At 47.6% G+C, this 72,089-nt stretch overlaps 1 protein-coding gene across 1 annotated transcript; it reads left to right on the plus strand.

The window, feature by feature from the left end:
* Positions 1 to 20,314: 20,314 nt before the first annotated feature.
* On the plus strand, positions 20,315 to 45,834 carry LOC119444771 (glutathione S-transferase 4). The gene is made up of 4 exons (XM_037709119.2): positions 20,315 to 20,447; positions 23,638 to 23,779; positions 30,733 to 30,903; positions 45,589 to 45,834. Exons 1-4 carry the CDS (start codon positions 20,371 to 20,373, stop codon positions 45,715 to 45,717), a joined length of 519 nt encoding a protein of 172 aa, XP_037565047.2. The 5' UTR covers positions 20,315 to 20,370; the 3' UTR covers positions 45,718 to 45,834.
* The last annotated feature ends 26,255 nt before the right edge of the window (positions 45,835 to 72,089 follow it).

Consider the following 72,089-nt stretch of genomic DNA (forward strand, 5'->3'; position numbering starts at 1 on the left):
CGAACGCAGCAGACTCCCGAGAGCACAGGAACTGCCAGATCTCAGGAACCGGCCAGGCACGGGACACGGGCAGGACCTCGGTTCGGTGGCTTGCTACCCGTCACGAGGCTGCCCAGCGATACGCCCGGGTAGCCCTCTCTGGACTGCTTCCACGAACCTCACTCGGCCCTCGTTCGATCGGCCTTCGTGGCCGCAGCTGCCCGTTCGCTCGTGTCTTCTTCCTTTTCCTCTGCCACCAACCCTCGTGCTCTCTTATTTGCCGCGTCGTGTCGCATATGTAGCTGCCATCGTCGTCGTCTTTCACCACACTACCCCCCACACAAGAAAGTTGTTTCACTTTAAACAACTTTGCCATGCAGAGTGGGCTTGCAGCAGGAGGACTTGACTTGTTGCACTGACACATAGCGCACACAGTAGACAGTTCACAGGTTGCACACAGTTCACACAGTATTAAAAAAGGAAAACACGCACTTGTATATAAACAGTAACAGAGGCTATGAACACACATATAAACTGGGATAACTAAGACACTCTGCTTAGGTAGTCTGCTCCAATATTGTCACTGCCTTTGATGTATTCGACAGTGAAGTCATATTCCATAATCAGTACACTCCAGCGCAATACTAGGTTGTTCGCATGCTTGGCGGAGTTAATGTATGAAAGTGGTTCATGGTCCGTTTGTAGCAAGAAGTGCTTGCCATAGAGATAAACATGAAACTTTTGGATTGCCCAGACAAGGGCGAGGCCTTCCCGTTCTATGGTAGAGTAGTGTGCTTCTCTGGGCAGCAGTTTCCTACTTGCGTATAAACTGGGTGCAAAACGCCACCGTGGCGTTGCAGGAGGACAGCTCCGAGGCTTGTCGATGATGCATCTGTACGTAGGACAAACGGCTGTTCTAAATCTGGAGATCGTAGAATGGGTTGCTCAGAAAGTAAGCGTCGTAGTTCGTCGAAAGCTTCCTGGTGACGCTGCTCCCAGACAAGTTTATTGGGCGCACGCTTGCGGGTCAGTTCTGTGAGGGGTGCTGATACCTTGGAATAATTTGGCACGAAGTCGCGATAGTATCCGGTAAGGCCCAAAAATGACCGGACTTCTTTTTTTAGTGGTTGGCTTCTTAGCCGTTTCAATTTTCTCAAGGGTCTCGATCTGCGGGCGTAGGGCACCGTGACCTACAATATGCCCTAAAAATATCACGGAGGTGAAGCCAACTTCACTTTTGGAAGGCTTGATAGTTAGACAGGCGTTTTTGACTTGCTGGAAGAAACGCCGAAGGGTGTGAACATGTTGTTCCCATGTTTCGGTGGCAATTAAGACGTCGTCGAAGTAGTGGTAGATGTTGGGGATACCGTCCACTACTTTTCTCATAAGCCTTGTGAAAACAGCTGGAGCTGTCTTAATACCAAAAGGCATAAAGCGGAACTGATAGAGACCCGACGAAGATTGGAAGGCTGTCATGTGCTTGCACTCGGGATGCATGGGGACTTGCCAATATACTTTCGTAAAGTCGAACTTGGAAAAGTACCGACTCTTGCCCAGCTTGGCGAACATCATGTCTACTCGTGGTATTGGTTCGTTATCCATGATGACCACACGATTTAGCTGTCTAAAAGCAATGCACAAGCGCATGCTGCCGTCTTTCTTCTTCACGACCACCACCGGGGATTGGTATGCCGAGTTCGACGGTTCTATAATTCCTCGGTTTAGCATTTCCTGGACTTCATCTTCTACAGCTTTTTCAATTGCAAAAGGTACCGGGTATTGCCGGACGTGCACCGGCGTGTCAGTTGTCGTTTTTAACTGGCACTCTACGAGATGGGTTTTTCCAGGTACGTCCGAGAACCGAGAATATGCCCTGGAACGTAGACAACGTTTCCTTTGCTTCACCGGCTTGCTCATCAAGTAATTCAGTGGCAATCTTGACGTCTCGGTAAGTTTCTTTCTTCTTCAATACAATAAATGGCGGGTCGTTCCCATTATCTTCTCGGGTGTTGACCGCTACAGCAGCTTGGTGTTCAGCCGATGGTAAGGAACATCTTTCCTCATACTTTTTAAGTAAGTTCATATGAAATGCACTACTTCGCGTGCCCAAGTCAACGACGTAATCAAGGTCGCTTCTCTTTTCAATGACGGTGAATGGTCCCTTCCACGTTAGGATCAATTTGTTGTTCTCAGATGGTAGCAACAATAATACTTTGTCTCCCATGGCAATGTGTCGCGCCTTTGCCTTGCGATCATAATATTGTTTGTGTGTAATTTTCGCTTTTCGAAGCTGCTCGTGGGCTAGTGGACATGTCTGCTGCAGTCGTTCCTGCAGCTCTACTACGTAGCCGTAAGTCGTTTTGGTCTCTTCGTCCAAATGTTTCCTTGACCAAAGCTCTTTCACGATAGTCATCGGTCCTCGTACGTAACGACCATAAAGGATATCAAACGGTGAGATACCCAAGCTTGTCTGTGGGACTTCTCTGTACGCGAAGAGCAGTGGTGCCAAGTATCGATCCCAATTTTTGGGGCTTTCTTGACACATTCGCCGAATCATCTGCTTCAACGTACCGTTAAAACGTTCCACTAAGCCGTTTGCCACTGGATGACATGGAGTAGTGGGTAGCCGTTTAAAGGAAAGCAGGCGGCTTAGCTCTTTCATGAGTTGTGAGGTGAATTGTGCACCTCGGTCGGTAACTATTTTCCGTGGGATTCCAACGCGGGAAAACATCGCAAGCAATGCCTCGGCAATTCTTTCCGTGTCAATGCTCGGTAAAGCAACTGCGTCTGGGTAACGCGTTGCGAAGTCCACCATGGTAAGAACAAATCGGTTACCATTAGCGGAAGTAGGAGAAAGGGGTCCGATAATATCAATAGCGACTCACTGGAACGGAGTATTGATTATCGGCATGTTTCCAACAGGTACACGTCCTACCAGGTGTTTTGGGACGGTCCTCTGACAAATGTCGCATGATTTCACGAACCGGGTGACATCTGTTCGGACTCCAGGCCAGTAGAATTCTTCTGAGACCCTGTCGGCCGTTCTCTTTGTCCCTTGATGGCCAGAGAGGATCCCTTCATGCGCTATCTTCAGGACGGAACCCCGAAGATCTCTCGGAACAACAAGCTGTTGGATTTCTCTTTTTTGTCGCAGATTTATAACGACGGAAGAGAATGTCATTCAGTAGTATAAATGTAACAGTGGCCGATCACGTGGTTTTGGTCTTGCCTACGTCCACGAAGCAACCACTGAGACTTCGATCTTCCTTCTGTAACTTTGTCAAGCATGGGGAGTGACGTCTAGCGGGTTTACAAGGGCTACTGGCAGCCTTGTTGAAAGGGAATGTGACGCAGCAACCATAGTAGTATCTTGAACTGGGTAGGTTTTCTCGTCGTCGTGCGGCCCACCCTCAGTACTTTCTTGGCAATGCAGTGCGGTAGGCTCCATCTTCGCATCTGTGCCTCCAGGTAACTCGAGAGAGGGGCAAGCACCGTTAACATTGCCCGGAACAACATCATACAATGGACGCTCCTTGCATATGGCACGCACAGTGCCTCTAAAGAACGGACAGTCAACTTGGACTTCAGCTTCGGGAAGGTATCGTGCCGAACTATCTAATAAATAGACAGAGCGCGTTTCCCCAGTAAACTTGTTTGCTGGCACAAGAGAGCGCTTTACTACGACAGTGTCGCAACCGGTATCTCTCAAAACAGTTACGGGTTGGCCTTCTAGACGCCCTTTTGCTGTCGGCATTCCTTCTGTTCGTAGTTTCGGCCCAACGGTGCTTTGCGCACCTGAACCAATCTTTTCAGAACTGCGGTCTTCAGTGTTTGCAGCATGTGTGCTCTGTTCTTGCCACCCATCTTCTTCGGTTGGTTGGTGGCGTTCAGAAAGAGAACACGAAGCCTCGTTGCGATCCTTGGGGTTTTTGCCTTCCGAACCATGGCCAGGCTTCTTCCATTTCCGACCCGTCGCAGCTTTAGATCCGCTAGTCCTAGACCAGCAGTCCGACGGCTTGTGTCCTCGCTTGTTGCATATGAAGCAATGGGGCTTCGCTTGACCACTTGATGGCTCATTAGCTTGTGTTCCACCCTTCACATACACCTCTTCTTCTCGACATCTAGCCAGATTTGTCAGGCCTTGCGCTTCGAGATAGTGATCCGCTGTTTCTGCTAAACTGTCCAGACCTTTGCAACCTCGCTCCTTCAAAAAGATGGCAAGCTTCTGATCACATCGTCGCAAGAATTGTTCGGAGACAACCTTGTTTCTCAAGGCGTCATACGTATTTTCAGTTTTGGCCAACTCTTCCCAGTGATCAAAATACCCAAGCAACCTGCCTGCAAATTGGCGACCTGTTTCGCCATTGTCCGGCTTGGCCTCTCGTAGCTTGATTCGATAGCCCTCTTCCGTGAATCGAAACCTCTGGAGCAATGTTGCCTTAAGCTTAGCAAAATCAGTCACGTCTTCAGCGGACATGCGCCCGACGACAGTGAGTGCCTTCCCCGTTAAACACAAACTCAAAGATAGGGCCCACTTGTCGCTAGGCCACCCTTGGTCTCTGGCCACTCGCTCGAACCTCTGAATGTATGCGTCAAGCTCATCCCGAGCTTCATTGAACGCTGGAATCAACTTGTGCGGGCTTCGGAAACCTTGATTACTCGCTTCCCGATCTCTTGAGTCGGCTGTGACTGCTTGACTGGGCTGTTGCGATTCTTGCACGCGCAGCCGTAGTTCCAACAACTGGCGTTCTCCAGCTTGCCGCTCCAACTCTCGTGCATGGTCCTCTTTGGCAGCCTCACGCTCTTGTGAACGGCATTCTCTTTCTCTGCTACGCTCCTCATCCATCCACTACTGGAGTGCCTTGCCTGTGAGTCCCAACTCTTTACCGATACCTATCAGTTTTTCGGCATCCATCCTCAACCACCGCACGCGAACAAAGTGAGACTCTCAAAGGTGTTACGAGAGTTTAGTCCTGTTCGCGGACGCCAGATAATGTAAAGGAATAACGTAGACCGTCACGTTTGTTGACGTGCGGTGCGGTGAGGAAAGACTCGAAGGCGATATTGGGACGGGTTGCACAGACACACATATAATTCACACTATTATTTTACACAGACACAAGTAAGATTCTCTAACACCTAGTATTTGCTAGCGTATGAAGCCCTACGCGGCAGACTACAAAGTTCAGTCCCTAGCCCACTAACGCGCAAAGTCCGAGCGTCGCGGCATACGGCCCCCCAGTGGTCGCTCACGTGTGGTCGTAACCTTCCTTGACACGCCAATTGCGTCGGAGGTGGCTTGGGTAGGCAGTGGCGGTGACGCGGCGACAGCTTGGTGGCTCAGAATTCTGACGCCGGAACTGCGAACGCAGCAGACTCCCGAGAGCACAGGAACTGCCAGATCTCAGGAACCGGCCAGGCACGGGACACGGGCAGTGGTTCGGTGGCTTGCGACCCGTCACGAGGCTGTCCAGCGATACACCCGGGTAGCCCTCTCTGGACTGCTTCCACGAACCTTGCTCGGCCCTCGTTCGATCGGCCTTCGTGGCCGCAGCTGCCCGTTCGCTCGTGTCTTCTTCCTTTTCCTCTGCCACCAACCCTCGTGCTCTCTTATTTGCCGCGTCGGGTCGCATATGTAGCTGCCATGGTCGTCGTCTTTCACCACAGGATTCGCAACCCGAGATGCATAACGGCAAGCAGAGTTTCACGATCTCTTATGAGCCAACTACTACAACGGACAACTTGAACTCCTTTAACAGGCAGTCCTGATCTGAATAGTTTCAGAGAATTGCTCCTGCGCAGGTAAACGAGATTCGCATTAACGCCAGGAAGAATATACTGTCAGTGGACGTGACAAACAAGACTAGTCTCGAGACGTTGAAGCCGTCACAAAGATTTGAAATATTTCAGTGCGCTCATTCTTTGCTCACGGGAAAGCAACAACGACTGGCGTCATATATGACGTGGATGCTGACATCAGTGACGCGGACCTACAGAAGCTTCTAACGTCAACAGTCCCAATCATGACCATTCACCGCTTCGGTCAGCCTCGATGCATTGAACTAGTATTTGAGTCTGCGAATCTACCAGCTTACATAAAGGTTCACCATGTCAGACAGCCTGTGCGTCCTTACGTGCCACGACTTTTGCAGTGTCACAAGTGCTGCAAACTGGGACACTTCAGCGCAGTGTGCAATGGTGGACTAACTTGCCAGCGGTGCGGCGGACCTCACAAAATAAACAACTGCGACGCTGCTGCTCCTCTTAAGTGCTCGAACTGCTCCAGGGGCGCATGAAGCGAGATCGAAAGATTGGCCGAAAACCAAGGAAGAAAAGCGCGTCATGCGGAAGATGGTGCGGGTCAATTCAACCCATAGAGAGGCTGCCTCATCCATCCGGTGTCACAGGCGACGCTCGGAACGCAGACGCCAGAGCAACTGCAGTGTACACAGGAATGATAGAACATCTACCGCAAAAAACTGTGCACCAGCGCTTCAGCCACTGCTAATGCAGCATAAGGCCGCTACGCCCCTTTCAGGTGAGCCACGTCCAAGGGAAGCACAAAGTGGACCAGCCTTGCGCTCAATTGCTTCAGAGATTGAATGCCCTACGCTACCATCCGTAGCAACGAGAAAGACGACATCATGGGCTGCGTCCCCAAAGATGGCAAGACTATGAAAAAATCCAGAGCATGCTAAAAAACCTGCTGAAGTCAATACGTGTAATTCTTTCTGAGCTGCAGAGGCCAGGTGCCAAGGCAGCAGTGCAAGTTCTGAACGTCCTGGAACCGCTTTTGGTAGCGCTTCAGTAAGGCAGTATGACTAACTGTTTTGAAGAGCGGGTAGTGCATTTGCTATAATGCAGTCTGAGAAGTCAGTCATTTGCTATAATGCAGTCAATTGCTATAATGCTGTCTATAATGCAAGAGGTCTGAGAAGCCGGCTGTCTGACTTTCGGCAACGTATATTTAAATATCAGTTTCCGGTTATCGTTACATGCGAGCCGAACATGGTGTCTTCCTTTCGAGTATCCGGATACGTGACAATGTGGTCTCGCGACGACCGAAGTCCAAGCAAAGTGATAATTTGTGTGCGTCGCGATTTAGCCTATCTGAGACATGAAGTGGCTTTTCACACCTCTAACGAATATATTTGCCTGACTTTAAAACATAAGTGACGTTTAATCTCTGTCATCGGTGGTTACATCCCCCCTAGAAGCCGCATAGACTGTTTTCATATCTTGTCCGTGCTCCAAGCTTGCCCAGGTCACGCACATATTAGTAGGGACTTTAATGCCCACCATTCTATGTGCGACTCTGCTACGATGAACGCCCGCGGCAGGGAAATGGCTGATTTCGTGCTAAATCAAGGCCTCGTGTCAATCAACGATGGGTCCCCCACTTTTCTTCGCGGCGCATCGTACGCCAGCTGTCAGGACGTTTATTTTGCCTCGAGAAGCCTTTTGTCTACTACGTGCTGGCGTGTGGACATAGAAACACACGGAAGTGACCCTATCCCGACATACATACAGCTAAAATGGTTCCGCCGTTCTGCTCCTCTTGCTGTGCGTTGTATAGATTGGCAAGCTTTCCAGGCCTATGTGGGGGCTCAGTGCGGCGACATTCAATCTTTTTCGGAAATAGAAAATGTTATTGCATCAGCCCTAACTGCAAAAACAAGAGATATCAACGTGACCAGACCCAGATCGCAGATTGACGCACGAGTACGAATCCCTCCGCGCAATCCGTCGCCGCGCCGAACGAAACTACAGGAGGACGAAGTCACCATCCTACTTATCTTGTTCCCACCGAGTTTAACGACATGTACTTCAGCACCTCGACAAACTGAGTCTTCGTGCTGAAGATTACTGCCATTTACTTGTAGGCGCATCCACCTCACTATTACTCGCGAAGGTTTCAAATCCTGTAACTAGGCGGTCAATATTCGCAACGATGTTCCAGGTTCGAGCGCGTCACTTTTCGACTGCTATAGGGCTTCATATTGCCGCTGACCTCTCGGACACGTCGGTATATTGTTCCATGCCAAGAAGGTGTTCATTTAGACGGAGTGCTGGGTCCCTAAATTGCGTTCAGGCTTCAACCAGCCGAAGCCCGGAGCAAACGTGTACATGGGACCACCGTATCACCAAAACCACGGCGACGGGGCGTGTGACAGTTTCCTTCACCTATGATCCCTCGAAAGACCATTCTCCTCACTGGAAGTTGCCCTCGATGGGCAACGATCACTCCCGCCCGAGGTCAGCAGCAAGATCAACGCGAACACCATACCAAAGCACATGAGTCATGAATTGCAGGAAGGACAACGCAAGGCTCGCGCCGGCAGACAGCGCCAATTCAAGGGTGACCCGTCCGTTACATGCGTGGACGTGACGGCGTACCCTGCAGAGGGCCTCTTCGCGGTAGCCGCCGTGAACGGGAGAGACAACTCCTTGACCCTTGCGGTCTCCATCAGGGCAGAGACCCCAGCTGTGGCTGAGACCATAGCCGTGGCGCTATAGTAACAAAACAACATGACAGGTTGGGCAGGGAAGTTCATGTCGTTACCGACTAGCAACAGGCCTGCCGTAACTTTACCAACGGACGACCACCTCTGCTGGTGGCCCATATTCGAGGCCGAGGCTGCAAGAATCCCATCATATCACGTGGACGTCGGGCCACGCGGGACTGGAGGAGAACGAAAGGGCGAACGGGCCTTAGCTCAAGCGCTAATCAACCGAGCGGGGCAAACCAATCGTCTCATCAATCCCCATCCTTTACCTTCGTGCCTCTGCCAACCAATTACTGCGACCGACTCGAGATCCAGCGACTCAACCGCCGGATTTATCCTCCCCCTCACAAAAAGCTCAGCACTGAAGAGGCAGTAGCTCTCAGAGTTATCCAACCAAACACCTTCCCAAGCCTACACAGATTCAACAAAATTTACCCACAAACATATCGCGGCATCTGCCCCTAGTGCGGCGACACACGCCCTACACTCTTTCATATCTCGTGGGGGTGCGGGGGCAAACCTAAACATTTAAAGACGCCTAGCACGTCATTTGAGTGGTGGGACGTACAGCTGACCGGCGATACCCTGTCGCCACAAGAAGCTCTCGTCCCGCAATTACGTCGAGGAGCCATCGCCAGTAGAGTACTGGAATGAGAACACCAGCCCACTCGTCCTCAAGATCAACGACCTCGATGGTCCAAAAATTTTTCCTCTCTCTGCAATTTTTATTGAAGCACTACTCCAGAAATTTGATTACCATGACATATTTTTATCGAACAGGAAAGATCTGACTCTTTGCCGCCACTTCTTTTTGTCTCCACTTATTAGAATTTATCAAAACCCATAACTACTGGATAAGATTTCGCTTACTCAAAGCACTGGCTGACAATTTCCCCTCTTCTTGATATTGAGGTAACCGATTTCGCTGGGTTCCCTTCCGAAGTGTGGAGTAATACGAAGTGAGATGGTTGCGCTGCTGGACTATATAGGGGGAATATAAATGTGGAACACTATTTGAACTGTTTCCGTGCATTCAACGCAAAAAATTATATTGCTGCACCAATAGTTGTTAACGCGAAGGCGTTAAAGGTCCCGTGCCACAGAAGATCCGGTGTTGGTCTCGGCGTAGGCATCCGCGGCCAAGAACAAGGTAAATACATCTGGTAGCGAAGCTTACATAGAAGCCCATACGTTCAAAACATGGTTGCTTACTGGCGGTTCATGGGGCTTAGCGCCATCTGTGTGAGGAGGGAACACTTCCGGCGGAAGAAAAAATAATTTGACGTCATATCCGTCAAAAACAGAAGTGATGTCATTTTGTTCTCATAGGCACGAAATTTGTTTTCGGAGGCCTGCCATTAGAGCTGTATATTCAATTGCCCCGCCATTCGACTTAATGGGCGTTCCGAGTTTTCAGCGCGAAAAGCGATTGCTGCAAAAGATCAGCCGTACGGGTGTAGAAATCGCATCGCTGCACAGAACATACTTTCTTTGGAGGCCGACGAACGCTTTGGGTGTAGATTGCGTAGAGTGCTCGTCCTTTCGTTGGACACCAAGCCCGTCGCCAGCGCTGTTGCACGAAAACAACTAAAGTAAACAAGTATCTGACGGTCGCAACTGACTACTTTTGACTGCACAGGTTAAGAAACAATAAAACTACCCGCGTCACCTAATTCAGACAAACGTCGACATCCAAAACAACACAGCATGTGAGGGGGGCGTATTGTAACAGGTGAACTTTACGAGCGCGCCTTTCCACGCACTCCAAGAGTTGCATTGCATTGCAAGTGATAGCGGCGTCAACGCCCGCCGCTATCGATGGGCGCTCTCACGGTGGGCCCTCAAAAAAGGTACTTATTGATAACGATCTAGTAAAATACAGTTGTATCTTTTCTCGCCATGCGTATATAAAATGAATTAGGAATTTTATTTTCGTTGACTAAATGTAACTGCGTCTCGCTTTCATTTAGAAACGCTTTTTCCTTCCCAGTGTTTATCCCTCCAAACATAGTCGCGATTCAATCGCTGCTCCCATAACCACCCTTGCTGATGTCGGTGACAATTGGTTCTGAACCGCTTTTCGCCCGAAGCTTCGCGACCTATGTGGATCGACCTTGCCAAGAAGCTCATCCCGAACCACCCCATCCACGCAGGCCCTCCTAGTGGCGCAGAGCCGCTGGTGAACTAATCGAATTTCTCAAAGTAAAATGCGTCAGAAAAATCAAGTACGACGTTACCTCAACCTACAGACGTGAAAGCGTCGGATTGTAATTTTAATATACGAGAAAACAAACTTCTCTTATGCGGAGACTCAAACACAAACCCCCTTTTTCCAGCATTTCTACCACTCATACAGCGGCGCGCCTTTGTTTTCTCCTTGCCGAAATACCATCCAGACGGCGCTCGCCTCCTCGGCAGCTACATGAGGAGGTGAAGTTAGCGAAAAAAGAAAGCTGCAGTTGCCGAGAAGCCCCATAAGCAGTCAGGGATCGATGAATGCTATCGCGTTCCACTCTTAAAGGGTAAGCTTAAGCGGCTTCCAAACTTCTGCTATTTCTTTAGAATAAGTTCATTTACTAACGTGCAGTTCCACATCTTTTGTCTCTGTGGAGCAACATTTGATAGACACTCCCAACCAGAACACAACATAATCTGCATAACATATACCTTGGCGGACTACGATTTGCCACAAGGTGATCGAAAGCGCATGCCATACATAGCAGGCAGACTGAAATATCTTGATTGATAAACTTAGTACTTAGAGCCATTTTCACCTTGAAATGTGTAATTTTTGTCCCATTTGAGTCATCCGAGCATAGGGTCACCTCGAGTCAGTTTTATTATGGCAAGGACCTCACGCAAAAAAGAAAAAAAAAGATGTTTCACCGGATGCTTCAATCAAAACGCTCATGATGGCCTGGCACACTGGTTCAAAAGGGCAGTGTTACATCCGCCCTAACGCTTACGTGTCCTTAGTCCTCTCGCATTTTACTGTCTCAGAACAAAAACAATATTAGAACAGGCGCATGTTCGGGCGCCCAGACGTAGTAATGGCAGCGCCACAATAACTTTCGCGCTAGCAGGAAATATCACTGTCACGGTACAGAGCATAGGCCGTGATTGTAGTCTCTGTGACTGTACAAATGGCGGCTACCTGCGCATTTTTATATTGTTTCTCATGGCCGCTTTTATTGCGAGAAGAGGAGGTTCTCGAGCATATATCCTAGAGCATGTTCATAGCAGATTTGTCCTTACAGATGAGGAAGACAAACAGGTTTAGAGACCCAAAACTGCCCTGTGAAAGCAAGGCTCCCGGCCACGGCGACCGTATTTCGATGGGGGCGAAATGCGAAACCATCCGTGTACTTAGATTTGTGTGCACGTTAACGAAACGCACTGTGGTCAAAATTAGTCCGGAGTACCCCACTACGGCGTGCCTCATAGTTAGATCGTAGCTTTCACTCGTAAAACCGCACAATTTATTTTATTTAACGTAAGCAAGTGTCCTGCTTTTCAAGCAACCGAGGTGGCTCGAAACGCATTCATTTTACTGTGGCCAAGTGTCAACTATCGCAGGTTGAGACGTTGAAACATTACAGATATTCTTTAAAAATGGCGGCTACCGTCCATTGCTTTGAAAAAGCTCAATAAATTCAGTTTCGTTTGTTCAGAAAAAAAAATTCTGTTGAAAGCTCTACGGCAAGGAGTCGCTGGCACTGATCATTCTTTTAAAGCGAAACTTTCTTTCTCTCTTAACCCGACTTTCCGGGCGCTGCGGCTGTGAACTGGCTCGCGTATGCCGCTAGGTTTCTTGCAACACCACCAGATGGTGCTCGCCTCCGCGCATCCCGGCCGCCACCGCCACGGCAGCGTTTCCCAATTTCCGCGTAGGGCACCTGCTGTGCTTGCTTTCCTATGCGACAAAAATGCAGCTGCTGGGCTGTGGAGGTCGCGTGCTGGGCTGCTATAATGTAAACATAACAATCGTCCATAGACTGAAGAGAGCGCTTGGAGCTGGCGTCTCAACAGCGTGCTTGCCACGTACGCAGAAAAAAAAACACGTAAACACGCCCCAGCAAAATGGCTCCAAATCGTGCACTCTGCGCCAAGGACATGCAGGTCCGAAATAGGCGTCTCCCGGAAAAGCAGCATCTTCGCTAGGCAGCGAAACGTGGTGCTGACGACGAATGCATGCTGGCTCGAAGATGTGAGGCAAAGCAACGACGCCTGGCATCCACGAAACGCGATGAGCGTAGATGAGCCTCGTGAGCACCATGACCAGAAGCACCAAGCGCAACACTAATTATATTCAATCAAAGTGGACAGCATACAAAGCTTCGCTTACATCGATCCCTACACTACGTGGGATCCGCATATATTTTATTTCCTTGTGCATTCAAACCTCTGTAATTCCTTCATTATCAGCGCACATGCTTCAACTACAACGATAATTTCTTCACAGATGTATGCTGACCTGACAACTCATACATCAAACACAGTCAAGCTATATAAGCGAGTTCTCACACCCTTCAGAAGTATACTAGGGGTCTCTTTGCTGGAATACCCCGCACAATGGTAATGCTATCTCCAAATGTTCATCCCCTCACGTGCAAATTAGTTTCGTTCATTGAAAATTGAGTTCTGACCGACTTTTACTTAATATTATTAATAAACACATCCAGCGACCCGAGGCATTAGGCATCTTGAATTTATTTGTGAGCTTTGTTTCATCTACAAATATGAATTCCACGCCTGAACTCTCAAAAATACTTGAGGTGCAGTAAGAACATTGACTACTTCAAGCGCGTGCTACTTGAGAAACAGCAAGCCATTTTTCTTAACTTCACAAATGGAAGCTGTACTGTTGTTCAAGCAAACAAGCATATGTTTATCTTGCAAATCGTTTCCCTAAGAGGCTTCGCTCATATAAACAAATTTCGCAGCATAGTTCCAATAAGAATTACCTGAACATGCACGTAAAGCATTTTAAACATTATAACTTAAATTTTTGCTTCAAGTGTTGAGGCGCCATCCTGGCTTGTACAATTGCGCACGCAGCGCCCGAAGGCGTTAAGAGGCCATCAGCTTGCATTCAGCAAGCGACGCGTGGTTTCGGCCGCGCCATTAACTTCCAATCAGGACAGCCGAGACGAGCCTGTTAAAGGAGTCTTCTTCAAAGTGTACTTTACTGAGTGCCATGCGATTCTTCCCGGATTGTGAGTGCGTCCCCTTTCAGGCCATAGTGCAATTAAACGTTCGCGCGCCATATAATGGTTTCATTCATTCATTTAGTACCATGCCATTTCTAGCCACGTCACCCTAGCGTGTTCTCTGCGAGATGAAAATCAAATCAAAGAACCCTGTCTGGATCAACATGTTTCACTAAATGGTGCAAAGACGGTGCAAAGCTGGTGCAAGGCCGTCATGGCGCGTAGAACGTGAGTGCGAGAGAACGTCCTCGCAAAAGCGGATGAGCCAGCGCCAGTTTCCACTGCGCCGCACACGTGGGAATGAAACATACCAGTCATAGTCAACCTCACCACTGTTTATCACACTGTACTTCTCTCGACATGCTCCTGTCCTAACCGTACTTCCCTCAACAAACGTTGCTTTCGTTTCACGACATCATGCACTTTGTTGACTCTAGAGTGTAGCCGACACTAGGGTGTAAAGCGTGTATTCATATGAACTGCTGCTTTCATTTCGGCATTGCTTGTGAACGGTGTAAAGCACAAGCAATCCATGATGTCATCGTTGGACCATATGTGCTACATTAATACTGCATGCAAATACATGTTGTATAGGATGTCAATAAAGAAAAAAAAATATGCGATCTCACGTACTGTGGGAGTATATGTGAGTGAACCTTTGTATGCTGTTTCCTTTTATTGACTATAATTATTGTTGTGTTTGTCGCTTCTGGTCGCGGTGCTCACCCCGCTCCTCGTCTTCATTGACTATAATTATTCTTGTGTTTGTGCTTCTGGTCGCGGTGCTCACCCCGCTCCTCGTCTTCCATGGCCGCCGCGCGTTGTTGTTCCGCTTGTCGCTACTGGTCGCAGTGCTCATGACGCTCGTCGTCTTTCGTAGCTGTCACGCGAGATTGCCTTGACTCACGTCTTCGTGGCAGCATACACTCGCGGTCTGTACCATGGTTCGCTGCGTGGCGAAGACGCTCCTGTTCCTCGCGACATTTCTTTCGCGTCTGGGTGTCCTCGGCACTGAGTGCAAGCTTTGGAGCCATTTTGCTGGCGCGTGTTGACGTGCTCCTTGTGCATACATGGCCAGCACGCTGTTGATACACCAGTTCCAAGCGCTATCTTGAGCCTACGGACGATTGTAATGTTTACACCACGGTGTAAGAAGAGAGATGATCCGACGGCGCGCCGGCGCTGGGACGAGAGAGCGGCCACTTCGTGTGACCGGAAGTGAGCGCCGCCGCTAGGGGCAGCGCGTGTTCAGGGGGCCTTGGAGTGGCGGCACAAGAGTGGATAATTTACGACCTCCGTCAGCATTGAAACACCCATACCTAAAGATATTCAATTTTTCGTTATTCAAATCCTGAGCAGGTAGAAGGTTTCATGCCACTTACTGTCAGAACACCGTCATTTCCGACACGAGAGAGACGCGTCGTCGGCTCGAGCAGACGGCGCGCTGCGCTTGCCGCTGCTAGGTAGCCGCTGCACCCCTGCAACGGAGTCAATCCGAATGTCGGCAGAAATATAAAGGGACGTTCCTCCAACCAAATGTAGTCGTTTTAAGCAGGCGAACGCTTATATGCATCGAAATACAGCACATCTGCCGCGCGCGCGCGTAGAAGCTCCAGCAAAGCGAGCGAAAAAGTGGCCCCCAGAACACATGCCGCGGCAGCAGCGTGCGTAAAGTCACACTAAGAGGCCACGCCTCGCGTCCGCCTTCGGATCACCTGCCTTCTTACACCGTGGTTTACATTATCGCAGCCCAGCACGCGACCTCCACTGTGCAGCACCTGCATTTTTGTCGCATAGGAAAGCAAGCTGAGCACGTGCCAGACGCGAAACTTGTGAAACGCTGCCGCGGCGGCGCCGGCAGGGATGCGAGGGAGCCCAGATGCAAGCGCACAAGCGCTTGCATGTAGGCTCCTTAGGGTGATGATGATGATGATGAATTATTGGCATCCTCTTTGAAACGGGGCAGCGACAAATAGTCACCTAGCCTGCTTGATTTAATCAGGTATACTATACCTGTTCTTTATCTATCATTTCTGTATACCTCTCATTAATCTTTTTCTTCTTTTTTCGAAAAATTACCTTGTACGGCTACCTATGATTTTCATAGATCAGGTCGTATCAATCTTTTCCCTTCTTTTTCTCCACCAGTACTCTAACCGTCTCTTGCTTATCACTACGGCTCATCTCTTGATATTTCCTTCCACTTTAAGACCAAGCGCCTCTGGGAGTTGCACGTTACCTACTGTTATCGCTGGGTGGATCCCGTCGCATTCCATTAGGACGTTCTGAGTGGTCTCTGGATCTTTACCGCAACATACACATGCCTCATCTAGTTCCTAATATTTTCTCCGGTATGTTTTCGCATTATAGGCAACCAGCTCGAGCCTGAAGTAGCAAGGCACTGCTCTTTGTGTCATCGTACAGATTTTCCCTTCTAAGTTCTTTCTTCTCATTTTTATAAATATCCATGGTACTTTTTGTTTCCATTCTTTGCATCCGATTCACGGTCTCTATTGCTCTCACTTTCTTTTTGATGACTGAAGGGATGCGCGGAGGTGAGCGCCGTCTGGTGGTGTTGCGAGAAACCCGGGGGCACGCGCGAGCCAGTTCACAGCAGCAGCGCCCGGAAAGTCGAGAGAAGAGGCAAACAAAAGCTTCAGTTTAAAAATGAAGCGTATCCGATGCACTGTAGAAACCGATACTATGCGAAGCATTTTGCTGGTTGCTGGCTACCCAGCATCGTTTGCGATTACACAAAGTGTTCCCATGTGGACCAGCTGGTTTGGGTTTGTGTAAGACGAACAGGCTGCGGGGCTGGCGAGAGCTCGTGTGTGACGACAGCTGCGAGACAACGTTGACGAAGATCTTGTTATGCCGATGGCGTAATTTCTACTCTGACAGCTTGTCGTGAGCTTACGACGCGCCAGTGGTCGGGTTTTACATAGCTTATGAATGAAGGCGTAAGGGTGCGAAATACCACCTCATCAGCGACTTTGTGTTATAGACGGTTTCATGCTCGCGATAACAGCAGCGAGCGTGCCGCCCCCAAGGAACTTCCGGTCACGTGCCTTATCAGTCTGCTATGCTTTAACGCATGATTGTTTCTTTGTCAGTTAAATTCAGCAGCTACGTCAGTGGGCAAAACTGGAAGCCGTGCAGGGCATATATGTTTGTAATGAGTGAAACGGTCTATAGAATCGATCGTGCCTATGGCTATGACACGTCGTTTATACCAAAACGACCATGGCATTTGCACTCCGGCGATGAAATGGTAAAGCTGTTCAACCTGGGCCTGTCATGAATGCAGTAAAGCGTCGCACAGTTTCTGCGTAGCGTTAGGTGCACCGAGGGAAGCACTGCAGAATGTGGGCCGATCTCGGAGACTGTGCAGGCAAAGAATCGTATGCATGGCATTTTGTTTTATAGGATTTCATTACCCACTTCATGAAAGCTTCGCTTCCCATGGATTCTGACATGAGCGTTGTATGGGCAGGCTTTATTTCGCTGTGTGTGTGTGTGCTTGTTTGTCTGTGCCCGCGTGCGCGCGCGCCCGCCGGCTGTAGGCACCGCCGAATGATGCGTAGATAGGCTGTCTCAATCAACTATATCATTCCCACAATTTCACACTGCCCAAGACGGCACCCTAGTGAAAATGGCATCATTTACAGCCTGCAATCTGTTCCCAGTTCTTGATAATACTAGAAAAGAGAACCCTCCGTTTGCAAATGAAGACTATGAAATCACTTTATTGTAAACTGAAACTTAAAATTTCAGCTTTGGATCTATTCAAGCGATTCATTACCCTTCGTTGAGCTTCCGGTTTGGATCTCCCTACTATGTCCTAGTGCCCCGGTTCTCCAATGGGGTGATAATAATCGAATAAGATAGATGGCCTGTAGTGCAGGGAGGAAGAGACGCTGGTTTCATATATATACGGGTGGTGGTCATGTATTCATAATTTACTTTGTGTGCATTCGGAGTAAATTGTCAGTCATATTTTTCGCCATTCACAACAGATGCTGATACATCTATTGAAAATGAAAGCGTTTAGGCCATCTTTGAAGTCCATTTGCCCGCTTTGCAATGGAATATGATTTAATGCACCACTGAATCAATGTCATTCGCAAGTCGCTTCACACTTCGTGTCTACGGAATAAAACAAGCCGAAGGGGTACCATAGCAGCTCAAAATAAAATGAAAGATCAGCGGGCACTTTCAAAAGCCCACGTGTGTCCTGGCTGCACAAAAATATAGGAATTATTTTCTTTATTCTTGCATGACCTGTTTTGTTCCAAATCACATCCGCTGGCGCCAGCTGTGGCGCCAGCATGAAGCCTGTGCTACAGAGTGTGCGAGGCGTACTGGCCTGTGCTGCCGCCGGAAATTGTGAGCCCTTAAAACGGCGCTCTTCAGAGCACTCGCCGTCAGGACGCTTCGGTTCGGTCTAGGCTGCTGCTTCGAGAACTGCCGCTCAGTTTCACCGATCGCCATGACACTCATCCTGTACAACATAAATGGCAGCCCACCCTGCGGGTTCGTTCGTTCTCTGGCCAAGAATCTCGGCATAGAGCTCGAGCCTCAAGAACCTTGATTTCTTCAAGAAGGAGCACCTCACTCCAGAAGTACCTCAAGGTTAGCAATGAGGGAATCATCCCGCAGTATTTTCGCATGTACACTGTTAGTATGGGTTGGATTTCTCTCGCTCTTGCTGGAACTAAAAAGTCAATAAAAATACATTTCTCGCAACGTGACCTTTTACGATTAAGAGTGAGCGAGAGTACCTTTTTAGGCTTATTAGTATGTGAGAATTATTTACGCCAGCGCTTAAAGACTATCCCGGTGGAGTTGAAAAGTTTGGGATCTTCGGGTGAGCTTTCCAATTCTTGCGAAGAAGCATTGACGTATGCTGTGCTGCTGTGCAGCCGTCTTTAGGTGCATATCTATGCTACCTGTGTTGCGCTTCATTCTGTGGTTTAATTTCTCTATGTAACGGAAGAGTATACTTCAGCCTAAGCCTATTTGATGATGTTGGCTGCGTTGAGTTCCCGGCCATTAAATTCTATATAGAGTGACACCAGTGCCGACGATCTACCCGTAAAGTGGTTTCGCATCACAAAGCTATTTCAAAACTCGGTCATCTCCAGAACAAGTGAGCATTTTGGCAGTTTTATTTCATGTTGAAGGCCAATGTTGAACGTCCGTCGCTTTGTGCCTAGTCTACCGTAACAGTAGCATTACGTTAAGTTACTAAGCACATTTAAAGGGGCCCCGAAACAATTTTTTAAGTAATCATAGAACAGAGGACGTCGTCTCACAAATTTCATGCCACGAAAGGTTTCGATTGTTTCAACTACCGCGCCAATACCTGACTTTCTCTACCTTTTCGTCTCCGCTAGCACGCTAGAAGCTACACGGCGGCGAAGCCAAAATGGCAAAGGCGCTGCCAAAAGTTGAGGGCCGCGGTGGCAAAATGGATCGTCGCGGCACCCTGTGGCGGCGGCGGTTGACTATACTACGCAGTACGCCACTCCCATAACGAATGCCACGTGCAGCTGACGCAGCTACGTGCAGTGCAAAGACGAAATGATTTTCCTGTATCTTTGAGATTGCAGACCGATATTTCTCATTTATTTACCTCAATATTAAAAATTATTTACTGCTAAAAATACTCTCGCGACCGCGAAATCAGCAAGTAGGGTTGATCGGCCATGGGATTAATAGGTTGATCTTTATGAAGGCATTGCGGAAGCGCGGGCAAGCGCTTTTTGCTGTGTTTGACACGAGATTGCGAATTCCCTGCTGCATGAAGTTTCCTAATATTTGAGCCACATGGTCGCACCAGCCTCTTTGACGGATCGGCAACGTATTCTAACCATGTTCAAAAAGTTCTTCAGGGACCGTCTAAGGTATTACTCTCACATATTCACATGTCTACTATCATCATCACAATTAGCCAAGGTATCCCTATTGCTGGGCAAAAGTGTTCAACGTACAGATTTCGGCATACCGAAAATGCAAGGGGTATGTCGTCAAATTTACGATTTTGGTGATTTCATGTAATTCTCCGTCCCATTCGAAACTGCATTGAGTCTTCCTACATGCTCAGTTATAATATCTATCTACTCACGGTTATTTCCAGATGTGCAGGTTTGTCTTTCTCTCCATTGGAATGAATGAAGTCGCAAAATGCCTAGTGACCTACGGACTATATATAAAATTGCTTCTGTTGAAAATTTTGAAGCAGCTCAGTTTTCTGTGCCAATCGCAGCAAACGAAACCAGCCAAAATATTTATTCAGCTCTCTGTTACAACCATGCGAACATGAAGCATCATCTAAGAGAGTTGTAGCGCACCCAGAAGCGACCCCTCAAATCACCCACAAGCGGCTCATTTCATGACTTTCTTTACCTTTATATTTTGAGTTGCTGTTGTCGTTAGAACATTTATTCCATCGATGACTCCGAAAGGCGACCTTCTTTCTCAGTCTATAAATATGACGTAAAAGATGAACCAGCGAAAGTTATTCAAGAGCGAGAAACATAACTGTTGATTTCCAGACGAGAATTTCTTGAGGATTGTCCTAACTTTAAATTCAATACACGCTAAAGAATAGACCCGGCGTTCGAGGTGGTGGTCCATGAACCCGTTAGCTCGGATCCATTCACAATTATCGGATGTTTTCTGTTTTGCAGATCAACCCGTTTCACAAGGTACCAACTCTTGACGACTCGGGATTTGTCGTTTATGAGAGGTTTGTAAACATACGAAGTTTTTTACACAGACCATGCATAAGCACAAATGGTGTGCAACCAAGAGTCTGCAAAAGCGTACAATACAATGTGCACGAGCTTAGATTGACTTGAGGTGCGTCATTGTGCCGCATGGAGATCTTGGGCAAAACAAGGAATGTTCGCTTGACCTTTATTAATTTTCATCGAAGGCCCAGCCTTCTCGAAGACGCGCCCTGCAAGTAGCACGAATCTTTATGTCCCATAATGTGAATTTGTGACTTAAACTCTATTAATTTTGATTGTTGCCGGTCACACTGGAGCAACTTGGCTCGTGCGTATCGAGATAATAGATTAAATAAACGGTAAACAATTAGATAACTGATTTAATTATTATTCAATTATTTACCTTTAACGTATATGATATCTTGCGAGAGAAACCTTCTAAGGCATTCAAATTTATCCGCTAGGTGATTTAGTGTAATATATGCGACTGCGAGAAAATAATACTCGAGCGACACAAGCCAAATCCTATCAAATACAACTTTTGCTGATAAACGTCGAAAAATTACGTGATTTTTTTGTCTTAAGGAAGGTAGAAGCATTGCAAAGATTTATAAAGATGAGTGTTATTGAAAATTTAAAGAAATGAAGGACACTATTGTTTAGAATTTCAGGGCTAAACCCTTAAATAAAGAAAAAAAAGAAACACCCTAGCCACCTTTATTGTGATGGTTATGCATGACAAAATGTCGCATTGCATAGTGGCTGCATACCGTTTGAGCACTATGCAAAGGCTCTCGGGAAACGAGCAGCAGCCCGTCTGACAAGTCAGTACATATCTGCATCTGCCTCTCTGACTGACTGGGGCGCTTTTATACTTGCTGGATCTTTGTTTGCATTTATTATGCTTATATTATTATTTAGAACTAAAAATAATGGTACATTGACGTCTAATTATGCATACCTGCCAACCTGTTTACTCAGAAGCTCATAAAAGTCTAGCGGGCAAAACCTGGGGCCCTCGAAGGGGAGGGGTGGTGCGATTCAGCAAGCATTCCAAAAGAACTTGTTATTGAGCAAGTTAGTGCTTAGGTTTACCAAACACGTAGTCGATGGCACAGAGTAGAAGAAAATTAAGCAGGGGAACAGTAAAAAGAAAAGAAACGGATACGAGTAACTTTCATTTTCCCTTGCCCTCTGCTTCATGGTATTCTACTCTGCACCAGGAACAATGTTTAGTAAGTCGAGACAAGCATTGACTCTTCAAGGTTGCCCTGAGCACACACCTTTTGTGGGATACGTACAGTCAACCCATTCTTTAAAAGTACCGCGTGAGCGTCGGCCGACCGGCCTCCTCAGCGCATTCTAACGGTGCGAAGCGAGATCATCAAGATGGTTCTGATTTAGGTGATCTATCTTAGTCTTGCTGACCTCATCGCTTCACGCCGTTAGAATGTGCTCACCGGGGCGTCACTCTACGCACACGCGGTACTCTTAAGAATTGGTTGACTGAACATATTTATTAATGATTATTTACCTTTTGACGCACCACAGAAGCAGCTACAAACTTGGAACAGTAGAAAATGACAGGGAACACATTGTTGATGTTATTGATCACTGTGGCACCGCCGCTTAAACCAGTGTTATAGCACCCCCATGGCAGTAACTTTTTAACAGCGGAGCTGTTTAAGCTGGCCGTAAGTTATGCCGCGATCCGCAAAACCTCGCCGATCCGCAAAACAACGCCACTGCGTTGCCTAGCAACTCCATACCAGCTGTGCGATAGCTTCGCCGAGCTGGGGATAGAGAGCTGAGAGAGAGTGAAAGCGGAGTAAAAAAATAGCATCGCGTAGCATAGCGGATGCGAGGTGGAGAGGAGGAATGAGGCATGTGGTAGTGGGACGCGTTGAGCTGCTGTCGACGCCGAACACGCCTGGTGTCCGTTACTGCAGCCGATGCCTCTGGCGGTGGCTCGGCAGGTTTCGACCAGACAACTGGACACTAGTTGCTTCCGAAAGACTGAAGCGAGAGCTAGGGAAGCTGAAACCAAGCGTCGCATAAGAGAACATCTCAAGTTTAGATTGTGGGAACCCGATACTTACCGTAAACGAAGAAATGAAGATCCGGAAGCTTGTAAACATGGCCGGTTGAACTCGTCGCGATACTTCGCAGAACATCGCAAAGCAATCCTGAGCACCAGGAAACTAAGTATGTGGTTTGCCACTATACTAGGCTTTCCCCAGCTCCGCTGGTCTCTGGTGTTTGCGGTAGCAGAGCCACGCATAATTTTTTCAGCGACGTTTCCTTTGCCTATTTTGCCTGCTTTGGGAAGTGCTTGAAGCAAGTGCTATTCTAGTGTCGCTTCATAATCGTCAAAACTTTAATGGTACGGGCGAAGACAGGTTGCCGAAATTATGCTCCCACGTTGTTTGTAGTACTAAAAACACAACTGTTCACATTCAGCAGCATTGGAATTATACAGAATGGTATACCTGCTGCGCGGCGCTGCCGCAAGAGCGTGCCGTGCAGGTATACCTTAAACCTTCAATTCTTTTTTGCATGCACGACTGTCCAATCGTTCAGTACCTTTAAGCCTTTGTCGCAAACAAAATTTGTTTTTCAATAACTTTATGCAACAAGAGAGCCTGAATTCATAAACTTTGCAAAAATTCGCGAGAGTTCGCAGGTATGTTTGATGTACTGACACCTTAGGATATATACAGCAATGGAACGGAGGATTTTCTGCTTAAGAAGACAAATGATTTCGCTAAGTCCAGCACCACTTACACGAGAAATTTCATTTCGAAATGTTTCGTATAGATCACATGGCTGAGTCTAGCAAAAAGTCTTTATCTGTACAACGTATGAAATACGTTGGGACAAATGTATTGTATCAGCTGTAAGCAATTCTGACTTTTTTTTTCTCCGTGAGAATTCGTACACATATCGAAAGTGTGAAAAATCACGATGGCTATTGCCCAGCTGTATTTGCATTTGAAATGTGCTTTTAAAGATATCTTTATTATCTACGGTTTGGGACGCCCCGCGTAATGAGATGCGCCGCGTATGAACGTCATTTTCTATACAAAGCTGCCTACGTGTGCACAGAGGAGTACGACAGGACCATTGTGGGGACTTGTCGGTTCGCAGCCTAGAGCTTTGCAGCTTTCGAGAGGGGCTTCTTTTCTTCTTTTTTTCTATCCCTTGTAGCATCGCCATTGCTTACTACCTGCTACGCAAGTATGCTCCCAAGTCAGAACTCTATCCGGAGTGTGTGAAGGAGCGCACCCGCATCGACCAAATCCTCGCCGCTGTTTCGTCCACAATTCAACCGCACAAGATGGCCTTTTTCGTGAGTACCAATTTGCTGCAGCAATCCACCTCTCGCACTTGGACCACACTGGGCCTTTATTGACTTCGAGGAATGGAGGAACCTTTAAGGCTAACTACATTGCCCGGTGCATGTGTTGTTCTGTTCGGTTTGCAAGGCATGCAAAATATTGCTTCCTAGCTAGCCTATCCATATTCCTCATCAGTGGTATTTTAAGCTAAAGAAAGTGTTCAAAAATAACTGAGGAATGACGTAGCACTACTGTGGAGAGAGAAAGAAAGCGTAGTTCTCTATTGGAAGGCAGAGAGTTTTGTCACCGTGTATACGGGCAATTAATTACATGCTACTCTGCATACGGAGTGAGAAATGGATTGAAAGATATCGAACGAGAATGCAAAAAAAATGTGCGGGTAAATTTGGGAATCCTATTTATGGCTCAGACGATGCAAAACATTTCAGGCCTTTGTCTGCGATGTATAGTGAATAATTGTTATAGTTTTTCGGGATGGTAAAATTCTGAAAGGTATGATGACAAAAAATCTAAGCGCAGCCGCAGTTTTGAAGGCCAGGGTGTAGGACATAACATGCTGCGTAAGTGGAGCCGAGTGTAACAATTCATATGCATGTGGCGTTCAAGATTAACTTCTTGTCCCCGTAGGCAGGGCCATTAAAGTATTGTGTGCTCCACTATCTTTAAGTTGTCAGAATTAAATCGGTATGGCCCCAACAGGAGTGCCACGTTCTTTCGAAGTCAATGTATCTGGCAGACGAGGAGCTAACTGTGAAATTGTTGAACTGATTCCATGGTGAGATGATCGCTTGAAGTTATCTTGGTGAAACGGCAGGCTTTAGAGGCTATCTGTATCATCATATAGGCTTATTTTGTAAAAGATAACCTAAAGCTTCTGCGCTTCATCTGCAATTGCGCTTTCCCCAATGCGCCTAACCACTCATTTCCCACGAGATGTTTTCTTTTATTTTCAAAAATATTCTTACTAAATACTGCATGGAGAATATCGTCTGATTCATTCCGTTCAAGTGGATAACTTTTTTTTTAATAATGGGGTTTTTACGTGCCAAAAACAGTTCTGATTATGAGGCACGCCGTAGGGGGGGGCTCCGGAAATTTAGACCACCTGGGCTTCTTTAACGTGCACCTAAATCTAAGTACACAGGTGTTTTCGCATTTCGCCCCCATCGAAATGCGGTCGCCGTGGCCGGGATTCGATCCCGCGACCTCGTGCTCAGCAGCCCAACACCATAGCCACTGAGCAACCACGGCGGGTTCAAGTGGATTACTTGAAGAGGCGGACGGCGTCGTCGATTCGTGGTAAAGGATGAACATCCTTTTTAGTGATACGGTTTAGGTGGCGGAAATCAACGCCGAATCGCCACGTGCCATCTTTATTTTTAACCAGCACGACCGGCGGCGCCCAAGGGCTCGATGAGGGCTCAACAATGCTTTTGGCGAGCATCTTGTTTACTTTGTGCTGAATAACATTGCGCTCTGCCGTGGACGCGCGATACGGTCGGCGATGAATGGGAACAGCATCACCAGTGTTTATCCGATGCTTAAAAAAGGGACGTCTGACCAAGTGGTCGATTGTCAGTGTTAAATATGTCGTGGTAGGAAAACAAAAAGCGATATAGGGCGGCTGCTTGGGCAGGTGTGAGGTCCGCAGCGACCATATGGGACGTAATGTGCCGTCGAGGTTCAAGGCATCCTGCGGGTAATCTGGAGGATCTGTAGACGCGTCGGCTGCAAAAAAAGCACATCATCTCCCTCTACGGGCAACCATGGTGGGATGCGAAAGCATCGCGGGGGGTGCGCATCGAGTTTCCGTTTCGTTTCACTTGGCAGCACAACCCAATGAAAGTTAGAGTGAGAGAATGTATTGAGAAGAGAGGAGACGTTTGTACGGGTTGTTGCGCGTTTATTTAGAGATCGCACATGATTCCTGTCGCTGTCGTTCGCGTAAGTGTTCGTTACTAAGGTGTTGAATGCGTCCACGTGTTCGTTACTGTAGAAGAGGCGCACTGCCGCTGGGGCGCGCATCAGTGCCTCCTCCGCGGTAGCAAAGCGACTCTCCCGCAAAGCAACTTCGTTGTCGTCGAGAGCTCTGCCGTCTCCTATCTTGGTCAGTAAGCCGAATATTATCATGCTGCAACTAGCGCCGACGTTGAAGTTGTTCATGGCGTTTCGCACATCGTTGCACACAGAGAGAATGACGGAAGCGCACTTTATACTGCGCCGCGACACTTGCGCCGCCTACCGGCGTACCCATAGAGGGAGAGAGAGAGAGTGAGTGAGAGAGAGAGTTATATGCAATGATTTGCTGCGCCGCACCTGTAGCGGAGAGGGGAGGAGGAGAGCGCGCAGCTGCGTAGGAGAGGAGAATGAGGGAGAGTTGCGAAAGCGCTGTATGGGTGTGGACGCCTCAGAACGGACACTGCCCCGAGCATAAGATGATCTCGCATCTAAAATGTTGCGAGGCGAGAAGGTGGTAAAGACTTCCGACGCTGCTCAGGAGCCACACAGTGCATATAATTTTTCATGTACATATCTCTTTCACGATTTACTGTACTGGACATTACTAAGTAAATGTATTTTGTGCATCGTTTGGTTTCTTGTGTGTACTACGCAAGATTGAGACTGACAAGTTACGTTACATGTTTCTCTACAGCACTAACTAAACCTTATTTTCACATCGCAGTTATTTTTACACCAGCTTAATCCCGTCAGCACACAGTTCTGTGGGCCAAAAAGGAAAATTGCGCGTAGATAGCGTCAAATAATTGCAACGAACGCAAAGAGCACGCTCAACGCAAGGGAAACTAACTGCCGTGCGCGAGTGGCTGGCTACAGGTAAAGGAGGCGTGACTTGTAAACCAAAATACAACAGCAAAAAAGAAAAACTTCTACACACAGGGGGTCGCAAACCTTATATACCAAGCAACGAAGCGCAAAAAATTGTGCGTATTTCAAACGTATACACGGCATATTAAATGTGATTGAATTAGGCAACTTGGTGCATGTTCCCGCCGCCATACATTTACGTCTTTCACCCTCGACGAGTTAACGGCTATTGGTTATAAAGATGTGCAGATGCGATACCGATAAAAAAATCCTAATTAGGGACAAAGCACTTGGAAGCGCGCCGCGAGTAACACTATTTATGAACGCAAGCGTCCCTGAGTCTGAGCTCGTGTGATTCAATATGGTGGCGCGAGCGGGGTTGTCTCCACCCTGAACGGCAGCGCTGGCATCGAGGCACCCTACGCCCTTGTGCACCGCAGCGCCCCTAGCGGTCTCCATGCAAACCAGAGCTACGGACGACGACGAGGGACAAGGCTCGGCCCTAAGCTGCTTCGCCCCTAAAGGTTGAATTAGCCCAGGCAAAGCGGGTATGGAAGGTTTCGCCGTGCCTGCTAGTAGAATCGTCTCCGCCGGCTTCTAATTGGTCCGCGAAAAAACAAGAGCACCCATCCCTCTGCAGCGCAAGATCAAATTTGTCGAATGCGAGCGCGAGTGGTAGCAAGGAGTTCAAGACAAACACGAGGGACGTAGGCTGACTTGACTCGCGTGCTGTTGGGTGCACGGTCTCATTATGCTTTTGAAAACAAATTGGCGATTTGTTCAGTAGTGACGCTGGCTATATTTTGTTTTACCGGCTTCGTGTACATGTGCACAGCTCGATCGAAGAAGGAAAATAGAAAAACTACGAAATCGCAATACCAACTTGGCAAAACAGAGAAATAAAAGTGTTTATTACACAAAAATTATTGCGAATGAAATGAAATAAAGTGGAATTGTGTCAACCCTTCCATCACCCAGGACCAATGCGGGCATTGGAAAGTTGCGTGCCCTGACCTGCTCAGGAGGTTGCGCTTAGTTCAGTGCTCATGCCTATCGGAGTAGTCCACTCTTTTAGAAGTGGTAAGGAGCACTACGCCATTTAGGAGGAGCACCGCTCTTCTATAGCACCAGCCAGTGGCAGTGTACGGTGCGAGAACCTCAAACATATGAATAGTTTTTCTTGAACAATGACAGTGAGGTTTGGGTTGGAAGCTTGAATCGCGCGACGCTTGGTCCTCATGCATCCACGCCGTGTTTCATACTCTTCCTTTACAATCCTGCCTTCGCTCCTTCCACGATGGCAGGAAGGTGCGCACCAACCTGTGCAACTGGATTACATGAAATGGTTTCCATTAGGCCAACTCGGGCCACAATACCACCGACAGTTATCTACCGTCTTCCGTCATCAATATGCGTACCGCAACACCCAGCGTTTTTTTTTTTTTTTCGCCTTGGGTGTCTTGCGAACATGCGACTCGTTCATGACTCCGGTGATGAAGGGTGATGTTTTAGGATCTTAAGTGTTTGCCGCACGATAAGCAATGTGGTTGTTCACGATCACAGATATTTTAGAAACTTGCGCTACACTTAGTGAAAGTCAGGCGTATGAAATGCGCATAGTCGGCTAGAGTGCACCAGCTAAGGTCGACCGGCTTCTATTTTCGTGTACTTGAAATCTTAATTACGTAGCTTTGCTTGTTTCCACGCGGGCTCAGCCTGGCGTCGGGGAGCTCGTCCAAAATTTGAAACACTCGTCTTTCTGTAGAGCTTGAACCCGCTTGCGCAGGTGCGCCTTTTACGTTCGAAACCACAAGCTGAAGCAAAGCTTTTTCCCTCATAGTAATGGGCAGCGCAAACGACGAGGACAAAGAAAGAACCACATAGGACGGGCGTTGAATTTCAAGGACTTTTTATGCACAGAAAACAATTGTTACAGACAGACATACAGCTTGTTGGCCGTCTGTAGACCACAAAGACATTTAGGGATACATATTGGTTTTGGCATTTGAATTGTCAAGCACCCGGCAACTGAGAAATGTGGCAGCCATGGCGCAGTGAAATATGACAATTGTTTTGTTACTACCACGGCGGGGAGGCTCGGCCTACCCGTCTCGACGTGGGAGCGGCCCGCTGCTCTACCGCCTTGAGCGGTAGCGTTCCTCAGGACCTAAATAAAAATCACATCATCTCACCCTACGGGCAACCATGGTGGGTTGCGAAAGCATCGCGGGGGTGTGCGCATCGAGTTTCCGTTTCATTTCATTTGGCAACACAACCCAATGAAAGTTAGAGTGAGAGAATGTATTGAGAATGTATTGAGAATGTATTGTATTGTTGCTTAACTGGCGTCGAAGCACGCCGACGGCCGCGTTACGCTGACGTTCGTTCTGGACGCGCCCGACCTTGCTCAGGTTGTTGTCGAACCAAAGCCGGTCGCACACGTTGCAGCTGTGCCCGAAGCTCCGATCGAGGAAGTCGCGCTTGAACCTCGCGTCAGCACCGTCGAAGCCCGGGCGTTGTAATGGCCTCGAACGTGTTGCTGCTCTGGCCGCAGACTCACGTTGCCTCGTCGCTTCGGGATCGGGAGCTGCCGCTCGACGCTGCCGTTGCGCTTCGACTTTCGGAGCCAGGAGTTCGGGGTCGGCTTGATAACGCTGACGTTATCAAGCCGTCACTTCGGCGTGCCGAGCCCGTGTTGCTTCCGTAGAAGTTTCCTGCCGACGTTGACGTTTACGTTCGGCTTTCCTGGCCCGAAGTTCGGGGTCCGCTTGCCGACGTTTACGTTGGGCTTCGCGAGCCTTCCTTTGCTCCACGGCGCTGCCGCTGCACCTAGCGCCGACGTTGACGTTGTTCATGGCGTTTCGCACGTCGTTGCACAGAGAGAGAATGACGGAAGCACAGCGAACGCGCGTTTTATACTGCGCCGCGACACTTGCGCCTCCTACCGGCGTACCCTTAGAGAGAGAGAGGGAGAGAGTTATATGCATTGATTTGCTGCGCCGCACCTGTAGCGAAGAGGGGGTGAGGGGAGGAGGAGAGCGCACACCTGCGTAGGAGAGGAGCATGAGGGAGAGTTGCGCATGCACAGTATGGGTGCGGACGCCGCAGAACGGACACTGCCCCGAGCATAAGATGCTTTCGCATGTAAAACAGTGACGTGGTCGTCTGTCCCCGACAGGAGCGTCGCCACCGCTATGCCTGCATGTAACACTTGCTTTGTCAAGCCAAAATTTATAACGGGGAGACACATCCGATTAGCGGCAAGGGTTACGACGGAGTGTGGCACAGAGATGTCGCGCGCCAGGGGGACATCAAGAATAGGTGCGACGGCATAGTCGACATCAGGCACGGTTACCGTTGAGGCCTTTTCGACGAAGGTTACGTCTCTTGGAGGCTAAGGTTAAGGCTCTTGGATGTAAGCGAACAAACGCTGTAGTACAGAGGGTGTTCGGCTGTTCGGGGTAATTAAATGCCTGAAAGAGCAGGAAGCTCTAGGCACAGCGTACCGGCGGAACAGTCGATGAGGGCAGAATGCGTCTTCAGAAAGTCGAGTCCGAAAATTAGGCCATGAGGGCAACTGGTCAGCATGGTGAACAGGACTGGAACTTGGCGGCCAGCAATTCCTATTCGAGCAGTGCACATACCGCTGACGGCAACAGTGGCGCCATCGGCGACGCGTACGGCTCGAGTGGTGGCGGGCGTAAAAACTTTCTTTGAGGTGACGACATAGGTTAACGCTCATTATGGATACTTGGGCTCCAGTATCAACCAATGCCGTCAATAGAGCACCATCTACGTTTACTTCAATTAGGTTCGTGTTCGTGAGGAGCGTCAACGGAGGATTTGGGCAGGACGAACGGGATGCAGCAATATAAATGGTTGAAAGGAATCAAGCAAGGCTTTGAGCACTGAGGTTTTGAGGTACTTCACACGGTGCCAAGAAAGCGGGGGCTGCTGGATGCAGGATAACATAGATTGGTTGAAGATTAGGACGCCTTAAATAAAGGTTACAATGACTGCGCATGTATCCATCCAGCGACATTACCCTATTCAGTTGCTGCGAAAAACAATAGCATCGATCTTTCATTTGTTTATGTGAATTGTGCTTTCTGCGCAGCGACCGCTCTTTACCGAAAAGAGAAAGCCCACCAGCGAAGAAGTGGCAGCATTCGAAGAAAATGTGCTCAAGGGTTTTGAGCACCTTATCGGTGACCGCAAGTTCGCCGTCAAAGACAAGTTCACACTGGCTGATATCTGCCTCTTCTCAGCCATGGTAGGAGTTTTCGAGGTAAGCAACATACTCTGCGTACGTACGCCTGCACGCAAAAAAAATAACGCGGAAGATCTTTGAAATATGATTGTAGAATTAATGAAATTATCGAATAGAGCAGAATACAAATATTCGAGAAAAGTTTTTGAATGATACATAGAATACTGAATATTCTCTCATTCGTATAAAAAGAGGCACAGGTGCAGGTCGACTTCACTAGTAAAAAAACAAAAAAAAACAACAAACAAACTAAAAACAAAAACACCTTTCCTATACCAATATTAGTCGCATGCATGTAAGGCCGTCCATGACAGGATGTCCCAACAACTGAGAAATTTGTCAATGATGAACTGCTTTAAATTATCTAACGCACCATGACAATGACAGTAAGGTAACAAGGAAACAGTGTGTCAATAGAAAAGCGTGAAGTCGCGTGTTGATTGAAGGAGGTAAGTGTCATATTACAGCGCATTCATTTAAAGGGATAAAAACATGGTGAAACTTGCCAAATATTAAATTGCTTGGCTTTCCCTGAGGCGACTAATTGGCAGGTAACACAAAATCGAGGCATTGTTACTAAATTACTGAAAATATATGTGCAGAAGCTCACGTCTTTACGAGTTCGCTTGGAAACTGCTGCATCTGTGCAACAAACGTTGCTCTCCTGCAGCAGAATCATTCGTAACAGTTTCCATTTTCATCTGGCTTTCTTACTGCACACTCTAAAAGTACTGTCATATTTGAAATTCCAACAGTAACTAATACCCAAAGTTTCGAGCAGTTAATGTTTGAATCGATCATCAATCAAATAGGCAGGACTATTGCAATGGTACTTGAAATTTCAAATATTCGCATAGCCGTACCTTGAAGATCTAAGTAGCTACTGGTGGTTTTATGAAATGCTGTGGCAGATCTGGTTGTGTGGACGACGCAAAGGAATGGTGTCGAAATGCCTGTCAGTACAGCGCACGTGCTTAACAAACAAGAGAGAATGATTGCAAACCCAGAAACCGCAAATGTGAACCAAAATATTGGAGCACGCTTAAGCTTCGCCTTTAAGAGTAGAACGTGATAGCGTTATCGGGACCCGTTTGCATCGCAACGTTCGCATCTGGCAAGTAGGCTTCATTCACTGCAACCCTGAACGTGGGAAAGCCAGCTTACAAAGACCAAGCTTACACCGATCCCTTTAAAGTTGGCTTCACTTTTAAACGGAGATGCATTGCTGGGAAGGCGTTTTTCCAGGGGCAATATAAGTCGCCTTAAATTAAAATGTCAAGGTCCTAGGACAGTAACTAATACCCAAAGTTTCGAGCAGTTAATGTTTGAATCGATCACCAATCAAATAGGCAGGACTATTGCAATGGTACTTGAAATTTCAAATATTCGCATAGCCGTACCTTGAAGATCTAAGTAGCTACTGGTGGTTTTACGAAATGCTGTGGCAAATCTGGTTGTGTGGACGACGCAAAGGAATGGTGTCCAAATGCCTGTCAGTACAGCGCACGTGCTTAACAAACAAGAGAGAGTGATTGTAAACCCAGAAACCGCAAATGTGAACCAAAATATTGGAGCACGCTTAAGCTTCGCCTTTAAGAGTAGAACGCGATAGCGTTATCGGGACCCGTTTGCATCGCAACGTTCGCATCTGGCAAGTAGGCTTCATTCACTGCAACACTGAACGTGGGAAAGCCAGCTTACAAAGACCAAGCTTACGCCGATCCCCTTAAAGTTGGCTTCACTTTTAAACAGAAATGCATTGCTGGGAAGACGTTTTTCCAGGGGCAATATAAGTTGCCTTAAATTAAAATGTCAAGGTCCTAGGACTTTTTTCAATATATTATTATTGTTCGCTATCGCCCCGACGCGCGCCCATGTCCAAAACGTATTTGGCAGGCCAAGTCCTAATTTGACTGGCCGAGGATGCCAGCGCTATCTGGATAAAATTTTCGCAAGTAGGCTGCCCTAGTGAGCCGGTGCTTTTATGGTAGGAATGCTGGCAAAAGAGGTTTGTGTTTGAGTTTCCTCGTAACAGAATTATGCTTTCTTGTACATTGAAATAACAATCCGACGCCACCATACCTGTAGGTTGTGCTTAATTTGTACTTTACCATTTTTATGACAGATTTCACTGTGAGAAATTCAATTTTTGTTCACTAACATCTTGCCCCACAACGAAGGGCTTGCGCAGTCAGGGTGATGATTTTCTCCTGCACTAAGCGAGAGGGAAAGGACTTTATTCCAGGTCAGACTAAGACCTATACTAACACCTTGCGGATGCGGTGGTTTCCGATGATTTTTTCCGCCACGGACGCCGACATCCACGCCAACGCCGACGCCGAATTTTCTGCGACACGGGGCCCTTAACGCTATCGCGTTAAAACGTGGCATGATCTCCCCCTAGCCTCATATCCATACTGAAACACACTTCGGTGCATGTTTCTAGGGCAGCACACGCGGCTTCGTTTGTACTGGAGGTCTCAACTAAATGTTGCTGTAATTAAAATAATAACTTTGCCCCGGGCACCAACAGCAATAATCGTTTGACAAATAAAGTTTATTCACATTTTATCCTGTCCTATGATCATGGTAGCCACTGTAGCTTGATAGTCGTTGTCCACGCAAGACACTTGTGTTTATTCAGCAAAAATTACTCTTTCATTAAGTTTATTAGCTAAATGTTCATTTCCTGAAATACTGGTTAAGTCGCGAATGAAAACGTTGTGCAGGATATCCAGAAAAGACTGATAGCAGCATTTAAACCAACGCAGGTGTTTTGGGCTCTTTTCCTTCAAAGAAAAATCCAGGAAATTAAAAACAATTTCTCCTACGATTAGGATAATCCCTAAGGCGAAATTTGAGCGGAGCTCTATTCGTGTTTTTATTTGGTGATATATTGCATGGCATGGATAATTTTTCTCGTGCGCACGTTGCAAATGAAGCAAAGTGTGGCGCGACTGCCTCGCTAATCGGGAGACCACGACAGGCAGCGCGTGGGTGACGCTTGAGTGCGATTCACAGCAGCCGCCGCAGACATGCAGCGCTTTGTGTCCATACAGACAACGCGCGCTACTCTGGCGCGTTCTCGTAGCCACCCTCGCCGGAAAGCCCGTCTTGCGTACCACTACGCGTTTCTTCTCACGCTTTCTCTATACCGTCCTCCTCCGCTTTCCGCCTCATGGTTCCGCTGTACCCTTATCCTCCGCTATGCTCCTCAGGCTATCTTCGCTATCGCAGTCTTTCATCTCCCGCTGCGCTCCGCTTTCGCTTTCATCCTTCGCTGTGCTCGTTAGTTCGGTTACGCCAAGGGACAACGCTGACGCAAACGCTCGAAACAGGAACGGGCGCCTAAGAGTTGCGCTCTAAAAGAAAGAAATGCCATCTGACAACACGTCCCCGCGCCAGCAATCGCGGGGAAGGCAAGGTACACCACGTAAATTAGTGCGCTGATCACCCTACTTGCACTGAAAGTCAGGGATTCTCGTTTGATAAGATCGGAATAAGCGCACCGAAAGCGGCTGACGCGTTGAAGAGCACGACCGTTCGTTCCCAGTGCGATGAGTTCGACGCGGATTTGACAAAGTTTAGTTTAGCAGTGCAGCAGTCCATGACAGGCTAGAGGTTATTTCTGTACGCATGCCTACGCCCTTTTTTGGTGGTGTTGTCAGCCTTTGATTGGGCACATGTCGCCACCCGCTAGAGGCTGGGCCAGCATTTTCGGTACGAATTGCTATTTTGCGACTCAATATGTTAATCCGCCAAGATACCACACTAACCCTCACCCAAATAGGCCATGGTGCGTGCGATAGTTCGTACCGTGCAAGTAATATATGTATATATATATATATATATTATTGTTGCAGGGAGACAGCAGGCCCACGAGTGTACAATAGTCTATATCTACAAGCGATGTATATGGCGTTCAGGCAACGGCCATAGTTTTCGTCTTCCTCTAGCTCATGTCGCCTTTTTCCCTTCACCGTAACATCATCCTCCCGGTGGGGTTAGCTCCGTCGCGGTGCAGGTTATGGAGCCTCACTTAATTTGGGACATAGGACTTGTGCCTAGTGACGTGAACAAGTTCGCTGGTAGCGTTGGGAGGCACTGAAGACTGATCTAATGGGGTGATCTCGTATATCACGTCAGAAAGTTGACGTAAGTCTGGTACGGACCAGAATAACGGGGAAGCAGTTTTTTCGACAAGCCGACGCGACCTGAAGGCGTCCAGCGAAGTACAAGGGAACCAGGTGGAAAATGGTGGTCTCGGTGCCAAAGTTCGTAGCGTCGCTATTGAGAAGCTTGCGAGACTGTGAGGCGATCACGGGCGACCTCGCGGGACTGGGCGGCTAAGGCAATATCATCGCGAGCGTAACCAGTGATGGGTGATTGTACTGCAGAAGGTAGCAACGAGTCGAAGGGCAACGTGGGGTCGGGACCATACAAAAGGTAAAATGGCGAGAATTCGGTAGTGTCGTGACGGGACGAGTTATATGCCAAAGTGATGTTTGGTAAAGCAACGTCCCAGTAGCAGTGATCATCGGAAACGTACATGGCCAGCATTTCAGTTAGTGTGCGGTTGAGTCGTTCGGTGAGGCGGTTCGTTTGAGAGTGGTACGCGGTAGCAATCATGTGTTCTATAGAACGGGAGTGGAGGAGATCATCGACGCCCTTCGATAGAAAGTAGCAGCCGTGATCCGTAAGGAACTGGCGAGGGGCGCCATGGTGCAGGATGATGTCGCATAGCAAGAAGTCGGCGACATCTGTAGCGTAGGTGGTTGGCATCGCTCGTGCGATGGCATATCTCGTGGCATAATCTGTTGCTACAGCAGTCAATATTTTTTTTCATTTAATGGAAATTGGAAAGGGGCCAAGGAGGTCGAGGTCCACACGGAAGAAGGGCTGTTTAGGGATATCAGTTGGTTGAAGCAAACCAACAGGAGGCATAGCAGGCGTCTTCCGGCGCTGACACAGGTCACAAGAAGCGACATAACGGCACACAGAGCCGGGCCAGAAGAAGCGGCGCCGCAGGCGGTCGTAAGTACGAGTCATGCTCAGATGTCCAGCAGTTGGAGCGTCGTGAAGTTGCTGGAGCACGACCAGTCGAAGGTGCTTTGGAACGACTAGGAGGAGCTCCGGGCCATCAGGACGAACGCTACGGCTGTATAAGGTTCCATCGCGCAAGGTGAACACCCGGAGGGAAGGGTCATTGCGCGAGGAGCTTAGGCGTTCCATAAGTGTTCGAAGAACAGGATCTTGGCGTTGCTCGTTGCCATTATGGAGAAAGCCGGAGAGGGAGAGAATACTGATGTCCGAGTCTGCATCGGTATCGTCCGGTTGATCCACGGGATTGTGGGACAGGCTGTCAGCGTCTTTATGCAGGCGCCCTGATTTATACATAATAGAAAATGTATATTCTTGTAGACGCAATGTCCAACGTACAAGTCGTTTAGTGGGGTCCTTCATAAAGGAGAGCCAGCAGAGTGCGTGATGATCGGTTACGACACAGAAGGTCCAACCGAAAAGGTACGGTCGAAATTTCGCGACCGCCCATACGAGCGCGAGATATTCCCCCTCAGTAATGGAGTAATTTCGCTCGGGCGTGGAAAGAAGGCGGCTGGAGTAAGCGATGACACGGTCTTGGCCCGGTTAACGCTGAGCGAGGACAACACCGATACCATGACCACTCGCGTCAGTTCGTACTTCAGTGGGCGCAGAAGGGTCAAAGTGCGAGAAAATTGGGGAAGTTGTCAGCTGGTGAATTAGGGTAGAGTCCGCTTTATCCTACATTGGGCCCCAAGAGAAAAAGACATGTATCTTAAGAAGGTCAGTGAAAGGGTGAGCGATATCGGCAAATTTTTTCACAAATCGCCGGAAATAAGAGATTTAGCCAAGAAAACTGCGGACATTGTTGGTTGAAGAAGGTACAGGAAAATTTCGCAAGGCGGGAACTTTCTGTAGATCAGTTTGGATTCCGGTGGCGTTTACGAGATGGCCGAGCATGGTAATTTCACAGTGACCGAAATGGCACTTGGAGGAGTTTAGCTGAAGGCCAGCACTGCGAAACATGGAGAGTATGGTCGTGAGGCGCCACAGGTGGCTCTCAAAGTTCGGCGAAAACACAATCACATTGTCGAGGTAGCAGAGCCAGGTAAATCACTTCAAGCTGCGCAGGAGAGAGTCCATCGTGCGCTCCGATGTAGCTGGGGCATTGCATAATCTAATGGGCATGACTTTGGACTGGTAAAGACCGTTGATGTGACGAAGGTGGTTTTCTCGCACTCCATCTCATCAACACTAATCTGCCTATAGCCGGAATGGAGGTCAATTGATGAAAAGTATTGGGATGCGTGAAGGCAGTCAAGAGCGTCGTCAATGCGAGGCAGGGGATAAACATCCTTCTTTGTTATCCTCTAGGGATGACGGGATTCAACTCAGAAGCGCCACGAGTTGCTTTTTTCTTACTAAGACAACCGGTGATGCCTACGGGCTACTGGAAGGTTCAGTGATGTCCTTGTGCATCCTCTTGTTGACCTCCTTCTGTATGAAGGCCCTTTCTGTTGTGGAGACACGATATGGCCGCCTACGAATGGGGCTGGCGTCACCGGTGTTGATGCGATGCGTTACAACAAATGTCTGGCCAAGTGGATGGTCGTCCACATCAAAGATATATCGATAAGATGACAGAAGGTGACGAAGAGCTGTTGTTTGCTCGGAAGGAACGTCAGGGGCAATCATCTTACAAACATCGTCCGCAGGCGTCGAGCAGGAAAGAGTGGGTGACAAAGGTCCGTTGGCACTGTGGAAGGATTCAGAGGCCAAAGAATAGATCTCAAATTCTTCCAAAGAAGTGATATGCGCTATGGCGATACCGTGTGGCAGCACATACGTAGAAATACCAAAATTGGGGATGGGCACGCGAGCACACTTTTCGAGGATCCGTATTATGGTGTACGGTAGGGCAACATTGCGCGACAAAACCACGTCAGTAAGCGGCGACAAGACGTACTCGTCATCAGGTACGGGAGGACAGGGCGTCAGGAGGACATTTGTAGCCGCCTGTAAAGACAGCCGTGCAAACTCGGCAGAACATAAGCGGTGTGAAGCACAAGTTGTGGCGTCGGCAGGAAGTGGCAGATCCAACCGTACAACACCTGCGCAGCAGTTGATTAGGCAGAGTATTTGGAAAGGAAGTCTTGGCCAAAAATTAGGTCGTGCGGACAGTGCTCAAGGACAATAAATAAAACAACGGTATAATGGCTCCCAATGGTCACACGTGCTGCGCACATTCCGATAACATATGAAGTACTCCCATCGGCGACTCGCACAGTGCACGGTACGGCGGGCGCCAGAACGTTTTTGAGCCTTCGGCGGAGAGCAGCGCTCATAACGGAAAGCTAGGCCCCGGTGTCAACGAGAGATGTAACAGGACCACCACCAATTTCAATGTCCAGTATAGGTTTCCACGTGTAGGCAGGCTCAACAGAGGATTTGTGGGCCGGGTCGGAGTTGCAGCTTCACCTCCGGGAGTTGCACCGCCTAGTTTCCCGAAGTGAAGCGACAGGTTGCAGACGGGGATGAGGAGCGGTGAACGAGAGCCGAACGGGACCGATGACCGTGCGGAGACAGGGAGCGGCTGGATCTTGATGGAGCACTGTCGGCGTTCCTAGCCGGCGTATAGGGCGTGACAGTTCGATTGTCTGGCACTTTGCGGTAGTCACTCGGAGACGGGGGGTTGCCACCGAGGAGGCGACGACCAGCGGTTGCAGCTATGACGGGCAATGTGTCCAGTCAGTCAGTAAAATAACTTTATTTAAAGGCCCTGCGTTTGTGGGACGGGCAAATGGTCCCGCCTAGGTGACGGCCAGGAGCTCTTGAGCCCTGGCGGCTTCCTCGGCCCGCTGGACAGCCCAAAGTCGATCGTCAAGGGCAGAGCTGAGCAACACAATCTCCCAGCGCACGCGGAGGCGATCGCGAGAGGCTGCATCCCCATTATTGTTTGTTATGCCTCGACATTCCCATAGCATATGTTCCAGATTAGCTCTAGAACCACAGTTCTTGCATTTGTCTGTCTTGCACATGTCTGGGTAAATGAGATGTGAGATCACCGGGTTCGGATAAGTTCTGGTCTGTAATTGCCGCCATTCGACAGACTGCTTTTTGCTGAGCTTTTGGTGAGGTGGTGGGAAAATGCACCTTTGCAATTTGTAGTGTTGTGTGATGTCATTAAATCTGGTCATACAATCCTTCCATTCCCACTCCTCTCCATCCTCGTTCTCAGGAGACGCTAAGGTGCCCGCCGTATTATCGGCCGTGACTCGGTCCGTAAGCCCTCGAGCCACGTCATGCGCCGTCTTATTATTATTGCTTTCTCCTGGCGAGGTGGAGGTGTGAGCGGGTGTCCATATTAAATAAACATCTTTTTCTTGACTTTTGGTACCTGCCATTAGGATTCGTAGTGCTTCAGGAGAGATTCGGCCATTAGCAAAATTTCTTACTGCCGCCTGAGAGTCACTGACTATTACGTCCGTTTTACGGACGCCGCTATGTACGGAACGAATAAAAAGGGCGCAGTGGCAGTGGTATGCGACCGCCGAGGCCACGTCACCTCCAGTGCATCGACCCGCCCCTGCACGATCACGGAAGCGGAAGAACTGGCCATCGCGTTAGCCATCCGCGAAGGTCAACACGCAAAAAAACCACTGACGATCCTCACGGACTCCCAGCAGGCCTGCCGCAACTTCCTACAGGGAAGAATCGCAAGACCTGCGGCACAAGTCCTAGCCCAAATACCTAAGGAGGACACTGACGACAACACCATCATAACCATCATTTGGATACCGGGTCACGCTGCCATCACGGGTAACCTGTATGCCGACAGAGCAGCTCGAGAATTTGCATATAACCGAGCACTCATGACGCCGACTGCAGATGACCCTGACCCAGTTGACCCCGAGTATTCAGCAATCCTGAACTACCACAGAGGGAGTCGCTTGCGATATCCCCCACCCCATCGAATACTAAAGACGGAGGATGCCGCTGCCTGGCGTAGGCTCCAGACAGGCACTTACACGAACCTACACATATTACATCGCCTGCACCCCACAGCCTACAGGGACGAATGCCCGTGGTGTGGGGCCACACCAACCCTATACCACATTACGTGGGAGTGCACGCTACGCAACATAGAACACCATGACACGAACACCACGAGGGAGCAATGGGAGGCACTGCTGTCCAGCTCGGCCCTCGACGACCAGCTCAAGCTGATCCAGAGAGCAGAGAAGATGGCAAGAGCCAGCGGAGCCCTGGACTAGGGGCCCCGACCATTAGCGATGCCCCATTGGGGCAAGACAAAACTATATTTGAATTAAAGTTTATCTATCTATCTACGTCCGCTTCGGTCTGTGATATTGCTAGCGCAATAGCTATCTCCTCCGCAGTCTCGATATTTACTGTGCTTGCCGTAACGCATGTTTTGCACTTCTTTTCATGATCAATTACTACGGCTGTAAAGCCGCGCCTGTGCTTGTATCTAGCAGCATCTACAAATACTGCGTCTTGACTATTCCCAAATTTCTTTTGTATGACCATTGCTCTGCTTTCTCTTCTGCCTTTATGGTACACGGGATGCATGTTATTTGGTAATGGGGGAACGGTTATCGTATCCCTGACACAATTCGGGATGTCCACTTTGGTTCCGTTTTGAGTATGGTACCCAATACCTAGTTTTTCTGGTATGTGTCTTCCTGTCTTGGTCTTGGAAAGGCGTTCGTACTGCGCTATCCGCTGCGCCTCTATGAGCTCATCTATTGTGTTGTGCAGGCCTAATTCTAATAGCCTGTCGGTACTAGTGCTGATTGGTAGTCCTACGGCTTGTTTATAAATTTTCCTAATGAGGCATTCTAATTTAATCTTTTCTGCAGCGTACAATCTAAGGTAGGGTACAACGTATACGATCCTGCTGATAACGAACGCCTGTACCAGTCTGATCATGTTTCCTTCCTTCATTCCACTGTGTCTGTTGGCTATCCTTTTGATCAACCTCATAACTTGAGATACTGCGCCTTCTAACTTCCTAACGGTTTCTCCATTGTTGCCTTTTGCTTCAATGAGCAGTCCTAAAACTCTGATTTTATCAACCTTATATATGGGTTTGTCATCGGCAGTCTTCAATTGTACGTCCGTTTCTACATTGTCTGCCCCCCTGTAGCTGTTTGGTTTACGGCCCCTGCGAGTTGGCCGGTACAATAATAATTCCGATTTTTCCGCCGAGCAATGTGTCCAATACCGGAACAATTAAAACAGATGGGTGTATCATCCGCTGTGCGCCAGTCAGCTGGGCTGCGACAGAGCGGCGGAAAGCTTTGCGCCCGGGAGCGAGCGGCTGGAGAAATCTGGTAAGTGTTCGTATGGCGGACCGAGCAGAGAGATGGAATGGCCAAACTCGCTATTTTCTCCCGAACGACCGCTTGTATAAGCGATATAGCGAGCACGCTTTCCCGATAGTTGGAACGAACTGGAGCCGGAGCCATGGCCTCAAGTTCATGGCGAACGATGCGCGTTATCTCTTCCGGTCCTGTCGGTTGGTCGATGTCGCGGCAGTATTGGGCAATCTGTCGAAAGCTTGAGCGACGCGGCGGCCCTTCGCTTGTTCGAAGCGCCGGCACTTCTTTATAATTGCATCCCCAGTGGCACATCAGGAGACTGAACACATCACCTGCAGTACCTTTTAGTATGTGACCAATCTTGACTTCCTTGGTCACGTTGTTATCAGCCGTGCGACAGAGGGCCAGCACATCCTGTATGTACAGGACATAGGATTCTGTTGACGTCTGAGCGCTGCATGCAAGTGCTTTTCTTTTGCTGCCAATTGATGACCGGAAGGTCTGTCAACCAGGTCTCGCATTTCTTCTTTGCAGGCATCCCTGCTCGTTAGGTCAGCTTCATGTGTATCGTACCACTGCCTCGCAGTTCCTCTGAGATAAAACATCAGTTTTGCTAGCATCATTGTTGGATTCCTCCTGTTGTCGCACACTCGCTCGTTCATCGCAAGCCAGTCCTCAACGTCGGCGTTGACCGTGCCACAAAATGTCCTCGGGTCCCGCGGATAAGTGAGGATGACCGTTGGCACGGACTGCTGAGGCGTTGTCGGTTGTGTCGGTTGATATACCATTGTGGCGGCAGGTAGATGACGTCCACTGCGAAGTTCCGTGATTGTGCCCCACACCTTCCACCAAAATGTTGCAGGAAGAAAGCAGGCCCACGAGTGTAGAATAATTTATATTTACAAGCGATGTATGTGGCGTTCAGGCAACGGCCAGAGTCTTCGTCTTCCTCAAGTTCATGTCACTTTCTTCTTTCCCTTTACCGTAACGAAATATACACATGGATTCGTATTCACATTGCTCTTTACCAAACGTTTCGAAAAACACGTTTATTTTCTGTGCAAGTGCGAGAGCAAAAACAAGGCTTTATAAGCTTCACGTTCTTCAGGTGAGACGATGATATATCAAGCGCATGTCATGATGCTCCAGCATTTGTCCCGTCCAGTGTTTCGAGCGACTTGCCCCTGTAATGCAATAGATGTGGCAGCTTCAAATAAAAGTCAAGAGAAACTTGAATATTGAAGGTGTGTGCACGTTCCCTCCTGATTTGCAATATACCATAATTCAAGGAATTTGTTTATTAGCCCGTCATCATCGACACATGTCAGCGGGTAACAAAAGAGACACCACTGCGACATGCCATTTTACACTATTCGTAGTAACGGTCGGGGTCTCGCAAAATTCAGCGGCAAAGCTTTTTCGAGATGTCACCAACCTAAAAATCCGTTGAGCATGAGTGTGTATGAGGTTCCCCGTGACGCGCCGACGCATCGTCATGCGGTATTGTCATGCCCATTAGAGTTAGTATATTAAATCTTATGTCCGCCCTCTTCCCCTCTTCCCCATGTGGCGGTTGCGGGAGAGGGCACCGTCGGCAAAAGAGCAGGATCACAGTCGCCTTCCCCAACGGCGCTCGCGTCGCTGGAATCGGCACATGTATGACGAATCGGCTTATATGTATAGTCACCATCACTTCAGATGTTCTAGTTAACAGCTGTGTTTTATACGAAATTTAGCTCTGAAAAAAACTAATACTACCTAAAAAACGTCACTGTGACGACTGTATGCCAGTATGCGCATCATTCCTTTAAAAAAGCAAGCCGTTTACTAAAACCTTTCGGCTATTCGTTTACATTTCTGGTTTCCATACAAGGTTTCTCAAGGCACAGGCGTCCCCACGTACGCAATGTTTGTCGCAAAAGCGTGTGAGTAGTAAAACTTTCAAGTACAAAATTGTATACTGTAGCTCTTTTAATGTTAAATAACCTAGAGTATGCTATTAAGCAAACAGGAATGATGGAATGCCTTCCCGCTCCTATTGGTGCTCGTAGTCAGCTACCATTGTGCAAAGAACACTTCGAGAAGCGATATAAAAAGAATTTGAGTGGTTAACAACGCTGCGCCGGATCACATTTAGTAAGGTACAGATCTGTATTGTTGATGCGTAGAGAAATCACGAGAATGGTTGAAGCTTGTCCCCCCTTGTTCTTGCCAGAAGTAATGTCGCGAGGGGACCACTCCCAAAGGGAACAGCCGAGTGCAGCGCATGTCCAGAGTTTCCTCTCTCATACGAATAGAATCGCCTACATTTTGAGCAGATAACTTCTGGTTGGTAACTGTGACTTCTGTCGACACACCTGGGCCGTGCACTGACATTTTGCATGTTGTTGCATCCGTGTCATTTTCTTCGTATTTCTGATTGTATGAAGCTTGTGGACTATAGATAGACGATTTTTGCCAAACTACCCTTCACCGTACGTGCCCCTTTGTGGTTGTTTATACATTACAGAGGGCAATGAAGCTTGAAATATTACTCAATCCTAACCGTTTCTGAAGTAATAGCTTAACGTTTAGACATTGAAGAGGACAATGAAGTTCGAATAATTATTTGACCGTCATCGTCTGTGAAGTGACAACACAAAAATCTGGAAAGCGGGAGCACCTGCCACGGTCAGGCCTGTGACTTCAAACAAAAAGTTACGTTGTCCAAGATAAGCGCTACTGCAGTGTTTGAAAACGTTGTGCTTGTATGTTGCCATTAGAATGACGATGGGCTAATTGTCTCTTTAACGCCTCTGATTGGACGTGTACTCTTCCCCCTCCCGCCTTTATGAAGAAGCAGTGTTTCAAAGCGAAGCTAATAAATATAATTAAGTCCACTTTTCCAGTTCAGAAAACGCGTGCGCGACAGAAGCTCCACCGTATATTCTAAGAGAACTGTGATCAGGGCTTAGAACGCGGACAGGAAACATTACACATTGTTAAGGAAGTTGACATGAAGGAGCATATGTATGAAATAGTGAGCTAATTGGTCTTGAATAATTGTTCAGGTTGTTCAGAGGCATACCATCAAAGAGTTCTCGTGTTCGTCACTTTTTGTATGTCCTTGTCATCTTGCCGATTCAACTTCAGAATATCTGTATCATTCATACGAGAATAGACCAAAGTGAGAGTGAAATGTAAGTGTGAAAATAAGTGATCAATTTCGCTAAGTTACAATACCAGCTCAGCTATAAATTGGTGATGTAACATTCGTAGCGCTATTTTTCTGCTTAGAGTGGCGCATTTTGTCAGTAGGGTGGCCACAGTGTTGGGTCAAATGTGTGACGTCACCAAACACAGTTCACAGTAAATGCACACATATTTCAAATTTCTATTGCGAATGTAAGTAATTTCTATCAATTGTAATTTCCATTCCGACTGGCTTTAAAAACATTCCGTAGTTCAAGAATTTCCAGCCTCCGTGACTTTCAGATTTTTAACCAGCGCACAGCTTATTGTTTGACAAAATATCGCAGCATTGATGACTACAAAATTGCCTAGCATGCTTTCTGGAACGCAAGTACAATAACTATGCTAAGTTACTTTTATTTATAAAATGTTTTTATTGCATGACACATATAGCTCAATTAGTCTTAATGAAATAAATTACCTAACAGGTGGGCGTTACATACGCGACAAATTGCAATGTGCTGGTTACTAGTTAAAGATGTTTATTTAAGTTCTTTCTAATTATTACTCATTTCAGGCCACATGTTTTAATGAAACAATAACAGCGAAAAAGCAGTTGAGTCACGTCTATTTAGCAGTAAGGTCAAGGCAATAGCTGCCTTATATCTCCTAATCTTCTAGAAATGCACTTCAGTTTCAATTCAGATCTCATTGAAATGTTGGGCGCCCGCTGTTAGGACACTGTAAGCCGGAAAGCCCATTTATTTCCTAAAATAATTTTAGGGCTCGATATCTAGAAAGTGGTGCTATACTTTCCATTTCTATTAAGTAAACATGACTTCCCTGCGCCTTGGTTTCAATCTCGTAATTGCAATATGTCTCCTACAGTGCCTAATTAAAAGTTCATTAACGAATCTCGTTATTTATCTACTTGAACATCGCGAGCTGTCACGGAAGTCCCGTCCTTATCTTCCTTAAATGAACCTGAAAATGCGGAACAACGCTTTGTGTCACCTGTTATTAAAAAAAAAAATCGGTTCGGAAAAAGTTATGCAGGTGGTTCACAGCTCTCTAAATGCATCCTAAATTTCTAGCATTTCAAAAGAGGCACTGTAACATGTATTCCAATGCTACTTTCAAATTTCAGATGCGCTTCTTCAACAAGGCCAAGTTTCAGAAGCTGAGCAGCTACTACGAGCGCGTCTTGCCCGAAATTGCTGGCTACGATGAAATCTTCAAGCCAGCCATCACCCTCTTGCAGGAGCGCATGAAGTGAACCCTGGGAGGCCGAAAACAATGTCGTAAAATCAGTTCAGCTGCAGCAGCATGCCATTCACCGGAATAAAATGTGACAGACTTTGTGATACAGGGTTTCAAAATGATGGCCTCTAGGTATTTTGCTGCTGACTTATGGAACTGTTGCAGACGTCTCTAGGTGCTGATTTCCAACCTAGCGAAAAGTATGCTAAACAGTGGGCAGGATTGAGAGCTCGAGCATAAGGACCTGCAACAAAATGCCAGCTTGGGTAAATTTGTTATAAATCCGTACTATATTAGTATTGAGGCAGGAGAAAGACATGGAAGAGTGAAGGAAAGGCAGGGAGGTCAACCGGACGAACATCTGATTTGCTATCGTACGCTCAGGAAAGTAGGTTAGGAGATAAAAAGGAAAAAAGAAACAAAAAATGCTTAGCCTGTCACTTTGTCTCGAGTGCAGATTGAAACTGCACTTATCCATTGAAGTCTCTCGACTTCAGCAACTGCCGTAATGCCCTTGTATCTTTTTGAGCTTGTGATGCGTAGGGCCACAGTTGAAGCACTTGTCACCGGGAATGAAGCCAGGTGATCTAACATGGCGTGGTGTAGAAGGCGCAGGCCGCCATAGCGCCGACAAATGCAGAGATGACCGATTGACTCCTCATTCCCCTGTAAGTGTCGCACATAGATGTGTCGTACTTAGGTGTGTCGCTAATCGCAATGAAGAACGAGCAGCTCTTTGTGAATTTCGCGTCTAGCCACAACCGGCTTGATGACGTTGGATCGCAGCGGGACAGGCCTTATGGTAGCTCAATCTTTTAGGAAAGGTCCAGAATTCGCCGGTGACAGTTCGAGAAACGTGGAGAACTCCTTTCCGCTACATTGGTGTTACGAGACGATGATAGGAGTCTACTTGTAGCATCAGCTCTAGACAGAGACACCCAAGCTGTCTACGCGGTATCGTGGGTGGACCGAGCGGCACAGCCGCCGCGATGTCCTTGCACAAAAACGCGGCAATGATCCGGCAACTACTGGTAAACAGGATTGTGACCCCAATCGATAGCTCGATAGTGAGCCTACCGAATCTTGGAAACTGTCTGGTCGTAGGTTCCGTGACGTAGGCGTGACAGCACGCTCTCAATGACTGGCTCGAGATGCGAAAAAAAGTCCATTTTCTCGGCACTTCTTCAGTTACGTAACTATCACGCTAAGGAGAGCCGCAAGCTCAGCCCTCGTCGATGTGGTAATGTGGGTGTCATGCTCTCTAGATGTAATGTACGTCGCAGGAACATTTTGGATAATGAGGAGCCTTTTTATATCAACAAGGATACACGTAAAATAACACTACAGATAAACCATCTAAATATACCTACGAAAAACCAAAAATGCTACAAGAGACGCCTACACAAACTATTAGATGCAAGTTTAGAACATTAAAAATAGCCGGTAGGTCCCACGCCCTGTGGGAATCCATATCGTGCGAAGCAGGGGGCGGGGAGCATACCAAATTAACGAAATGACCACGAGAGCGCCAAGACGTGGGCGGCTGTTTCATGACCTACATGACACGCATGTCATGACATTCATGTCGTGGCCTCTCATTCATGTTTTTCATACACTCTTGTCATACTATGGCCATTTTGGTACATACCAATTTAACGAAACGACCATGAATGCACCAAGACGTAGGCGGGTGTTTCATGACCTACATGGCTCACGTCATAATATTCATGTCATGACCTAACATTCATGTTCGTCATACAGTCTTGTTTTCCAAGAAATGCTTTGCGTTGAAACAATAACGATGATTACGATATTCCCTAACTGCGAAATTTTAACGCAGCTGTACTGGCGATGTACTGAACGCCGCTGTATTTCGCGATGTACTGGCTGACGCGGACGATCTGAGTCCTACAGCACGTTCCAAATCAAGCGAAGTGTGGCGCGACTGCCTGGCTAATCGGGACGCGTGGGTGCGATTTACAGCAGCTGCCGCAGACAGACCTCCGCTAAAGCAGCGCTGTAATTCTTTCCATACAGACGACGCGCGCTACCCTGGCGCCATCGAGTAGCCATCGTTGCCGCAAGGCCCGTCGTTCGCGGCACTACGCTTTTGTTGTCACGCTTTCGCCATAACCTCCTCTTCTGCTTGCCGCCTCGCGCTCTCTTCGCTATCGCCGCCCTCCATTTACCGCTGCACTCCGCGTTGACCTTTCATCTTTCGCTTTTGTGCTCGTTCACTCGGTTACGCCGACGCCGAGACTCCCCGCATGAACGGGTGCCTAGGAACGGCGCTCTCAAAGAACACGAGTAAGAAAGTACTGGGGAGAGGGGGGTATTCTGTAATCGTCCACCTAGTGGACTGTCCATTTTGGCCACCGCTGATTGGTTGGAGCCGTGCCGGTGAGGAGGAGACTGGCTGGGGGGCTCCTGTTTCTTTTTCACTGACAAATCAGCACTTTAGCAGCAGCCGGAACGGACAGCCCACAAGGGGGACTTTGTAATAAGGCTGGCTTTGTAATAAGTATACGTACGAAAAAAATAAAAAATCGAGACTTTATCGTAAGCGCACCGGGCTTCTATGCTTGACTGCCGAGGTTTGATTCCCCCATCAGTCACTAATTATATTCTTTTTACTAAAGCTAGGCGAGACAAAAACCTAACTACGTAAATATCTGCCTGCTTACCTACCGCAAAGAGTCAAGAATGAGTCAAAGAAGGCTTTGCATTCAAACACGGTGCGAGATACGATATAATATCTACGGTGTATTGTCATCAAATCTTTGTCGACCAAAGCCCATAGGTTTTGTAATCGTATATTCCACTGTTTCTTTTCTTTTCATTTTTTGCTTTTGCAGAGAAGCTGTTGGCCTCTAGTTGGCCGGCAATTTTACGTGGCTTGCTCATTCAAAAACCGACAGCTGGAAAAGGGGCCTGTGTTTTAGTTTCCGCCTAACAGAATTATGTTTTCTCGTATATTCGAATTGAATTCGGATGCTATCATGTGGGCAGGTTGTGTGTAAGTCGTACTTTAGGAATTTTATGGGACAGTTTACATTGAGAAATACTATTAGTTCAATAGCGCATTTGCACCAGGCGGAGGTCCTACAAGTATGACGATGTATGCTGCACTACTGCACGCATGCGTGCGTGCGGCACGAACGCGTGCACACGTGTACAAGGCCCATACAAATAGGTAACGAAGCTTCTGGAGAAAATCGGTTCAGAACCAATTGTCACCGACATCAGCAAGAGTGGTTATGGGAGCAGAGATTCAATCGCTACAATGTGAAAATGGAACAATCATTGATAAAGAAACATCGTTTATTTTATTTGAACAATTAGCAGTTTGATTCATTCAACGAAAATAAGATTTCTAATCGATTGTATATGCGCGTGGCTAAGAAAGAAAAGAGAATTCTATTTTTCTCTGCCATTAATAATACATAACACTTTTTAGCGCCCACTATAAAAGGGGTGTTGATGCGGCGCTATCACTTTGACTGCAATGGAGCTCTTGAAGTGTGCATAAATGTGCGCTCGTGAAATTCGCCTATTACAATACGCCCCCATCACACGTTGTGTTGTTTTGATTGCCAACAATTGCCTGAATTGTGGTGACGCAGGTTGTCTCATCGTTTCTTAACATCTTCCATCAGAAGTAGGAAGTTACGGCCGCAAGATAATTGTGTAATTTAGCTAATTTCCTGCGGCTACGCTGGCCGATGGACTTGGCGTCGGACACTGCGACCAGCACTCTGCACCCAAAGCTTTCCTCAGCCTGCAAAGAGGCGATGTTCGGGCAAGCATGCGATTTCGACATCAGCGCGGCTGACCTTTTGCTGCATCGCTTTCAGCGCTGAAATATCGAAACGCCAATCGAGTTGAATTGCGGGGCATTTCAAAATACAGCTCTAATGGCAGGCCACCAAAACAAATTTCGCGCCTATGAGAACAAAAAGTGACGTCACTTCTGTTTTTAACGGATATGGCATCACATTATTTTTAACACGAAAGTGTTTTATGCCGGGTTTCACGAATGACTTCCTGCAACTTATGTAACGGATGACATCTAGGTGCGGTGAAGCGAAGCACTGCATCATGACACTAACAAGCGGCGACAGCTAGGCAGCGCCTCGGTAGTCAAAGCGCAGCGGAGGCTCCCACACCGTGTAGCTATAGAATAAAGAACCAAGTGTAAACGGCTTCGTGACTGCGTAAACACGTCATTTTTATCGAAGTACTGTGTAATAAATGGCAAAGTAAACATTATTAAATGTGTTCGACGGCAGGATTTGAGCCCAGGACCTCTATAGAGTACAGAAGTCCGATACTGAAACCATTACGCCACGGACGTATTCTTCGCTTTATTGCATTACGCCACGGCAATGCCTCCTTTCTTTAGGAGGCGTTGACCATGGACGCATGCACCGACACGAGGCTTGGAACACACTTATCAATTTCTCGCAGGCAAGTCAGCGCGTCGAGACGTCTGGCGCGTTTCAAAGCCACTCGCCAACAGGATGCCGCGCGCGATGCAAACATGCAACACGGTCGCTGTCCGGCAAATCGTGTGCCTTTCGCTGCAGTGGACCGTGAGTTCATGTAAGCAAACATGCAAAAGCTTCTCTGAAGACACTTTTGTGTTCTACTAATTTATCCCGAAGTGTTCCCTCGTCACATGGCGCGAAGCCCCATGAACCACCGATGAATCGCCATGTTTTGAACCTATGGGCTTCTATGAAAGCTTCGATACCAGGCAAGGAGGTGATACATTTACCAAAGAAAATGTATCTGTCCTTGATGCGTGGGTGCTCTGCCCGTTTCATCTGTCGCACAGCGTACGCGACAACCATAATATATAATATGGCAAACGCTGCCCAACAACAGAACCACCGCGACAGCTGGTAAAGGGGTTCAGCTTTCAGTTTCAGCGTAACAGAATTTTCTTTTCTCGTAATTCGAATTCCTATCCGACGCAATCATGTCCCTAGGTTGTCTGTAAGTCGTACTTTACGAATTTTCTGACACATTTCACTTTCAGAAAACCGTTTAGTTCAATAATGCAATAATGCGCCAAGCGGAGGGCCTACAAGAATAAGGATGAACGAGGATGGACCTCAAAAGGCAGCTGGAAAGGGGCTTTGTCTTTCAGTTTCCGGGTAACTAAATTGTATAGAATGCTGCGTACTTTGTATATGTTATCGTCCTAGTTGAATTCTGCTGTCATTGTAACTCTGTGTCCGTATGGCCTTTTCTAAACATAATGGAAAACGTGCCATGTATACAATGTTCCGTACTTTGCATATGTAGCCATCCTGGTGGAATCGCGCCGTCACTGTGACTTCGTACAGTCCTAAGTTGAAATAAACTTTTTCTAAACGACATAATTAAGTTTTCTCGTATGTATTACAATCCGAAGCTATACGTCTTAAGCTTGTATGCGAGTCGTGCTTACGCATTTTCTGACGCAACGTACTTTTTAACATTTATTTGGTTCAATAAGGCACTTTCGCTTGGCGGACGGCCTAGAAGATGGGGATGTATGCTGTACCTGCGCACACGTAACGTACGTCGCTTGTGAGGGTGGTGCTTCTATAACGGCGAACGTAGTCTGACGTCATTTAGGGTGGTGGTACTTGTCTAACATCTGCACCAGGGTGGAAAGGAGGCAGGCTTTTTTAACAGCGCAGCTGCTTAGGCTTTTCGTTTCCGCGCGTAGCGTTCGCAAAAACTCGCCCAGCTATCACGGCACAGCACACAGCTGCGCCTCGCTTGACCTTGCGATAGCCAAACCATAGCCAATCAATAGGTAATCGATAATCGATCATTTTTCAAATAATTCTGGAAAGGCTGCGGATCACATGGCAGTGCTTAGCCTAGTCAAAATACGAGGCAAATACCTTGCGAAAGCCAGTCGATAGATAATCAATAGGTAAACGATAATCGATAAATAAGCAATAACTTCTAGAAAACCTTAAACCCTAAGGCCAGGATCAGCTAAGTGGCGATCAACTCTGCTGTTTCGTTCGCATTGCGTCACTAGTGCAAACTAAGCTAATTTTTTTTAACACGAAAATGTTTTATCTCGGGTTTCAAGACTGATTTCCGGCAACTGATGTAACGGATGTGACAGTCGCCATCTATGAGCGGTGAAGCGAAGCGTTGCATTGTGACAATAATGAGCGCCGCCTGGGAGCACTTCGGCAATCACAGGACAGCGGAGGGTCCAACGCGGTCCAGCCATAGTGTAATAGTGTAATAATAGCCATAATAGCCACATAGTCTCATGTCATAGCCATAATAGTGTAATAATAGCCATAGTGCAAACAACCAAGTAAAGCCTCGTGCATACAATAATTATAGAATAAATAATCATACAATAAAACATTAATAATATTGTCTGACAATAGGATTCGAACAAAGGAAATCTGGGAGTGAAGCCCTATATTGAAACCTTTACGCCACGGACGATTTTTGTTACGAACTCCTCGACACGCGACATAAAAAGCCCTATTGAATTTATTGTGGGCAAGTCAGGAGCTTTGGACGCTTGGCGCACTTCGGCTTAGCCGCCTTGACGAGCTGAACCTTTGTAACTAGTACCGATTGTACGTGTTTGCAGCGTCTTCTGTACTTGGAAAAGTATAGATTTGTCTAAAATTTACGGCAATGAAGGCATCGTCATTATCATCATCAGCCTATATTCATGTCCACTCCAGGACGAAGGAATTTCGCTGTGATCTCCAATTACCCCTGTCATTAGCTAGCTGATTCCAATTTGCGCCTGCAAATTTCCTAACATCATCGCCCCACCTAGTTTTCTGCCATCGTCGACTGCGTTTCTCTTCTCTTGGTATCCATTCTGTAACTCTAATGGTCCACCGGTTATCCATTCTACGCATTACATGGCCTGCCCAGCTCTATTTTCCCGCTTAATGTCAATTATAATATCGGCTATCCCCGTTTGTTCTCTGATCCACACCGCTCTCTTCCTGTATCTTAACGTTAGGCGTCATATTTTTCGTTCCATCGTTGTTTGTGCCATCCTTAACTTGTTATCGAGCTTCTTGGTTACCCTCCATGTTTCTGCCCCATATGTTAGCACCGGTAGAATGCAATGATTGTACACTTTTCTTTTCAATGACAGTGGTAAGCTCTCAGTCAGTATTTCGCAAAGCCTGCCATATGCATTCAAACCCAATTTTATTCTTGCGTTAATTTCTTTCTCATGATCAGGGTCCACTGTGAGTAATTGACCTAGATAAACGTGCTCCTTTACAGACTCTAGAGGCGGACTGACGATCCTGAATTCTTATTCCTTAAAATGTTTTCCAGTCAAATAAAGTTTCTGTATACCTATTTCCATGCCAGGCTATTTACCAGGATCTTTGTCTTCTGCATGTTAATCTTCAACCCCACTCTTACACTTTCTCGGTTAAGGTTCTCAATCATTTGCTGTTTTAGTCCCCATTGTTGCTGAATAGGACAATGTCATCTCTAAACCGAAGGTTGCTGAGATATTCGCTGTCGATTCTCCCTCCTAAGCCTTCCCAGTCTAAAAGTTTGAATAGTTCTTTTGAGCATGCAGTGAATAGCTTTGGAGAGATTGTGTCTTCTTGCCTTACCCTTTTCTTGATAGGTAACTTTCTACTTTTCTTGTGGAGAACCAAGGTTGCTATGCAATACTTGAAAATATTTGCCAAGCTATTCACGTATGCCTCCTGTACTCCTTGATTACGCAATGCCTCTATGACGGCTGGTATCTCTACTGTATGAAACGCGTTTTCATAACCTACGAAGTCCATATAGAGAGGTTCACTGTACTCCGCAGATTTCTCTATTACCTGATTGATGACATGGATATGATTGATCGCAGAATATCCCTTCCTGAAGCCGGCATGTTCTCTTCGTTGGCTAATGTCAAGGGTTGCCCTGATTCTATTCGAAATAATCTTGGCGAATATTTTATACAATACTGAAAGCAAGCCCTAAAGCCGGAGGCTTGAAATGCCCTCGCAATTCAAGGTATACTATCGCAAACCAGTCGTTGATCAATAGGGAGTTTTAGTATAGCGGAAAACAGCAAACGCACGGATTTAGCGTTACCGTTAGCGTTGCGTGCTGCAAACTGCGCATGCGCAGAACGTAAACGTAGCCAGAACTCTTACGTACGTACGCTATTTCCGGAATATAGCGTTCAACGCTAACGCACGCAAGGGATTTCTTACGTAGGGCAAGATGGCGGCGCCTGTTGGAGCGAGAGCCGTCCACTTCGGATCTATCGAGTCGTAGGTCTGCACTGTTCGGTTCATTCGTTCAACACTAATGCTCGTGTTTGTTTTAGATTTGTGTGATGATGCTTCGACAGCGGCGTATAGGTGACAAATGGGCGTTTTCGATATACGTTCTTGATTAGCGGGGGAGTAGGCTTAACTAGAGGGTTTGCTCATGTTTGCTGTATCCGCCGCGAGATGGCGCCCAAGTGTATTTACGTTAGCGTTTTGCTCCGTTCCGCTATTCTAAAACACTACCTTGTACCGCGCAGTGCAGCCTTTCTTTGCGTTAGCGTTGTGTCGCACGCTAACGGTAACGCGTAGCGTTTTCCGCTATACTAAAACTCCCTAATGTGTCACTCCCAGTCCACTGAAGACATGGCACAGCATTCGCACCGGTTTGGAGCATGTATTTCGTATAGCAATAGAGTTCACGTCAATTCCAGCATATCTAAAGCTTCCGAGTGTCTATTCTCGCATGCTGGTTGTGTGGCCATTCAAAGAAGGTGTCGGTTTCACCCAAACATCCCAGCCAATTGACATTCCTTCGCTCTTGTAAAAAAGATTATGTGACTTAAAACCCTAAACCAGTAACTTTCTTTTCGCCTATGCATACTGCAATTTCTAGCATAATTTAGTTGGACTTCATTCACCATGCACTTTGGCCATTTTTTTATTGCTTGTATGACTGTAGTGTACAGGGATTCATTAGTGCCATTTATATTGTTAAATGCTGCTCAAAGTGCCATTTTATATAATATATTGTTTATATTTTCAAAGGCCAGTAATGCCAACTCTATTTAGTCTTTAACAAATTAAACATTATTCTTGATCAACTTGTATTCCAAACTTGGTTCCAGCTCTCAAACATAGAAATAGAGTCCTACAAAAGTAGGTAACTGTGTTTCAACCTATTTAAAGTGCACGGCTAAAATTTCGATTAATTAATTAATTAATGAAAATTCCTGCATTGAAAGCGATTAATCGATTAAAGGCTAAAATGATGAATCATTATTCGTTATTCAAATAAAAAAGGTAATCGACCATCCGTAATATATCACATATGTTTTTAAGCCGACCATCAAAGCTAATTTTTTTTTTACCTGGGAGACAAAGCTTTTTGCAAAAAATTATAACTTTACAGTTATTTTTCAGGCGATCGGCTGAATACTCAAAGCTTCAAATATTTTTGGCTATACTATGTCAACCTGGCTACCGTCGTATGTTTAATTTGTGGCTTCTGGATTTCCTCGCATTGTGACAAAAAAAATTCAAACTTTGCAATTTTACCAGCTGTTGGCAGTGCGAAAAACACTCAAAGTATTCAAATATTTGAAATATTGGTTATTTTGGCAGTCTCATCGCTCCAATTTCTTACCATAGACGCCATTTGAACGATAGGATCATACAATGTGCCTTTGAAAAAAAAATGTAGACTGATGCCTTCTGGCTGAGCTGGCAAGAACAATCAATTTTTGTGAAGAAAAATAAACGGGGAAAATGAGTTTTCAACATCAACAACACGTGGAGACTTTGTCAACTATATCTGTGACGTCGAAAAAAGACTGGTTGATTTGGCGTGGAATGACTCTTCTTATTCTGCACATTTTTCGCCGTAACGTTCTGCTCTTTTTCAAACGTTTTCGGGATGCATCGTCGCATTTCTGTCACACAACGTCACAAAACCGCTAAAACCAGCGCGTGAAAGTGACTTGTGCTTAATAAACATGCCGTTATAGGCCAAACAAAACTTTTTTTTGTAGCCTGAGACTGTCTCGTTCCAAAAGAAATAGGGGATGTGTGTCCATCGATCGATCTGACACTCGCTATACTCAGAGCCGCCCGTGAAAACAAGATATTTGCGCATAATAAAAACATTTACGTGTAAGCATAACGTTGTCGAGACCTCTCGGCAAGTATAGGTCAACGCTCTGTGAACTCTCCTTAGACGAGGATCCTTTTAGCGGCATTTTTAACCTTCTGTTGCATACCGCCGCGAATTTCCACAAGCCACCACAAGCTGAGTAAGCGGAAGCGGCGGCTGAATTTCGAACGCTGCACCCACCCTCCACATGCGGTTATCTACTTTCACAGCGCTAGCTCGGCCCCACGAAATCCCTCTCCACTTCTGCACGCTTCTTGCCTCTTGTCAGTCAACTAGATACAAAAGACCTGTTAAGGTAGGTGATGCAATTCCCTTTGAAAGCAAACAAAATTGACCACCTATGAACGAGGAGAGCGTTTGATTGGGCGGTTCAAACAACGATGCGTCTCACCACCCGATGCTTGCGTCTGCGGTTACGTTATTCTGATGTCTGGAAATTGGAATAAAAACAGATTGGAATAGTTTACGTTATACGGCTCCTGATGACGTTCAAGAGCATAAGGTGAAGGCAAATTGATAAGTTCTGTCTACCCAATCTATGTCACTGTCTTCCCATTGAAAGCTTTGCGTTCTTTATAAAAAACTACACGCGTTTTGCTTGAACCGCCGGGAGAGCAGCATCACAGAAGCCTTGATTGTGGCATTCTTTTTACAGAACGGTTCTGTGGACAAAAATTATTTCCCCAAGCTGACTAGCTACTACGCGCGTCTCGAGGCAGAGCTTCCATACTTCGAGGAGATCTACGCACCGAACATCGAAGTCATCAAGAACATATGGAGTGAGCTAAAGTAAGGATGAGGAGCAGCCGTCACAACAGAAGTAAAACTCGCATTTGCCCCTTCCCAAAATGCAAAGTAATAACAAAATGGCGGTCAAGTGAGCTTCAGTCCGGGTGATGTGAGGGTCTTTGCATATTAAACGGTTAAACTGGTTGGCCATGGCTCTTTATTGATGCAATAAACAATATTAAGTAGAAAATGGCATGAATTAATGTTTTTTTTCTCCGTTTTGTTGCATCAGCACCCGCGTTGTACACCAAGAATGTCTTTGAACTAAACATGGCAATACGCACTAGCTCGAACAATTAGCTGCAATGGACGCATGTCGTGGCAGTTCGCCGGAGAAATCACACCAAAAATGGCGGAGAGCAGTCTCCAAATACAACGGTCTTCATCAGCCTCCTAAAGAAAAATTTTCGTATTCCCGGCAGGGTGGTAAAAAGGCGCAAAGCGTTGTTCTCCATCGCCCACGATTCGTGCAGATCACGTGATATATCACTGCACCCCTATTGGGATTTTTATATGCGTGATACAAAGTTTCCGCGCGAGCGCTCCGCGCAATGTTAAGTGTGGGATTTGCGTTTATCACGCGTACGCGGCTCGCTCACGCTCACACGTACAAGACCCAACCATGACACGCAGTCTTGTCCTCACGCTTATTTTCAGTCCCGCGGTGTTGAAACGTCATCCACGCCTCATGTACAGTGGAGTGCAAAATATTGGAGACCACGGGAGCGATGACTAAACTAAAACCCCTTGATGTTAGAAAGTAGCGACACGCTTTGATCTACGCCGCAACACCCTCGCCGGCGCGGTCAACCTCCTCTTTTTCTCCCCCTCTTTCGCGGAGGCAGCGCATCCGCCACGCTGAATGGCTGCGGCGCTCGAGACTACCCCGTCAGGTGACCCTGACGTCACGAAAACGGCGCGAAACTTGCTTTCGCGCGCCTTTAGTTTCTCCCGCTCGCCATGAGCAGTCCAAGTGGTGGTCGCCCTGCCGCTCCGAACGTGTGTTTCCGAAGTTTTTCCATCCTTTCGTAGGAATCTGAGATTCGTTCTCCGTTAAAATGCCTTGCTGCTGCGCGTTTCATTGCAGCAGCAGGCCAGAGAAAGGGCAATCCTTATTTTATATCCCCCGAGGTGAACGGAATGTCGTACTGAAGCAGTGGCTCCATAACATCGGGAGAATGGATTCGCCCCTTCTAAGCACGCCGTTCTTTGCGAGGTGAATGTTGCAGCTTTCCTCACATTTGTGGATGAAGTTGCATGGAGATTTTAATGCTCTTCGCATAGTCGGACTCTTCGTTCAGAGCACCGATAACGGTGCATATAGTTTTTTTTTAAGTGAGTCGGCTGAAATTTTCGTTCACTCTTCGAGCCGTGACAAAGCTTTTTGTGTTTTCGCGCGTGCATTAGTTTTCAAATGTATGTAATTTGTGAGTTAATGCTTGTACCTCATATTTTGTAGTTGTGTGCGTGTGTGTGTGCGTGTTCGTGTATGTGCGTGCTTGTGTGCGTGTATGTGTGTGCATGTATGTGTGTGCGTGTGTGCGTGTGTGCGTGTGATCCTTGCGCCTAATACTTGTGAAGCCAAGGAACTATTTTACTCTTATTGCGTGCTTATTGTATATTTGCAAAGTTTCAATACTGCGAGCATTTTTTTCTTTATGTACTTTATGTTGCGAAGACATGAACTGCAATATATAGGTAGATAAGTGGTATTATGTATTATTCGCGCATGCTCATTAAGTACAAGCCACGCGCTTCTGATAATCTCCCTCAATTCTGATAAACTTGACATCTTGAAGTCTGTAAGTTAATTATCAAGTGCCAGTCTTAGCACTTTCCGTGTAAGCAATCAGCATATTTTTTTTGAGAGAGAGACTTAGGTTACTCCCAGAGGTGATGGAATGTAATTTCTCGTCGTTTCATAGTGACGGAATACAGGCGCGTGTGTAAAGTTCTATGTTGGCTGTTTCGCAAACACAGCACGTATTTCGCACAGTGGCATTGGTACAAAGGCTTTTGGCCCAGTCATTTTGGCGAATTTACTTTAAGTAAACTATCACATTTCTTCTTGGTTACCTTCTCTGAGCCTTTTAAGAGCGAAGATAGTGAACCAAATTCTCGTTTATACTCTAGGCTGCTTATATTGTATGCACCCAATACACCTCCGCGTTACGGACAACCCAAGTGGCGACGTAGAGGTAAACAGCTCAGCCACTGCTTGGTACTCATTTTTTCGGAGCGCTTCGCTTGTATTTATCGAACCGTCCTAAAAAAATGGCACGACGTTCTATCGGAAACGTACTTTCGTCAGGACCGTTTCACAAGGGATAAATTCCCATACAACGCTTGAAAGGGCCGAATAAACAAGCGCGCGCATTGATTCTAATGCGGCTGCAGCGAGCCACTGGAGGGTTCAGCGCCGCGCCGGCCCGGTGAGGGGGAGAAATCCGAGGAGAATTGAGGAGGAAAGCGCGCGCGTGGGGGAGAGTGTCGCTACTTTCTAACATCAAGGGGCTTTAGACTAAACTGCATGGCTGCGCCTTCTGACGGCTGCGCGCCGAAGTTCGAGAGCGCGTACTGCGCACGCGCGTCCTTTCTTACCTGCCAGCCTGCTCGTTCGCTCGCTTCAACCGCGCACGCACCGGAACGCCTGAGAGAGCGCAAGGTGTCACTTCTGCAGTCGCCATCGAATCGCCCAAGTGATGATGTCAGTCATATCGTGACGAAAACACTTCATTTGTACTGGCAGCGCTCGTAGCGCGCCTCGCTGTGCGCCTTGCTTCTTGACGCTCCGCGGCGCGAAAACATGCTTTGCGTCACTTTGTATGAAGTCGAGGTTTGCGATAAGGTCCTAAAACAGCGATGTCTTTTGCGCTCACTTCGTGAAACTTAAGCATGATGCAATTATTTGTGGCACTCAGTCCAAATATCCTGTGCACTGAGACACGCGTGAAACCACCGAACATCGAGCAGCTGGAGAGAAGAGCCAGAGAACAGAACGGGGAATCATCGCAGAAGGCACGCGGGCAAGTACCGAGTGTCTGATCTGCCGGGTTGACTTCAATGCAATGCATAGTTTATTGGGAAGAATAAAGAGTCCCGCTCAGCTACGGCGCTGTGAAACGCCAGACATTCTTTGTGCCGCAACACGGAATGTCGCAATGCATGGAGTCGAACTAAGCAGTTTTTACAATTTGTTTTGTTTTTACATGGGACTTCAATTTAATCGAGCACTTTGAATTGAATTATGTTTGCATGGAATTCGGTACGCTATGTTACAGACGAAGGCATGCGAAAAACACAATGATGCTTGTCAACCTCCCTTAATGGTTCAATGGAACAGGTCTCAACGATTCAATGCAGAAAATGGACATCTGTTCATTTATTGAAAGCGCGAAACCACCTAGCATCTCCGTCATCCACTTTTTCAGAGCACATCTCTTAATTAGGCGCCCGTTCCTGCCGCCAGCTTCGGCGTCAACGTTTTCCGGCGGCGTAACCGAGCGAACGAGTGAAGTATGAAACAGCGAACGCGGAGCGCCGCGGTGTAATAAAAGACGCGAGGAGGAAAGCGCAGGAGGCTACGGTGAAACAGGGATGGGCAGAGTAGCACGCGTCGTCTGCGCGGTCACTCGGCGTTAGCAGGTCTGAATCGCACCCACGCGTCACCCACGCGCTGGACCTCACGATCTCCAAATTATGCGAGGCAGTCGCGCCACACTTCGATCGTTAGCAACGCGCCGCTTGAGGCAGATTGTCCGCGCCATCCAATATATCGCGAAATGAAAACACCTATAGAGGTGCGCTCAAATTTCGCATTAGGAATTATCGTGATCATCGGTGATTTTTTTTTTCATTTACTGTTTCTGAGAACAAATCTGCGATGATTCTCCGTTCTCTTCCCTGGCTCTACTCTCCAGCTGCTCGATGTTAGGTGGTTTCACGCGTGTCTCAGGGCACATGATATTTGGACTGAGTGTCACAAATAATTGCATCATGCTTAAGTTTCCCGAAGTGAAGCGCAAAATACATCGCTGTTTTCGGACCTTATGACAAAACTCGACTTCAGACAAAGTGACGCAAAGCATGTTTTTCGCGCCGCGGAGCGTCAAGAAGCAAGACGCAGAGAGTGCGCGCTCCGAGCGCTGCCAGTGCAAATGAAGTGTTTTCGTCACGATATGACGACATCATCACTTAGGCGAATCGACGGCGACTGCAGAGGTGACACCTTGCGCTCTCTCAGGCGTTCCGGTGCGCACGCGGTTGAAGCGAGCGAACGAGCAGGCTGGCAGGTAAAAAAGGACGCGCGTCCGCAGTACGCGCTCTCGAACTTCGGCGCACAGCCGTCAGAAGGCGCAGCCATGCAGTTTAGTCACCGCTCCCGTGGTCTCTAATATTTTGCACTCGACTGTACATGCGCGTCACGCTTAAATTTACAGTTTAAACGTGGAACTCTTTAGAGCGTACGAGGCGTACTAAGAAAGCGAGAGAGAAAAACCTTTAATGATACGAAATGCAGAGAGGTCAGCGGAAAGGGGCTATGTGCTTCGTGGGCACAGCATGGTAGGCGATAGAATGTAGTTCGTTCTTTGGCAGCGATTATGCGGAAGATACGTAGGCTTAGTACCGTATTTACTGGAATCTAACGCGCACTTATTTTCCGATAAGACGCGTCCAAAAACTGCGTGTGCGTTAGAATCGACTACGACCCTAAATTTGCGTTACCATATCGCCATCGCCATTTCAACATCGCCGCCTCGTACGTGTTTCGATCGCCTAGCTGCCGTAGCTTCCTCCACGTGCTGTATTACGTGTGCTTAGGCATTAGTCTACCTTCTTCTTCTTTCTTCTTCTTTCTGGGGTTTTACGTGCCAAAACCAGTTATGATTATGTGACGCGCCGAAGTGGAGGGCTCCGGATTATTTTTGACCACCTGGGGTTCTTTAACGTGCACTACAACACAAGCACACGGGCTTTTTTGCATTTCGCCTGCATCGAAATGCGGCCACCGCGGCCGGGATTCGTCTACCGTCTGTTGCATCTGTCTTCTCGTTTTCTGCGTTTGCTCTATCAGTATGAAATGCTAATGTGTGCGGAGACGGACCGCAATCGGGCCGCATCCCGAGCGCACGGAGAATCCAAAACTTGCGTGTGGGACTGGAGCAAACAGGAGAGGATTTTCGCCAGAAAGTAACGCCGAAGGTTTCCATTAGATCAATGAAGGGCGAATTCTTCGACGATCAACTACGGCGATACGATCGCCTAAGCCCTATATTAGACAGCTTTAGCAGAGCGCCCCTTACGCTCCGCTCCGCTCAGATTTCACGCTCTGAGATACTGCAGGGAACTGCGTAGATTTCGCATTTGATACGCGCGTCTTGCCGAGACGCGAGCGACGCGCTATCAACTCGACTGCAAAACGGCGAAGAGGCCAAGTAGACACGCTGTCACGCTCCGCTCAGTCGGTTTTGTAGCGGAGCGATGCATGCGGTCTTCGTTCAACTGCCGGTATGAGCGTTGTGCGCAAGCGCACTAACGTTCCCGCTAAGCGGTTGTGTGGCATTTGCTAGCATATGCCGGTTTGAGCGGAGCGGACAGCAAGCGCTCAGCTAAAACACTCTATTGAAAGCGACCTGCAACGAGGAGAGAGTCCGCCCCGCACTGTGTGTTCGCCGTGCGCGTTGAAGCGAGAGGCGTGCTAGCAGAAAGGTCAATTCGCTCGCCGTTGTGGCCGCGCTTCGTCACTCCAGCGTTTTGACAGAGTGCTTCCGCAGTCATCGAGCGCGATGTGTTCATGTTTGCTTGTGCGCGCGTGGCACCATGCTTGTTAATTTAGTTAGTAAGCGAATGTTTACAAGTTTTTACTACCGATAAAACTACTATGTTTACTTCGCATAGCTGTCTACTAAGTTGCTATCGCAATCAATGCTTCGCCTTTCGGGCGAAACTGTGACTTTTTTTTATTCATCGCAACTTTAGTGCATTGGGAGTAAATCTTTGTTGGTTCCAAATGAGAGAAAGTTGTATTTCTGTATAAAAGCAGGAAGTGCGCGGTTCGGTAACAAAAAATTCTCTTTTGGTCACGGAAAACGGGTGCGCGTTGCTATCGAGGGCGCGTTAGAATCGAGTAAATACGGTAAAATCAATCCGGTAAATATCTGCTTGGATACTGTCGAGCGTCCTAAGAAACAGCTTGTAATACCTGACATTCTTGTGTACAAATGATACCGGGGCAGTACCCATCACGAATGTTGTCGATTGCCGACCACGTTTGTAATATCCGCAGCAAACGTTTCATATGCAGGAGTAAAATTTGTCACGAAGAAGTGTGAAATTCATAGTTTGGGATCAGCCTAATAAAAATACACTGCACAAATTTCTTCGCAACGACGCCGTGTGTTGGGTAGGCGTTGCACTGTGGCTGTCAGAAGGAGCTCCTCATGCATTCGTGTGGGACAAATTGTGAGCGAACCGCCAACGTGGGGCACCTAAAAAGAAAAATAACTGATTCGTTGCTCTTTCCCTCCGCTCCCTGTCCGGGTAACGACACCACACAATGAATTCGAACACGTCTTAGCCAGCTAATTGGCTGCTGGCCCACATGTCTAATTTTCCTGATTGAGGTCATGTGGCGCATGTAATTATGTCCCCTTCGGAATAAACGATCCCGCAGCGGCTTGATCGGGCTGCAATCAAAATAAAAAATGTTAGTCGCCGACTTACAAAAAAGAAAACAAAATACCTGGCTTTTCTTTTAAAACGGTTAGCATTCTTACGATACCTAACACAATTTCCTGTACGCATTTATTTATCAGTCTGTCTGTCTGTTTATGCCTCCAACCGTTTTCCTGCCAAGTTAGGTCACATGTATAATACATCACTTGGCTGCTGTGCTGAGGGAACCAGGCGCGGAGCTAACCATCTGATTAATTTTGATCACGGGGTAAGTTACGCGGGTATGGAGCCATCTTCAATGAACCTCTTTCGTGCCAACTTGGGTTACTGGGCATGTGCCAATAAGTGTGGCAACTCTTCACTGAGAAAATAAATTTATCTGCTGCAGGGTGGTATTGAACCCGCGTTATATATATGCAGACAGTCTTGTCTGGATATACATATATTAAAGACAGACGTGTCAGTATTTACCGGGTGTTCATAATTAGGTTTTACAGAATTTTTTTTGAAATCGCCTGTCGCCTTCGCATGCTGCAGACCGGTTCCTATCCCAGCCTAGCCAGGGCCAGCAGGTACGCGGACTCATTCGAGCCCAATTGTCCGGATTGCGGCGATCGCTTCTGCACTCTAGAACACATGCTCTGGCGGTGTCCCTCGTTACGGGACCCCGGTAATCACACCACGGAAGAAGAGTGGGTGGAGGCGCTCAAGAGCTCCGAACTCGCCGCTCAGCTACGGGCTGTCCAGAGGGCCAGCGACGCGGCGGTCAGGCACGGCCTGCGCGTCCCGACGTGGGAGCGGCCCGCGGTGGCTCCTCCCCTGTAAGGGGTTCTCGGAGTCGCTCTTCAGGACCTAAAATAAAGTTCATTGCCTGCCTTCCTGTGGCAGGTAGCATAATTCTTATCGTTGAGCTGGGTTATTTGAAGAGGCCGACATTAGTAGCACGAGAGGTCGAATCGCACATTCAGCTAATTAACAAATATTCACTAATGCACTTCTTCGGTAATTACTTTATGACACATCTTGCAATTTACGAATTGCAGCCGGTGAGTTTGCCAGACGTATCCATTCGAAAGCAATTTCCAGGATGACACCAGTTTCGAGATATTATTTCCCAAAGTGTGGGACGGAGAACGTGGGCGGTCCAGTTACTTTTGTGCTTCAATGTATAAAGCAGCATTTTGGCAAAGAAAGTAAGTAGAACAACAGTGTATTTTTACGGCAAGTTTGATGGCGCATATCTCTAAAGTGGTGTCATTCTGGAAAATCATTCCAAATGGATGCGTCTTGCAAACTCACCGGCTACAATTCGTAAATTGCAGTATGTGTCGTAAAGTAATTAACTTGGAAGTTCATTAGCGAGTTTTTGTTAAATTGTTCAATATGTGTTTCGATTTCTCGTGCTACTAATGTCCGCCTCATCAAAGGACCCAGCTCGATGATAAGAATTATGCTACAAGCCTCAGGCGATTTCAAAAAATTTCGTAAAGCTTAAAAATGAACACCCTGTATATGCACACATGCGCCACCTACAGATTTCGTGGCGGCTATGCGAGATGGCGCACCATGTCTCCAGACATTTCGCCCAGGACCGCCGTCTGGAAGATAGCCTGTTTGCTCTGAGCCAGTTTATACACATTGCCAGAGAAGAGTCAGGCCCTCCTCTGTTCTGCTTCGTCGTAGACGTGACGAGAGCACACGATAACGTTGCTCATCGAGAGCTACTGCACTTCCTACGGGATAATAATATCCCGCGTGCATGGACTGCTGTTTTTTTCCGCCTATACAGGGGCAACAAGGTCGTTACGACCACGTGCGGTGTCGAATCACAGCAGGTAGACGTGAACAGAGAGTTAAAACAAGGATGTCCTTTTGGCCCCTGTGTTGACTATGCTCTATGCAGCACAGATGGAGCGGGAGCAGCTTAGGTCGGGGCCGCGCTTTACCCTCAGATATGTCAGCGCACGATGTTAGCAGCAGTGGAGTTTAACCGGTATAGTGTTCGCCGATGATATCGCACTAGTGGCCGACAGTGGAACGCAAATACGGACACAGATAGACATCTTCGCGAGCACGATGCGGTAACTTGGGCTTGCATTAAAGGACAAAAAGTCTGAGGTGCTATGCTTCTCCGGTTCCACTGAAGACATGAGCGCTCTGGCACTTCCAGGGGGCGAGGTCATACATCAGGCGACAGAGTACAGATACTTGGGTGTCAATCTGTGTGCCCAGCCCGACTGCACACTCGCGTATGAAGAACATCTATGCAAGGCTTCAAAGCGGGTTGGAAATATCCTCCGCGGACAGAGACTCTGAGGCTTTAACCATTTCCTCATGGTTCCTGAGTTATGGAAAACTTTCCTTCGCCAAGGCAGTCATCTGTGCAGAGTCCGAAACACGGAAATGGCTAGAGAGAGGGCAGCGAGCATTGGGCCGTTTAAGAGCGGGCTCCTATGGTAGGTTCGCAAATCAAACTACACAGGGAGACCTCGAATGGTCCAGCTTTGAGGCCAGGGAAGTGCGTAGCAATATTGCGTATGATGGCAGACTCCGGCTGATGGCTAGAGAACGCCTCGCACGTAAGCTGTTCGATTAGGCCAGTACGAACGGCGTTTGCAGACACTGGATGAAGCGCCTTCAACACCTGCGCTGAGAAATCCGGCTTTTTCGTCAACCCCTTGCGAGCGGACAATGCGCAACAATAGGTCGGAGTGGTGGACGAAGGGGTACGCCAACAGGAGACCTAGGCATGGCATCTAACTCTAGAGCAAAATTCCACGCTGTAGCAATGCAGAGCCTGGAAGACGGACATCTGCCCGAAGCCAATATCCGACAGCAATGTCGGTAGCAGCCTTTTTGGTCGAGGCGCTGGCAGGAGCCCTTAAGACTCTCACTTATTGCAGGCGCTTCGACACCACTGTCGAATGAACACTGTTCAGGGCATGTGGAAACGCAGATGAGGACGTAGAACACATCGTCAGGCGACGTGCAAATCTCTTAACACCCTGCCGGCAGAAGGAGGCAGCTCCCGACCGCACTAGGTTTTCGTGCAGAAGGGGAGGGAACCGGGGCGTGGCAGCGGCAGTGGCAGCGACTAAACGACGCTTGGCGAAGTGGTGGACGCTCTTGCGCTGATAGGTCATAGTGTGAACAATGGATAGGTGAGGTGACAGTGCGCGCTACGTGTGTGCACATTTTCTTTCATTATTTTTTTGTACCTTTATGTATCTATTCACACCAGGGCAACAGTTTACCCGCCCGTTACAGAGGGGATGGTCACAGATAATCGTCATCATCATAATCATCATCATTATAGGGAACTACGAGAGAGAAACGCTGCTGCATACACGCCTTATACATAACGCGTCTCAGCAGCGCAATAAGCTGTGTCGCTACATTACTTCAGCGTTAACCTCTATAGCGTCGACATTTATCATGAGATGTAGTTCTTGCGGGTGTTTTATTGAAAGGTGTGAAAGTATTTATTCGAAGCATTAGGAAATTGGACAGGAAAAATAGCAATCGCTTTACCAACATCAATATGCATGTCGAATCTTGTACTTTTACACGGGAATACTGCTAGATTTAAGTGACAGGATAGAATATTGCTGCCCATATAGCTCTTGCCAGCAGCATAGGCTAAGAATTGAACGAAGAGCAAGAACGGAAGGAAGAAAAAAAGACATCGTACTTCGACTACTGTCGGAGCTTCTCTTCTACAAGCCCACTCAGCGCGGACGCCCTCCCAAACACCAATCTGATCACCGACCCTGTGACGCTATCACCCTACGCCTTCAAGATGGCAGTCCTATACCACACGTCCCTAGTATCCGGGTCCTCGTTCTCGTCATCTCTACCAACGGCTCCAATGCCTTGGCTCTCAACAAGATCTGCGCCCAATCTCAAAACACCCTACGCCTTCTTAAACGTATCTCCAACCGACGAGGGGGACTCAAAGAAGAAAGCCTTCTCCGCCTCGTGCAGTCCTTTATTATATGCTACATTACCTACGTTGCTGCGCACCTCAGCTGGTACCGCGCTGAGCAAAACAAGCTCGACAGCCTCATACGATGGGTCTACAAGCAAGCACTTGGCCTCCCGCATTACACTAGCACTGAACTCTTCAACCAACTAGGAGTTCACAACACCCTTGCCGAACTCACTGAAGCACAACAACGCTCTCAGCTTGAACGGTTCACCCTTACTGAAACGAAACGTTTTATTCTATCCACGCTTGGCTTCACTTACCATCAGCAACAGGGCCCCAAACAATCAATCCTCACTGACATCCGTAGCTGAATCCACACAGACCCTATCCCTAGAAATATGCACCCTTAAAATAACAGGGCCCGGCGCCAAGCTTATGCGGGAGCTATCATAAAAGCCCGTGCTCATGTACCTGGCGCCACATTTGTTGATGCAGCCCAATATTTCCATCGCACACGAATTGTGGCCGTCACCATACGCGATGGAGTCCTACAAAACGCCTCCAGCGTCACTACACCACTGCCGAGACGGCTGAAGAAGTGGCCATCGTCCTGGCTACTCTAGATCCCACTTGTCACACCATCGTGTGTGACTCTCGCTGAGCCGTCACTAACTTCAGCAAAGGGCGTATTTATCCTCAAGCTCTTCGTATCCTCCGCCAGGGACCACACTCTAAAGACAGCATGATCTCCCTGAAATGGGAGATCATGCTGTCCTTTAGAGTGTGGTGTCCGAGTGTGGTGTCCCGGCCCATGCGGGCGCTGTGCACCCACACCTCCCCAACTTCAACGAGGTCACCCACTCCATTGCGCGAGGCCTAGTCTACAGCACCGGAGACACTGGAGATGAGTTGGACACCAGGGACAATCTCACCACTTATAACGATCTCGTTAAGGCATTTTACCTCAGTCGCCGAACCTTATCCCCCTCTCACCCAAAGTTCAGCCGGGCGCAGGCTACCACCCTGCGTCTGCTAAAAACAAATACGTACCCTTCACCCGCCCGCCTCCACCTTATATTCCCTGGAGTTTACAGTACCCTCAACTGCCGGTGCTGTGGCACTCACCCGGCTACGCTTCCGCATATGCTGTGGGAATGCCCAGCACAGTACACACACATTAACACCACGAACCTCTCGTCGAGGTTGCGTGAGGCTCTGCGGAGCTCCGCCCTCGACGACCAAATCAGAGCGACCCAGCACGCCCGTGAGGTGGCGGCGAGGCAAGCCCTCGACGTCCCCTCATGGGAGGCTTAGGCCAGGCCATCATAAAGTGCAGGTTCTACAATACGAGTTTATTACTCCTCCTCGACTACTGTCGTCTTATGCAGGGACAACCAATGCTAAAAAGCGATCTTTTGTACCTTGTCTGATTAATTTAATGAGACACAGCGGCATGTAGTAGGGTCAACGAGGTCAGTGCCGATAACAGCGCGTTAATTCCAGCAACGAAAGCGGTATGGCAGCCCCATGGCTCCAGGTTGAACTCCGGTAACCATGCTTCATTTTGCGTGTATCTAAGTTCATGGTCAACAATAAACAGGGTGCTGTGGCGATGTTTAGAGCAGCAGCTTAGTCATGAAACTGCACGATAAGTAGGCGGCGGTTATACATCGTTCTCTCGCTGGTGTAGTCTTTGCCGGTGACAGATAGGAAAAACAGATGCGCTTTTGTGTACTTGTCTGATGACATCACTGATTAGCAACCACGGGACGTAAAGTCATCCAGGTAGTTGTTAGCACCAATCAAAAGACGGAAGAAACTCTGGCAGCAAAAGTGGTATGGCAGCTCGGTGGTGCCAGGACAAGGAAATTTCTGTACCATAGTTAATTTTGCGTGGATCGAGGTTAGTGGCAGAGCACAAACAGGGTGCTGTCCCGGTGCGCAAGAGCAGTAGCGTAAACAAGGAAATGCAGGAAAAAAATGGCAGCTGTTAAAGAGATGGCGTGGTCGCCGCTATCGTCTTGCCCACTAAAGCAAAGCAGTAAACGCTAAAAATAATGGCATTTACATTTATATACCAAACTTCTTTCATTATGAGAGATGAAATTATACGTTCCTACAATGTCTGTGGTTTTAAAGAACCCCAGGTGGTCTAAATTAACCCGGAGCCCTCCACTACGGCGTGCCTCCTACTCGGAACTGGTTTTGGCACGTGAAATCCCAGAAAGATGAATGTCGGTGGTTTGGTATCCCAGCAACATTGTATGGTTAGTTTCCATGGAACAAAATTTATCGACTTTTTAATTACTTGAAAACTTGAGTGCTTGTACCTGTGAGAGTCTGAAACGCCCGCGTGCTCTTATGACATTGCATTGCGGTAATGAGTTTCGCTTGTGTTGTCTGTGTTAACCTTTGCGCATTTTGTACCACGAGATTCAGGAGACTTACGTGAAAATATTAGGTCAGAGGATCCTCTCCAAACTCTCGACGTCTTTTTGCTTTGATGCTGTAATGTGTGACAAAGCGTAGTTCGCTAAAGTGGATGCACCACAACAGAAGTAATGTGCAAAAAATCGCACAGTTTCGCTGGCCAAGTGGTAATTTTACACAACATGGAAACGGCATAAGTAAGGGCGAAAGGGGGGCGGGGGGTGGGCATGTTTTTCTTCTAAGACGTGCTCTATGCAAAAATATACCGACAACAAAATGCTAATTAAGTTGTAATGCGCCAAATAGTAACCTGTCTTGAGGATATTGTTTTGCAAGGCTTTACCTAAAATTCAGTACTCTGTAACATGTAATTGCCAATAAATTTTCGTACCGCATATTGATGACATGCGAATTATTTAGGAATAAGGTAGGAAGAAAATGCTTATATGAATGCCGACAGCATGCTAGCGATGCCATTTATGGAGAACCGGAAAAAGGGCACATGGCATGCAGGTGTGTGTGTGTCGAATAGGTAGCAGGCATGCACTGCAAAGGAAAAACAGGATGTGCTGGTTTAAAACCAGCCACGTGGCAACATTATTCCGCTTACCGCAGCCATATGAATGACGTCAAGCTGAAAGCCTATGTGGCCTCTGATTTCGAACTACGTGAAGATAGATTCCAAGCTTATGTGTTTAACTTATTAGAGCCTGCGTATTGTATTTCGTAATTGAAGAAACCGGAAAAAATATGCATTAATATTCGAATCTTCTGATCGGTCGAGAACACAAACAGCGCAGCTCGTCTGCGGTACAAGTGCTACATTGTATGCCACAACAAATGGTAAAAGAAGGATCTTGGCGGCATTTGCAGAAAGACCAATTAAAATGGGGTGCTCATATCCTCTTGCAACGCTCGTTTCTGCACAAGTGCGGACGCGTACACGTCCCTATAGATGGATCAATTTGTCAACGCCGATGACGATTCGAGAGTGCTGTAGCGGCGCTCAGCTGTGGTTGTGAGTTGTGTCTTGATTCTTGGGGGACTGGGGGTTTACTGTTTTATGTTTTGTTGTTTATAAGCCTAATATTGCAATGAATGATTAGCGTCATCCGTTATCCTCACATACAGGCTGTTATGCCATGTCCTTGCGTATACGACGCGCAACGTTATAGGTCGTCATTGCAGAAGTCAAACCAACAATGTTGCTTTTCGTAATGTATAATCAAACGAAGTTCCTGTAAATCTAAGATTGCCACTGGGTTTTGCTAGGCTATATCCAAAATGCGTAATCCAACGGCTTCTCATAATATAACCAGACCCATGGCCATTTACCTCAAAAAACTAAGGGGTGGGTCTGAATTCTGGAAGATAATGGTGTACCTGCAGGGCACTTGATCTAAGATCGTCCATCGGTTCATCGACAGAGTTTGATTTCGCTAGTAGGTGGAACGACGCTGTGCGTCCTCGGCCACATAAATAAGCGAGGTCCAAGTGAGTTGTTTCTGAGTCTTGTTTGGCAGCGTGCTTGCGCAGCCTCTACCGCAACCTGGCGCAGCTGACCTAAATGGGAGTTGAGTGTCCGCCAACGTAACGGAAGGGATAGGGATTCATTCCTCACTGTAATTTTGTTTTAAGCTACCATGAAGCGCTCTCCGAGGGACCATAATAAAGTTTTATCATACCATACCATACCATTCAGTATCATTAAAAGCCGAGGAAAAAGAATTATCGAGATCTCACGTGCTGTGGAAGTCGTTGCTTTGTGGACCAATTTTTTGGTAGTTTTGTATCAGAGTTTGTTTGGTTTTCTGGAAGGCATTAGAATGTGGACCAGCGGGTTTGTGCGAAGCGAGGAAATATTTATGTCGCTTGAGCGCGTGCCTGACGACTACGACGACGATATATGACGGCGACAGCATGAATGCAAATGTATTTGTTGTTGATGTTGTTGTTGTTGTCGTTGTTGTTTCTGTACTCCGGCATAGGAATGTTGCAACCTGATACGTTAGGACCTGGGCCGTCCAGATGCGTGTTTCTATTTGAGCCCAAGCCCAGCGCTCGACCGCTGGCGCCGCCACGCGCCGCTCATGCGTACCATATTTCTAGCTGCCACCGTTGGGACGGAGAACACACTGGGTGGCGACCAAGCACAATTAACTGTGGCTACTGTTAAGGGATCGATGGTATTCCTAAATAAACGCATCACTGTTTTGATGATCCAAATATAATCTCACTATCAGGGAGGGAGCAGTCTACCTGACTGGAGCAGTATTTTTTATTTGGGGTGTTGCTACGCTGCGCTCCGCAACACCCCAACGACCGCTGCTTCGCGTCGGCGCCCGGCACCGCAGCTTCCACCGCGGCACCGGGACTCAACCGATCGCAGCACCAAACAGAGAGGGAAA

Source organism: Dermacentor silvarum, chromosome 3, assembly GCF_013339745.2.
Source record: "Dermacentor silvarum isolate Dsil-2018 chromosome 3, BIME_Dsil_1.4, whole genome shotgun sequence".
Classification (NCBI taxonomy): domain Eukaryota; kingdom Metazoa; phylum Arthropoda; class Arachnida; order Ixodida; family Ixodidae; genus Dermacentor; species Dermacentor silvarum.

Excerpts from the sequence above, each read along its gene's own strand:
- LOC119444771 (XM_037709119.2), top strand. The coding sequence starts at position 20,371 with ATGTTTTCTGTTTTGCAGATCAACCCGTTTCACAAGGTACCAACTCTT. Across the intron at positions 20,448-23,637 it reads GGATTTGTCGTTTATGAGAG|CATCGCCATTGCTTACTACC; the intron begins GTTTGTAAACAT and ends TATCCCTTGTAG. Across the intron at positions 30,904-45,588 it reads CCATGGTAGGAGTTTTCGAG|ATGCGCTTCTTCAACAAGGC; the intron begins GTAAGCAACATA and ends TTCAAATTTCAG.